Source organism: Beta vulgaris, chromosome 6 (genome assembly GCF_026745355.1).
Source record: "Beta vulgaris subsp. vulgaris cultivar EL10 chromosome 6, EL10.2, whole genome shotgun sequence".
Lineage (NCBI taxonomy): Eukaryota > Viridiplantae > Streptophyta > Magnoliopsida > Caryophyllales > Amaranthaceae > Beta > Beta vulgaris.
In genome coordinates this window covers 58,572,385-58,644,473 of record NC_079207.1, presented here as the reverse complement: position 1 = coordinate 58,644,473, position 72,089 = coordinate 58,572,385, and the positions used below count along the sequence as shown (strand labels likewise).

Here is a 72,089-nt window from a genome sequence, read left to right as displayed (position 1 = left end):
TTAATTTTAGGATTTTCTGTTTATTTTTTTTAGATCTGTTAATGTGTGCAGAGATCTTTTGTTTTAGAATTTTTTTTTTATTTTTTTCGTTTTTAGATCAGATTCTTTATTTTTTAATATATGTTTGTTTTTATTATAATTTTTGTAATTAATCATTAAGTTGTAAATAGTTCTTTTACCTTTATATATTAATGAAATTCATCATATATATTAGTAATATTCATGTCATTTCATCTCGAGTTTGTCTGCAAATTTGGTGGGTTAGTTGCATGGTTTTACCTTTCAAATTTAATTGCGAAAAGCCCAAAAAAAAGAATTTTTTTTTTTACTTTACCATGACCAATTGCTGCGGTTATTTCCCAAAAGCGCAGCAATAGGTCAAGATATTGCTGCGGTTTTGAGTCAAAACAACAGTAATATGTTTTACTTTTTTAATAAAAAATAAATATATTGCTGCGGTTTTGCTCAGAATCCGCAACAATATGTTCAGATATTACTGCGGTTTAAAACCGCAGCAATATAGTAATTACCTATTGCTGCCCTCTTAATTGTTGCGTGCCCAAACCGCAACAATAAGCCACTTTTTAACCGCAGCAAATAGCATTTATGCTACTAGTGACACTTTGAAAAAGTTGAAAAAAGGGTGGTTCAAACAAAGCTGTCTTTGGGAGCTCCTATACTGGATCTGCATCTTCGTAGCAACCTTGACATCATGCACATTGAGAAAAACTTCTTCGACCAACTCATTCACACAATTATGGATGTGAAAAACAGAGAAGACACTGTTGCATCTAGAAAAGACATTCCTAAATTGTGTAGAAGGCCTCAACTTCATTTTACCTAGGATGCGAAAGAAAAAGAAACTCCACCAAAAGCACCTTTCACATTAGACAAGTCCAAAAGGATAGTATTATGCAACTGGGTCAGAGATTTGAAATTTTCCGATGGTTATGCTTCCGACTTAACAAGATGTGTGGACATGTAGTCCGGTAAGCTGCACAGTATGAAAAGCCATGACTGTCATGTCTTCATGGAAATGTTATTACTTATTGCATTAGAGATGTTGCTTCCGTTTCATGTGTGGAATGATGTTACTGAGATCAACCTCTTTTCCGTGGTTTATGTTGCGCCACCATCACGGTAAGTGACATGGAAAAATTGGAAAAGAACATACAGTAGTAGAGAAAGGTTGATTTGCATCGGACCTGGGACCCCTATTTGCGTCAGACTTGGGTGCGACGGCACAGATCTCGACACAGATGACCTATAGTTGATCTACGTCGTATGCGGAAACGACGCAGATTGTTTAGCTATTTGTGTCGCATGTTGTATACGGGCGATGCAAATCATCCATTTGCATCATATGTTCAACTATGTGCGACGCAATTCATTCATTTTTCATTATAAAAAAAAAATTCTACGTCACATCTTTAGTAATATGCGACGCAAATTAGGAATTTTTTATTAAAAATAAAAGGGGATATGCGTCGCATTGCTAGCTAGGCGCGACGCAAATTGGGCAATTTTTATTAAAAAAAAAATCAAACCTCAACAATCCAACATCAAATAATAGTGCAAACCTAATGATCGAAATGCAGCAAAAGCAAATAATTTCAATCGCACAATAATTACAGTATTGCAAGTAGATAACAATATTGCAAGTAGAACGATTAATTTCCCACAATATGACTTAAAATCGCAATCGAATTTTTCCATTAATATGTAAATATTAGATACAATCAAATTTTTGCATTAATATGTAAATATTAGATACAAACATATGTAAAATATATATACAATATATTCAAAACAGATTACATTGTAAATATTTTCGATGTGTTCGAGGGAGACAACTTCGAGAAGAATATTCCAGATCTAAAAGTTAAAAAGAAGATCCTAAATCTGAAAATAAACCATAAAAATGCCAAAAAGTAAACAAAAAATATTAGATATAAAGAATAAATATAAAAACGAAAGGATTAAAGTTTTTATTTTTCATTTGCATGAACTAAATTTTTATTTTTCAGATCTGAAAATGAAAAATGAATTTTCAAATTTGAAAACTAAATAGAAAATCAGATCTAAAAATGAAAAAATATCATATTTGAAAATTGAAACAAATTCGTACCTGTCAAAGCGAGAGAGAAAACGAAAGATGATTTGATATGACGGAAATTCGTTCGCCGGAAAACGAAAGTCGTCCACTGAAGTCGTCGGAAAATGGTAAGGATTTTTGCGAAGATGTTAAGGAATTTTCAGATTTTCAGATTTGAAGTCCATTGAAGTCGCCGGAAAATGTTAAGGAATTTACAGATTTGAAAACTAAATAGAAAATAAGTAAATTTTTCGAAGATGATGTGAGAGTGAGAGAGGAGAATTTGAGTGTAACATCCCGTCCAAAATCAAGAAGACTTAGCCTTAAGATAAGGAGAAGTAATAGATAATGGCAGCGGAAATTTAAAGAGACGGAGATGCCACTCATAGGAGTAGAACAAAAACTAAAATAGAATAACCATCATAGGTAAAAGTCAACTCCAATGCATATAATAAAAGAGAAAATGAGGTCCCATACCCTCATCTCCAATAAGTCTCAAGAGTCATACGACCACTAAAGTAAACCTCAAAATCATAGAGTAAACAAAACTAAGACAACTGAAAACCATAGTTCCAATACATAAGTCAAAACTAGAATTAGCTACTTAAACCAACTAAGTATCTAATCCTAAGCCCAGATTTGAAATACTCATCCACTATGACAAGCTCCCTTTCTTTGGTCACACGGGGAACACACACACCCCTGATCCAGACTAGAACCACTCTAAACAGCGTCACCATCTGCACAAAGATACAACAGTTTCCACAATCAGTGGGGAGTAACTAGCAATTCTCCCAGCTCAAATAGAAATAGATAAGAGCTTAAATAATTAGAAACAACATCAGAAAACATAATACCAAACACCAACTCGCCATAAGATACAAACAACAACCATGCAACAAATGCGGTCAACGATACAACAAATGCATCAAATGCGGTCCACGAGCTCAAACATAACAGACCATACCGCCTGTGGGTAGACTCATTGGACCATGCCGCCCAAGGCCTACGTTGCATATTCGAGGAACCATACCTCCCTTTTCGAATAGCTATAATCTACGGATCATACCACCCGTAGTAACCAATGGACCATACCGCCCACAGTTTAGTAACCAAATCCTAGGACCATACCGCCCTTAGGTTAACAAGCATAAATTTCTAGGACCATACCGCCCTTAGAAATTCGACTCAAACTCCTTGAACCATACCGTTCATAGGATTACCTAATGAAGACCTCTAGAACCATACCGTTCCTAGAGTTACTCTATCAACAACGTGCAATCATACAAGACAAGACACATCAATCAAATCCAACCATCAATAAGAACAAGTTATGAGCGTAACTCAACCAATCTTACCCAACAAGGTTCCAACATGAGTTTGCATAGCCAACACAAACAACCGGCACGTTTCAAGACTCAAAACCAAGAGTTACCTATCACATGAGGACACATACCCTTAACGTAATACTTAGACCACCCAAAAACTACTCAAACATCCTTAGCATACTTACCTAAGAATAACCAAGCAAAGACACACAAGCTGTAAACCAAAAAGGGAATTAAAAACACCACATCACGATCCAGGGGACAGACCACCCGTCGCGAGGGGCGACTGGCAGCGTCGCGAGTCGCGATGAGGCTCGCAAATCGCGAGCAGCCTTCTGCCGTGGCCTGCGAGCTTCGTTCGCTTGCCCACGAAACTCCTCCGAGGCTTGCTCCAGCCATCCCCTTCTACTCCAGCCTCCCTTTACACCCACACCTACACCAAACAACCTCGTAACGACCATGACTCACCAACAACAACCCGAAAACAACAACAACTCCATCAACAACAAAATGACAACAATAACAACTACAATCCCCAACACCCACAACAACGACAATAATAACAACAACAACAACAAATCCATCAACAAAACAACAACAATAACAACATGAAACTTTAACCATACAATCTTCTAAGTTCTTCCTAACATGATACTACGTTCTCTAACACATTTCTAACAACCTAAGTTCAATATCTATACTCTACCGAACTAGAATAATGCTAGTTACCTTTTTCTTGGGAAGATTCATAAAACAAAGGTTCCAAGTACTCTAGAAATCTTGAGAATTATCACCACCTTCGCCTCCTAAGAACACAATCGCAATGAACTCAACACGTGCTTGAAAACCGATGTAAAAATGGCTTGACAACAAGTAACAAAATCTGATTTTTGTGTGAGAAATGTGGATGAATAACAAAAGCTCTTCCTCTCCCTTTTTCCTTGAGAATGGCGTGTGAAAAGGAGTAACAAAGAGGAGTGTTTTCTGATTTTTATCTTCAGAAAAAGAAGGTAAAAGGGTGTTGATTAAAAGGCATTAAGAAAGGTGAATGAAGAGATGACCTTTGGTTAACGCAACGTTATGAAGGGTCAAATAAAAATCTGTCCAACTCCTCATATAACAAGGCTAAAATCAGAATTTTCGGACCTCCCTAAACCAATAACAAAATGTACGAAGGCTATTACTAGTACAATGTACATTTTCAGACACCAAGTAAAACGTTCAAAAATAATATGTATAAGTATATGTTTTCCAAACTAAAAAATTATTATTATCAACGTAATAAAAATATACACGTAATTTACTATCACATTACACACTCGACACACGCAAAAGTACTACATTGTCCGTTTTATAAGAACAATGCAGACAACTATATAATACGTCTAACACAGTGCCACATAAATAAGACGTACATTATAACCTCTGCATAAAGTCAATTAAAGTAATGTAGGTGAATATATATATATATATATACACTTTTCGAAAATAATTTGATAGAAATATAATTTATCACATCAGATAATAATAATTAACACGCGAAAATTTCAAAGAAATTTCGGGGTGTTACATTGAGAGTGGGAGAGGAGAATGTGAGGAGTTAAGCGGCGCGGTGAGAGTGAGAGAATGTGAGGAGTTTTTAGGTTTGAGAATGTTAAAAGGCGCGATGAGAGTGAGATAATGTTAAGGAGTTTTTAGTTTATATGTGTTGGAGGGCCGCGGATCTGCGTCGCATCAGCTTTGAGGTCCGATGCAAATTGGGCTTTTGTAACGCATCAAAGTACCATGCGACGCAGATAGTGGAATTTTCTTTTTTCAAGAAGGAGACAATTTGCGTCGTATGTGTTAGGTGGTCCGACGCACATTATGCTTTTGCAACACACTTATGGTACGTGCGACACATATAGCTCGTAGTAGTGCTCATTTACCCATGATATGCGTCACTCTTCTTTGCATGCGACACAAAGTACCCTTTTGCGTCGTTTTGCTTTACATTATACGCATTTGGGACGATGCAAATCCTCGTTTTTCTACTAGTGATAGCCGAGATCCTTTGTAAACTTGAAAATATTTTCCCACCATCATTCTTCATTTCCATGGAACACTTACCAGTTCAACTTCCACGCGAAGCTAGGCTATGTGGTCTCGTGCAATACCGTTGGATGTATCCCTTTGAAACGTACCTTATCCTTCATTTTCATATATCCTTTTTTTATATATTGTTCTTCGCATTTGTGTAACTCTTTTCATAACCACTTTTTCAGATTCCTTAATCATTTAAAATGCAAAATGGGTAACAAGGGTTGTGTGGAGGTTTATATTTGTAATGCGTACTTGTGTGAAGAGATTCCAAACTTCTGTTCCAACTACTTGATTTCTTCTTTTTAGGCACTCTTACTGGAACTAGAAGTTTGGAACACTCAGTTCAGGTTCTATATGGAAAGCATGATGCTCTCTTTCTGTCATGTTCCACCATTTCCTAGTTATTGTCTGTTGGAGATCTCTATCTCATTAGGATATTAGCACACACTTCTATTTGTTGCTATTCTGTTGATGTTATCCAAGTGTGCATTTTTGCTCATTTACTCTTGTTCCTCTTTATTTGGTTTTGAAGAAAGGCTATATATATTAGTTGTCCTGTTGCTAACTGGAAATATCCAAAGAACTTATGTCCTATCATTCACGGCACAACCTACTTGGTTACCAGCATGGCTGCATCTATCATAAGATGAATGAGTCTAGGTAACCAGAATTGTGCTCTTATCCGCGACAAACTAGTAACTTTATTGTTGGTTTAGGTAAACAGAAAATGTGTAAGTGTATCTTATTGAGAACAGGTCCACTTTATGTTGTTTAGAATATGTTGAAATGTAGCCGAGTATAATAAGGTGGAAAAAAATTGATCAAGTTTGCAATTTCATTCCAACTCTAGAATTTTGGTTGTTAATTCTCTCATTATCTTGCTTCTTTAGCCTAATACTATCCTTGTCCTTTCCATGCCTAGATCATAGGTCTTTAATGAAGATTTATTTGATGAAGTATATGCTGCTAGACTAACGATTAATCTTATCCACCATGATTTATATATTTGATTTTTTTTGGGTAATCATGTCTAATCCTAAGGGGCGCGGAGATCGAGACGGCTTAGGTAGAAGCCAAGGTCGTGGGAATTTGATTCCCAAGGAGCCTTTTCAGTCACCAGAAGTACAAGAAAGGCAGATCCCTGTCATAGAGACACGGGGAGATGATTCACAGGCACGCGACTTTGGTAACCACGTACCGGAGACTCCCAACAGTCATAAATAGGAAGGTGAAGGGTTAAACTGTGCAAAAAAGGTTTTAAGCCCTACTAGATTGTGGTAAGTTTGTAAGCTAATATATGCTTCATGATATTTGTATGAAATGATATTCACAATTCATGTGTTTTTTTGGTTTTCAATTCAGGTTTGATGATAACAAGATAATTGGGTCCATCACTGACATTTTCCAGGGCCATTTTCGAAAATCTTGGTTCAATTACAGTCAGGTAGACGATGCCACAAGGACACATTGGTGGAACTCATTTACAGTATGTATGGATCGAATTATGAATAATGAAATCGATTATATTAGTCTATTAATAACTTGGTTTAATGTTTGATTAAAGGGTGTTTACGAATGGGCTCCTGAGTTAGATGGCCGAATGAGGAAAGCTTTCAAGATAAAAGTTTCATATCGTCTAAGAGACTTGCAATATTGGGTGCTTATGAAAGGCAAATAAAGACCAAAATGGTTGGGGGAAAACATCTAGGAAGCCATGAAGAAGAGAAGTCAAGACCCAACGACTCTGAAAAAATCTGAAAAGGCGAAGAAGAACCGAAGAGGTGGTCCCTGTCTAATCCAATTGAGCCATCACACTTTCAGGGTTCTATCTCAGCGTCACAGCATGCTAGAAAGATGGTAAAATGTTCCATATCTACTACTTAGTTTAAATTACATGACATTTTCGGTATAAGTAAAAAATAAAGCCTTTGTTTAACAATGTGTAGAGGTAAAGATTAGAGGAGGAGTACTCCCTACCGCTCCCGAGTTGTCCTTGAAGACTCATTTTAAGAATATTCCTGAAAAAGGAAAAATTCCAGCAAACAAGAAAGCAAAGCAAATCTCGATACATACTTCTAAACATATATTTAAGCCATTTTAGGCTACTTTACTTGCAAAATGAATGAATATGAGTAGTTTTAAGTTATTTTAAGTTATAAATACTTCAAACATCATATATATACTTTGTTTCATGTGTTTGATAGTAGTTTTAATTGAAATTATAAAATATAGGCAAGATAGAACCAAATATAGCTCATTTATCCCATTTTAGGCTATTCTACTTGAAAACGAATGAATATGAGTAGTTTGAAGTTAGAGCATCCTTAACAATGAACCCAAAAATGGTTCATGAAGGATGAACAATTATTTTGGGCCTTAATCATGAACCCAAAAGAGTTCGTGCATGAATCGAGACGAACTGATTCGAAAAACCGAATAGTTCATGAAAACCATTTCATCTCCCACGCTGGCGCTGGGAAAGAAAAGAAAACACAAAAAATTCTAAAGCGCCACGTGTCGCTGGAAGATTGGAGAAAGCAGCACAGCAACAGCAAAAAACTGCCCTTGTATGACGCGCGTCAGAAAGCTCTAACCACCCACTAGCATTCCGCAACTTGTGTCATTCCTATTGGTTCCTTTATTGTTAATGTTACAATTTTTGTAACGTTAATATTTCAAATAATATAGTTCGAAAAAATAAAAAAAATTTACCAAAATTCATAAAAAATTTACGTACATATATTTAATCTAGGTAGTTTGTGTAACTATAAACATTTAGTGTCTATTTTTATCGGCATATAGCTTATTACTTTCTAGATTTGTCGATATATATTTTTGTAGAACCCGACTTGAACTTTATTTTCCCACACCGGGATGTATTTTGTGCACATAAATCTAATCTATTTTCATGTAATTAAATAAGTATCTACACTTTTTGTAATATATATTAAAATTGCATATTTTTTTAGTTCAAAATATTGAATGCGATGGAGGTGATGGCGGAGCAGGTTTATTGTAGTACATTAGGTGCAGCCGTGCAGGTACAAGTTTAATTATAATTTGGAACATTATTATATAAATTAATGTAATTTAAAAAAACAACGACGGCTAAACATTGAAACAACGACTTCTAAACAGTCGTTGTAAAAGATTATAAGGCAATGACGGCTAGTGAATATTAGCGACGGTTCAAAACTCAACGACTGTCAAAGGCCGTCGGCGATACAACGACAATTTCATAACGGTCGTTGATTCAACGTCTGTTCCAAACCGTCGTTGTTTAAGGGACAGCTATTAACAGCAAATGAAATATTATCAACGTCAGAATACAAAACAGTCGCTGATATTTAAGCAAACAGTCGTTGATTACCGCACCGACGACCGAAAGGTCATTGATTCCTAAATCAGTGACATCGATGCAACGACTGTCAATCAACGACCATTGATCGTCGGTGCCTTTGTTAGCAACTATTTCGTTACTTAACAAAGCCGTCGTTGAACTTGTAGTGTATCATGTCATAATATACATTTTTCAATGTTACATTAGATAGAAAATTATGTAAAGCTAATAAAATCAATTATGAATTTATGAATAATAATATATTTGATAATTACAACTAATTTTGGACATCACCCAAGTCAGGATACTGGTTACTTTACTAAAAGACGATCTTACTCTCTGTTTTCAGTCCAAAATAAGTCAAGTCAAGATACTATTAATTCATGCATGCAGTGGATACTGTGTAATGTATCCCCTTACTCCTTAGCTTTGCTGTCTCCTTTTTTGTTATTTTCGTTTGAATTTTCCATGGAGCTAGTTCGCGTCAGTGCATCAAATAGGGTCCTGTATGTCAGCATCAATGAATAAACCTTGGCATAAAGTTGACTAGTCGAGGACACAATGACCATAGTTGAATTTCATACAGATCAAGTTGTCGAAAGCCACTTGACTACTTTAAAAATATAAATATTGGCGTCCATGCATATACGTTAGCACTTGACCTATATGGTGAAATTGAAGGGAGGAAATATGGTGGAGTTATTGCTATAAAATTTGATCCGAATCTTTTAATATATGATTTCATGATTAAAAAAATCTTAGCCATTTCGATATTTAGTATTCCCTCCGTTTCATTTTAATTTACACATTTTGACATTTTACACTATTCACATATTTCACTTTAACCATCATTTGTGATATATACGCGGATGAAAATACAGTCCTTGTTAGATTCATCATAACATGTATTTTATTAATATGTACTTTTTATAATTTTTACAAATACAAAACTAAGATCTATGTCCTCAAAGTTTTACGTTGACATGCGTGAAAAGTGTAAATGTGTAGATTAAAATGAAACGGAGGGAGTAGCATTTAATGGTTGTAGATCTTATGATCCTCCTTATATTATATTATATTTTTATATATATATCAGTAGTGGAAAAATGAAGAAGGGCTGCGCTGAAAAAGGCCTGTAGGACTGCGCTTTTTGACAGCAGCCCTTTCAGTAGCAGCCCTTCACTTTTTAAGTAGGGCTGCGCTAGAAAAGCGCAGCCCTTCACAAGGAAGGGCTGCGCTTTTTCCTAAAAAGCGCAGCACTTCCTACCAAAAAAAAAAAAAAATTTTTTTTTTGACATATTTTTACTCATAATCTCACATTTTCTGAAATTAAACAGAAGAGAAGAGAAACGAAACGAAAATGAAAATACTAAACCCAAAACAAAAAAAAGAATGAAACGAAAATGATAAAAAGGAACAAAAACTAATATACCGAAGAGAAGAAATTATAGATCTGAAAATACAAGAACATTAATCAAAAAAAGATGAAAATACAAGAACATTAATCAAAACAAAGAGAAGTATACAAGAACATTAATCAAAACAAAGAGAAGTATATACAAGAACATTAATCAAAATAAACAAAGAGAAGTATACAAGAACATTATAGATCTGAAAATACAAGAACTACCTCCAAACATTAACCTAATAATGTTTAAATACATAAAACAAAACCCTAATACATAATATAAGGGAAAATAAAATTCGGAAAAACTTAAAATGCCTATTTGGAGGCTTAAACGAACTCGGGTGGCTTAAAAAGCCTAAACGTCACAACACTGTGAGTTTGACTCGTTGGCCCATTCCGCTTCCGAAAAGGTATCACAATAGGCAATCGGACTCCGTCGGCATGTTTAGTGCAAATCATTTCAGGGTTTTTATCGCAAATGTTTATGGGAGTTTTTGAGAGAGAAGAGAGGATGAGAGAGAAGAGAGGATGAGAGAGAAGGAGGAAATGAATAATGAGGGACGTGAGAGAGGAGAGAGAATGAGGGATTATATATTTGAATCCCCGCTCAATATATGAAAGCCCGCGATTTCGAAATTTCAAATTTTTTTAAGAAGGGCTGCGCTTTTGTGATGGATTATTGATTATTGTGAGGCTGAGATTGATTATTGAAACTCAGCTGTAGTGGGGTATGTAGCAGGGGCAAATCCACCAATTAGTGTGATGGATGGTTTTTGTCGAAGAATTTGGAGGAATGAAGGGGTAGATAAAGTTGCTATGGTCAAATTTGGTGTTTATTTGATAAGATTCCCTGCTTGGCCCATGGCGAGACGACGCTTGTATCAAGGCTCATTGTATGGGTAGTAACCAAGTACCATACGGGACACATGTATCACATGTCTGCTAACATTATATTAACTGCTAACACTATATTAAGGCGTGATCATTGTCCGAAGATCTGGATCAAAGTCTATAGTGGACCAACAACGTTCTTGGCGGCCATCGAATACGAAAAATGAGGAAATTTTCCTTTAGTATGGCTCATCACAACTATACACATGGACAAGGTTTAGACATCCTGTCAGAAAAAAATACTAGTTATAACCATTTGGTACTATTTTGCACATACATTTTGAACACACACACACTCTCTCTACAATCTCTTCCTAAATCCTTCACGGACATATTTTTGACTTAATCGTGAGAGGGGTTTTCCTCACATCCCCCATGGTACTTTATGTTTACTTTGTAGAAAACTGCAGTAATACTCGTCACCCCACTCTTGGTGAACTTACTTCGAAGATTGCCACCTGATTGTGCCGGAACACTCAACATCAAGTAAGTTTAGAGCATGTTTTGTTCAATATATCGACGTTTAAGAAACGAAACCAATTATCTAGCTACTCCCTTTTTTTTTCTTCTTTTATACCTTCCGTTTCCTCTTTAAGTGACAACTCCATTGGTTGGTGGTAATGGTTACCATTCCCTTTTCATTTCAAGGCTTGAACCAGACATCCAATAAGGGTAACAAGTTTTGTTACCATTCCCTTCCTCTATTTGATCCATTCTATGACTTGAACCAAACATGCTCTCGGTGTCTCTTAACTCTAGTTGAGTTGTGAGCGAGGGAATATGATTTAAGTTATGATGTGTGGTCTCTTGATACTAGATCGTTCCATCATATGCTGGGTCAGGGGCGGGGCTACCATTATCGAGACTCTATTCAAATTCTCAGATTTGGGGCCTTGACAAGTACTTAAATTAAGTACAAAATTTTATCAAGAAAAAAGTTCAATAAACTATAATATTAAGGATTAAATCACTAAAATTGAGTAATGAAAGAACAGTCTTTTCAACTTTTATTGTGAGTATACTGGTTCAAATTCAAATAAAAACCATATATAGTTGAATTGTTAATAATGGCTATTAATATGACTTTTTATTGGGAAGTGATGACATTAATGAGAATTTTATATTTATAATTTCGGATGAAAGTAAACATTTTGGGATTTCGGAATTTTGAAAAAGCGAATAATGAAAATATGGAGACTTCAACATGAAAATTATTGACGGAGACTTCAAGAGACAAAGCAATTAAAAATTGTCTCTTTAATGTCCATTCAACATAAGAAAAAAGAAAAAGAAAATGAATAATAGAGATTGGAGACATACAACTATCACACATATTTCTTGTAGAAAAAAAACATCACCAAGATTTGAGCTTACACCGCTTGTTAAGAGAGGTCCCTATCTTATTTGTTGCTCATATTGTTTTTGTTTCGATAGGCTGGAGGTACTAATAGTTGTTCTATATTTTTGGGCCCTTTTAATTTGAAGGCCTTGTGTGATTGCCCACACTTCATAGGCCAAGAACGGCCTCTGGTGTGGGACATTACGCTATTTGTTTGATTGTACTACTTTAATTTACTATCAGAATATGTGAGTCTTCCCGCAGGTATTTGCATGTTTAGTCGATCATAGGTCCCAAGAGCTCAAGCAAAAATATTGCTGATTAAAATCGGACCTCATTCTATAGTATCAAAAGTGCTCTGCATGTCTAACTTGATCTAATGTTTTGTAGAAAAGTTTTTCCTTCCATAAAATTTGACTAATTCTTGACATATCATAATATTATGCATGATGTATGTTTGTGGGTAGAGAAAATATGTTTGGGGGTCGAAATTTGGGATAGTAAAGTGGAGAGAAGATGTTTGATATTGGTTTCTTATGAGCTATGAAGAGCGTAAGTGGAGGATTTGAAGCAATCGGAAAGATTGTAGTTTATTGTTACTTCAAGAGAAGCTGAAGTATCCTGCAAGAATAGTAGCATAATCAAGAAAGGCAACATGATGAACTGCAGGTAATTAGTGAACTTTTTGTTTTTGTTTTTCTTTTTGAGGTAATGTATTAGTGGTGAACTTTGTAGTTGTTTGTATCTTCCTGTGCTTCCTGACGAGCTCTCGACATTTTCAACCTAATCTATGAAATAATTTAGAAAAAATTATTTTTAATAAATTAACTTTTGCGCGTTTTCTTAAAATAAGTCAATCTTTCGAATAACTATAAATAAGTTAACCTTGTATTTATTTTTGCTATAAATGAGTTAAATCACGTTGTCATCCTATTAAAATGTGACATATATCATAATTTCAACGTCATTAACTCGTTTACAGCAGAAGAATATACAAAGTTAACATATTATACAATAATTAAAATATTGACTTATTTTGAAAAGATTAACTAAAAATTGACTTATTAAAAATAATTTTTCCAATAATCTAATGGGTGAATTAAATTTTGTGGGAAGGGGTCGTGTCTGCGTACGACCACTTACTGGCGTGCTTTAATTATTGCCAGCTTGCTGTAATAGCGAAAGCAAGAGGCCAAATGAACGCATATAGTAGGTAGAAGCCAAATCCAAGGAAAATTCAAAGTGACACTAGAAGCATTGGAAAAGTATAGATTGAAAATTACCTTTTTGGTCTTTACTTTGACTCCACTTGGTTTAGTAGTTGTGTCAATTTGGATTTAAGGGTAATAACAATTCATATCAACATCTAGATTTTCGAGTTCTAAAATAATATATATAAAGTAGCAAAAGTAATTTTTACCACTAATGTTAGATCAATATAAATATATTCAAGTTGTCATTTTTAAATCAAATTCTTGCTTCAGGTTAGGTTAATTAGACCGGGTTAGCGTTGCGACTAGACGTGGCGAAGCTAACCCAACCTGGTTTATTTTACCCTGAATCTCAATTGGATCAGATTATGAACTAAAATTAGATGAAGTTTATAATGATATGAACAATCTCAACTCAACTCGAATCGATCAAACTCGAAACAGACCCAACCTAAAATGGAACCCACTAGGTTGAAACTGAACTAAATATTAATGATATCAACTCGAATCAATCTGAACCGAACCAGATCCACTAACTTGAAACGGAATACCATAGTTTAAGTTTTATTCATTTTCCTCTTTTATTAAATATTTTTCTTCCCTCATCTTTAATATATTTCATTTTGTGTCCAAATCGAAATTGAGGTTAGGTAGTTTCGCTGCAAGTCAGTTTTACCAAGTCTAACAATAACATAAAAGGAAGTGATGTTATTGCGTTTCAATATACTACATATGTTTCTAAATAATAGTTCCACTTTCACTTTTCGCGCATGCCGATGCAACATTTTAAGCACTAATATCTCTAGTTTTTTTTTAAGAAAGCCGTCCTCCAAGTTTTCTCGTCACCATGGCAAGAAAAAATGGCGAACAGCTGAAGGTAGTGATTCAGGAAAACAAGAGAAGATAATGTGAGGTCCTTGTTCGGACTCTCAGGCATGCGTACTCGATCTATGGATGAAATCATGGGGATTGAATCGTTGGATTTTGGGTTAGGAATTCGAGACCCTCTTACTCTTACTTCATCAATCCAAGAGTTACAGAAGCAATTTGAAATTCGGCACACGTTTAATGAATGGCTTCAATCCATTCATGACAGTGCAATTAATCGATCAATTGTTACACCGGACAATGGAACAATAACATCTCGAGGTAATGATTCTTTTCCTATTTTGCAGCAGAATTTTGTTGATAATACTGAAATGGAGATCGAACATGTTAATGAACCCATAATCATACCTGAGAATGATAATTTGGTCAATCAATCGAATGAACTTGTGCACATTGATTTAGAAGATATTCAGGAGGAAATTTATTATTGGAGTTCATTGTTGATTTGTTATGTTGTGGGTGCAAATCCACCACTTCATGTTATGGAGGGGTTTTTGCATCGAATCTGGAGGAAATATAAGATAGATAAGGTTGCATTGGTGAAGAAGGACATCTTTCTAGTAAGGTTTCTAGCAATGGATACTAGGGATGAAGTTTTAGCTGGTCATTTTTTCTTTGACAACAAGCCCTTAATCATGAAACCATGGACACCTGAAGTTGATTTTGAGAAAGAGGATCTTGAAACTGTTCCTATATGGGTTTAGTTGAAGTAAAATTTGAAATACTGGGGTGAAAAATCATTACACAAGATTGTTTCACAACTTGGGGATTCTATAAAATGAGATGATGCAACAAGGAAGAGAGAAAAATTACAATATGCAAGAGTATTAGTGGAGATGCAGATTGATAAAAAATTCCCTGAAACTATACAATTCTGGAATGAGCATGGAGACATGACTAAAGTGCCTCTGGTGTTTGAATGACATCCTATACTATGTCAACACTCTAAGGGTGTAGGACATGTGACTAAGAATTCTAAATTGAAACAGAGGAAAGTATGGGTTCCAAAGAAAGTGGAGCCATAAGTCATTACAACAACTATTAGGGTTGAGCCTGTTGAATCAACCATGTAATTTCCTAAGGTTGTAGGTGAATCAGGTTCAAGGTCCCAGCAGAATGCAGAGAAGGAAATTGATCGTGATGGTTTTCAAAGAGCATTGAAACCTATCAAGGTTAGAACATCATTAGTTAAGCCTACTAACACCCAATGCTTTCAATGTTTTGAATGTAGTAGAGGTGCAGGATGTAAATGGAAAGGGTGGAGAAAATGGAGTAATAGTACATCAAGGAGGGGGAGATTCTCCTTTACAAGATGGATAAGTTATTATGTTGGAATGTAAGAGGCATCAATACACACAAGAAGCAGATTGATGTGAATAAGATTGCTGTTGGTATTATTGCTCTCTTAGAAACTAAGGTTAAGGCACATAATCTTGGTTTAGTGTATCAGAGAATTTTCAATGGGTGGTGTTTTACTTCGAATAGTAATTTTTCATGAAAATGGGAGAATCATTTTAGCTTGGAAAGCTACTAGTTATAATGTAACAATTGTAAAAGGTTCACGCCAATTTTTACATTGTTACTTAGAATCTATTGGGGGCACACAGGGTTTCTTTTGCACTTTTATATATCCTTTTAATGATAGATGGCAGAGAACATAATTTATGGCAGGAATTAATGCAATTTTAGATATCTGATCCATGGATATTATGTGGTGATTTTAAATGTGTAATGAAACAGATGAAAGAATAGGAGTTGCAGTAAGGGAATGGAATTGAGGGACATTAGAGAATGTATGGTGCGTGAAATGTGGAATGCAAGATGTGAAATGCATATGGAATTTCTTTACCTGGAATAATAGGAAACAAGGGGTTCATAGAGTGTTCTCTAAGCTAGACATGTTTCTAGCTAATCAGAAATGGTTAGATACATTTCCAGCTGCAGAAGTCTCATTCCAAGAAGAAGGGGAATTTGACCACTCACCTACTCTTTTAGCTGTGTAAACCGTTCAAATATTTCACAATGTGGGGATCTTCTTCAAATTTTGAAGTTACAGCAAGAAGAGCCTGGGAACAGAATGTGCAAGGTACCAAGATGTACAAAGTGGTACAAAAGCTTAAAAAGGTGGCAGGAAAGGAACTCAATAAGCTTGGTTTTTCAGATATTCAAGCATCTGAATTACAAGCTTATCATAATATGATTGTAGTTCAGCAAAGGATGCATAGCTAACCAGACAATGAGCAATTTACAGACGCTGAATTGGAGGCAGTCAAGGAGTATCAAGTCAAACCTAAAGTAGATTTGGAATTCGTGGCACAAAAAGCTAAAATGGCTTGGATAAAAGATGGAGATGAGAATATCCATCTCTTTCATTAGAGCATAAAGGCAAGAAGGCTGCAGAAGAAAGTGTATAGTATTCATGATGAACATGCTACATGGTATGATACACAACAAGCTATTGCAAATCCATTTCTAGCATACTATGAGAAGTTACTAGGTGAATATAATACAGAGAGGAAATCAGTTATGCAACAAATTATTCAAGAGGGGCCTATGCTCACAACTGAGCACAAAAATATACTTTGTGCTCCATACACTGCTGATGAGGTAAAGCACGCTCTGTTTTCAATTCTTGGAAATAAAGCACCTGCTACAGATGGATTTGGTTCATATTTTTATAGAGATGTATGGAGTATTATAAATGATGATGTGATTGATGTTATCCTAGATGTGCTCAATAGTAGGAAAATTTTAAAGGACTTAAATAATATTATCATTACTTTAATTTCTAAAATAAATGCCCTACTAATGTAACTGAATTTAGGCCCATATCATGTTGTAACACACTATATAAATGTGTAACAAAAGTGTTATGTGCAAGGCTTAGACAGGTGCTTCCTGATTTGATTCAAGGAGGCTTTGTACATGGGAGGTACATTGCTCATAACATCATGGTCATACAAGAGATGATGAAGCAATATAGGAGGAAACATGTGAAGCCTATTTGTCTTCTGAAGATTGATTTATAGAAGGCAGATGACAAAGTTAATTAGGAATTTTCGAAAGAAATGATGCAGTATTTAGGTTTCCCTCAGACATTGAATTAGTCATGCAATGTGTTACAATACCAAAGTTTTCTCTCATGATTAATGGTTTAATGAAGGTTTTTTTTTAAGTCTTCAAGAGGATTGAGGCAGGATGATCCCATTTCACCACTATTGTTTGGGATATGAATGGAATAGTTATCAATGATTTTGATAAAATGAGTGAACTATAACAATTCAAACTCATCCTAGATGCAAGGAAGTCAAGCTAAAACTGTAACACCCCCAAATTTCTCTCTTTTGGAAAACTTATTTTAATATAAAACTCCTTGAGAAACTTGAGAGTATTACCGCCACGTGATAACGTTAAAGGCTTTAATACTGACTACTAACTAAACTTTAACTAATGCAGCGGAAATAACTTATAAAACTTCTCTTTATTAATATAAACTTAATTGTACAACTAGATAACAATACAAATAAAGAAAAGAAAATAAAATAACAACTCCTTGACTAATTATGATTCCTCACTAGCTCCCCCATATGAAGTATGCATCAACCTGTAAATCTGCTCACCAAAAGGGTCATCACAGGGACAAAGCCATAAAACAAAACAAAACAAAATGCGTGTCAGTAAAAATACTGAATACATGTATATGCGGAAATTTAAATACTTTACTAAACATTCAAAATACTCATATAAACCTTCCTTGGATACTTGAAATAATTTGTATAAACTCCTTGGATACTTGTATAATATAAAGTATATAACCTTGATAAAAATCCTTTTTCCTTGCCTAGGTACCTTGCCTAAAGTGTGCACACCCCCAAGTTTAGTATTCCTTACTGAGTCTATTACGAGGGGAACTACCTTGTCCACATGACTTATACAAAAAGTACATGGGTAAATAATATAATAGCTACCGTTCTTGCTAATAAATAACAAGCCGTGGCCTCTTTATAAATTGTGATCATAAAAGATCATATAACTAAGAAAAATCTTTCGGAAATAATCCTCCTTTATAAGAATAGTAATTCTTTTATAAACTTTAGCCATATAAAAGGCATAAAATTAATAACTTGTTCATACAATTATCCTCTAAATACATTTATAATAATATTAAGAAGAATAATAATTCTCGTGCTAGTAAAGTTAAAGAATTAAATTTTATGCGACAATCATCATGAACCAAAGATAGATTTCACATTCCTACTGTCATGCAGTATTAGGTTGTCAACTAACAATCCAACTCAAAGCATATCTTTAGAAATTAATTGTAACCTAGTAAATGGACAAAGAATCATGACACAAGTTTGTTTAACGCATATACTGTAATACTACGTTTTCAGCTAACCATACCATTCAAAGTATACATCTTGAAGATTATTTATCACTTGACTTTAGTAATGCGGTAACGACGACAAGAAATTATACAACTTAACGCATTGTCAATTAGTCGAAAATAAAGTAAGTTGTAGACTGCTAAATGTTTATAAAGAAAACATAAACTTGTATATCATGACTAATACTCATAAAATATTTACTCTAAAAAAAAAACTAACTTAGAAACATGATACTTCACATGCCAAATATAATATTAAGAATCTACATATACACGCACCTTTAATAATAATAATTACTAGGGAGAAAAATAGAGAAGGTAGGCTAAGATGGAGAGAGAGTTTAAACTTGAGAAAAGAGATTTATTCCTCAAATTTGGTGTGAAGAATATGGTGGGTGGAGACCCCTATTTATACTAGTTGGGTAAATAGGATAAGAATAGGAATAGGAACGTAAAAGATAGATTTTTGAGAAAGGATAATTATTTTAGCTAGGATAAACTATCCTTTTATGATAATATAGTTAGAATAAAGGAATATTCCATAAGATAAATAATCTAGATGCTAATTAATCAAAAGATAAAACCAACAATTAACCAAAAGATAAAGGAAAACAAGGTAACCAACTTTTGGTCAAGAAGAGATTAGCTCCCTGCGTGAGCTGCGAAGCTTTTATTTTATTTTATTTTTATTTTTTTTTTCCTCTTTTTATAAAATCCTTTTTTTCTTTAAACCCTTTTTTTTTCTTTTCTTTTTGCAAACCTTTTTGGAATAGTTTTTAAAATATTTTTAATTTATTTTGAACAAACTACATGAATATAAAACTCAGGAAAGTTAGGTCCAAAATTCATTTGGGCTAAAATTTATTTTAAATACCCAAAATCTTTCTTATAAAAGCCTTTTTAATAAATAATAAGCCTTTTTAGTAAATAAAACCTTTTTAAAAACTAAAACTTTTATAAATATATAAATAATAACTTACTAAAATACGGAGTATTACAGACTACCCCCCTTAAAAGAAGTTTCGTCCTCGAAACTTGACGAAACTTGCAGCAAGCAAGTAAAAAATATAGCAATTACTTTACATATACCAAAATTTTTCTATTAAAGTTAGTTCGCTTACTTAATAACTCATAAAGTAAGTAAAAATTAGGTCAAAAATAGTGTTTTAAGTTAAACGCGCGAAACTCTATCGTATTCTACTCCCTTAAAAGGAGTTACGCCCCCGTAACTCGCTAAGGCTTAAAACTTTATTGAAAATTATTTAGCAACTTTGTAATACAAAAATATAAGAAGCTTTGCTGGAAATGTAATAATAAAACCACTAGAGAGATAAGACTTTCAAAAATATCTTTTAAACTTTGAAAAATATTAACCTCTATTTCAAGGTATTCGAAATAATTGCCTTCAATAATGAATCAACATAATAAAGAAAGTATTTGAATAAGTACAAAAGATGGTTTATGACAAACTAAAAAGTTTATACAATTTGAGTAGGAAAATTTTCCAAATTCTTGAAATAATAAAGAATTAGAAACTGATACTAAAGACAAGTTTTGTAGGAAAACTATTTGAGCAAATACTAATATATTATCAAAATGCTATAATATAGTGAGAACAAAAGAACTTTATAAAACCTTTCGTAAGCTTTACTCGAAAATACACTATTCAAACAACTTTTTCCTTTTGTTTGTAAAATACGTTTGCTTTCTCGTCAAAATTTAATGAGCTTCACAAAACTCATGAAGGTATCACAATGAATATCAAAAAAATAAAAAAAATTACCTTTGATCCTACTTGATTAATCAAAATCAAATCAATTCATCATTACTCACAAGCAGCAAAACTTGTTAGTATATATACTAACACAATATATAATTGAAGAAAAATAGACTTTCTTACTTAGATCCTCAAAACTAAAACTTCTCGAAATTCATCTTCGATTTTTCTCTTAAAGTACCATAATTAATAAACTCTCAAAAATAGACAATACTCAACTAGGACTTGAGGTAGTAACTAAACAATCTTTTCCTGAAAATTCATACCATCTTCATTCAATAAAATTAACTCCTTCACTAATATAAACTCAATGCTTAAATCCATAATAAAAAATACGACTATTTTTTTCCAAATCAATTACCTTGATTGACTAGTTCTTCCCTTTTCTCCTTTATTAAGCTCCAATTTTCCCAAAAGAATATATTTCTTCTATTATTAGAGTCACTTATTTCAATAAGTGATATACCTGATCCTTATAATCACTCTATCTTTCATATTGCCAAAACAACAATTATACGCTATCATTCAAGCAAAAGTTTAAGACTACTCCCAAAAATAATACTCCTCTTGACCTTCAATAATCTCCAAAATCAACTTAGAATACATTTAGGGAATTCTAGTATCTTACTTCACCTTTGAAAATAAAAATGATCTAAAGGAACCTGCTAAAGTTTCAAATATGGTCTACTTCGTACTTTCTTTGCTTAATTATAACAACGATAACTCTTTTTAAAATATTTGCGATTCAGCATAGGGGAAAATTCCTTAATTAAATCCAGCTTCAAATATGGTATCTCATATGCTTATAAGGTCCTCATAATATTCCTTATTTTGTCACCTTTCAAAGGTTATCTCTATATCATTGCTAAGACGGTGTTGACTAAATCCATAAACAAAATATATAACTTTTCTAAATCTTAATAATTCCTCCAAGCTGGTATAAACCATTGACCTACTACTAGTTTCCACAAATTATAAAATTTCTCTTCCTTACTCATGTCAATAAACATTAAAGATCATCAAACTACATAAAACTTCAAATGACTAATTTCACAATTCTTAGCACATAACATAATGTATTACTTTCTTCACTCCTACTAAAAAAACAACAACTAAATTTCTTTCCCTTAAAGGAATAAACTAGAACAATCTTCACCTTTAATGGATCTCAAATAGTCAACTTGGCTTACTTTGAAGTCATATGTTCTCCTAACACTTATAAATCAACAAAATAAACATATTGACGCTTTACACAATGTATATAAATCACTTTGCATGAATTAGATCACATGCATACTTGTCATTTAAGACATTAAATAACCAAGTTCATCTCATAGAAAATATACATGCCAAAAAAAAGTATGTCGTAAGAAATGGTAATACCACAACTTGCAAGTAGCTCCTTAATAACATGTCATGAAAGACAGAATAATAACTCGATTCTTATAATAAACAATAAACTCTTTCTTTTGCTTATGAAAAATACGAAGATTTTTCATATTAACTTGACAATAAGTCAAACTTCCTTAAAATATGTTCAAAATAATCATTAAATAGAACAATAAATGCTAAACAGATCTTTAAAAGAAAATCAATACTTTATAAAAAATTTAAGCTTTGTAATTCGAATAATTATATATAGATTTATAAGATAAATACGGATTGCATGTTGACATAATAGTCAAAATAAAAATAACATTTGAACTATAATTTCAAATGAATCGATTTTTTTTTTTTTTTTTTTTGGAATTCCTATATGAAAAAAAAACTTTGTTTGATATTCTTGAAAAATACATATATACGTATATGACCAAAAGAGTTGTTTATTTGAGTACTAGGCTTAGTGTATGAATAATTAATCGAGTGAGTTCCCAGGAAAGAGAGGTGCGGCACAAACGGCCAACTTAAGTACCAAGTCTTTCCTTAGCCAGAACTTTCCTCAGAAAAATAAATCCACATACTTATTCCGTTCTTCCAAAAATATAAATAAGAAAATATTTATACTTGAAAATATAACTATTTGCTTTAAAGAAAGAAGTTCTTTTTCACATAATATAAAATGCAAAAAAAAAAAAAAAAATGCAAATAAAATGCGAAATTCTATCTTATATGCCCTTCCTCGATCTACCCATACTCTCATTAACTGCTTATTTTATTTTAAAAAAGAACCTGGAAAACTGATACCACTTTGTAACACCCCCAAATTTCTCTCTTTTGGAAAACTTATTTTAATATAAAACTCCTTGAGAAACTTGAGAGTATTACCGCCACGTGATAACGTTAAAGGCTTTAATACTGACTACTAACTAAACTTTAACTAATGCAGCGGAAATAACTTATAAAACTTCTCTTTATTAATATAAACTTAATTGTACAACTAGATAACAATACAAATAAAGAAAAGAAAATAAAATAACAACTCCTTGACTAATTATGATTCCTCACTAGCTCCCCATATGAAGTATGCATCAACCTGTAAATCTGCTCACCAAAAGGGTCATCACAGGGACAAAGCCATAAAACAAAACAAAACAAAATGCGTGTCAGTAAAATACTGAATACATGTATATGCGGAAATTTAAAAACTTTACTAAACATTCAAAATACTCATATAAACCTTCCTTGGATACTTGAAATAATTTGTATAAACTCCTTGGATCTGTTATAATATAAAGTATATAACCTTGATAAAAATCCTTTTTCCTTGCCTAGGTACCTTGCCTAAAGTGTGCACACCCCCAAGTTTAGTATTCCTTACTGAGTCTATTACGAGGGGAACTACCTTGTCCACATGACTTATACAAAAAGTACATGGGTAAATAATATAATAGCTACCGTTCTTGCTAATAAATAACAAGCCGTGGCCTCTTTATAAATTGTGATCATAAAAGATCATATAACTAAGAAAAATCTTTCGGAAATAATCCTCCTTTATAAGAATAGTAATTCTTTTATAAAACTTTAGCCATATAAAAGGCATAAAATTAATAACTTGTTCATACAATTATCCTCTAAATACATTTATAATAATATTAAGAAGAATAATAATTCTCGTGCTAGTAAAGTTAAAGAATTAAATTTTATGCGACAATCATCATGAACCAAAGATAGATTTCACATTCCTACTGTCATGCAGTATTAGGTTGTCAACTAACAATCCAACTCAAAGCATATCTTTAGAAATTAATTGTAACCTAGTAAATGGACAAAGAATCATGACACAAGTTTGTTTAACGCATATACTGTAATACTACGTTTTCAGCTAACCATACCATTCAAAGTATACATCTTGAAGATTATTTATCACTTGACTTTAGTAATGCGGTAACGACGACAAGAAATTATACAACTTAACGCATGGTCAATTAGTCGAAAATAAAGTAAGTTGTAGACTGCTAAATGTTTATAAAGAAAACATAAACTTGTATATCATGACTAATACTCATAAAATATTTACTCTAAAAAAAAAACTAACTTAGAAACATGATACTTCACATGCCAAATATAATATTAAGAATCTACATATACACGCACCTTTAATAATAATAATTACTAGGGAGAAAATAGAGAAGGTAGGCTAAGATGGAGAGAGAGTTTAAACTTGAGAAAAGAGATTTATTCCTCAAATTTGGTGTGAAGAATATGGTGGGTGGAGACCCCTATTTATACTAGTTGGGTAAATAGGATAAGAATAGGAATAGGAACGTAAAAGATAGATTTTTGAGAAAGGATAATTATTTTAGCTAGGATAAACTATCCTTTATGATAATATAGTTAGAATAAAGGAATATTCCATAAGATAAATAATCTAGATGCTAATTAATCAAAAGATAAAACCAACAATTAACCAAAAGATAAAGGAAAACAAGGTAACCAACTTTTGGTCAAGAAGAGATTAGCTCCCTGCGTGAGTTGCGAAGCTTTTATTTTATTTTTTTTTTATTTTTTTTTCCTCTTTTTTAAAATCCTTTTTTCTTTAAACCCTTTTTTTTCTTCTTTTTGCAAACCTTTTTGGAATAGTTTTTAAAATTTTTTAATTTATTTTGAACAAACTACATGAATATAAAACTCAGGAAAGTTAGCTCCAAAATTCATTTGGGCTAAAATTTATTTTAAATACCCAAAATCTTTCTTATAAAAGCCTTTTTAATAAATAATAAGACTTTTTAGTAAATAAAACCTTTTTAAAAACTAAAACTTTTATAAATATATAAATAATAACTTACTAAAATACGGAGTATTACAAAAACATAGGCGTATTGCTGATGATTTGATACTATGCTGTAAAGGGGAATCCACTTCTTTTTTCTTGATGTTAAGAACTTTTAATATCTTTTTCGAGACTTCAGGATTAAAAGTTAATGTGCACAAGCCAGCCATGCATACATGATACATGTGGTATGTCAGAATCAGATGTCATAAGAATTGCTGCAACTTCTGGATTCTCACAACAATCATTTCCATTTATGTATTAGGTGTGCCTATCTGTGCTAGAAAGATTTCTACAGCTCAATGTGAAGCTTTAATTAACAAGATAATAGGGAGAATTAGAGTATGGAGTAGTAGGATCTCTTAATTAATTCAGTTCTCCTTAGTTTACATTATTATTGGTCACAAGTATTTGTGCTACTAAGGAAAGTACTCACTGAAATTAATAAAATCTGTAGAGCATTCTTGTGGGGGTGGATATGCTTATTCTAGCAAAGCAGGTGTTGTGGCCTGGGAGAAATTATGTGCTCATAAAAGTGCAGTAAGTTTAGGGTTCAAGAACATAGTTACCTGGAATACATCAAGTCTGGGTAAGTATGTATGGGCTACGTCAACCAAGTAGGATAGTGTTTGGTTGAAATGGATCAACTCTGTTTTTCTCAAAGGGGCAGATTGGTGGAACTATAAGCCCAATACAGGGGCTAGTTGGTCCTGGAATAAAATTTGTGGAGTGAATTAAGGAGCAACTGAAACATAAGAAGAATTGGTGCAGATGGATCAATACTCAGTTAAAGCAATTTATGAGAAGCTAATAGGTGAAACTGAAAAAGGGAACTGGATAGTTCTATTGTTTGGAATAGGCTTAATGTGCCTAAACATAGATTTATAATGTGGTTGTCTATGCAACAAAAGCTTCAAACTACAGCAAGATTAACAACCTTTGGAGTATGTATTTCAGCTAACTGTTTGATCTGTGATGCAAACACAGAAGATCATGCACATCTTTTCTTCATGTGTGTATTCAGTGTTAATTGTCTAGGTCATATTAAAGCATGGTTGAGTATCCAGGCTACTATTAATGATCTACAACAACTTTTGAGATGGGTGAAGAATAGTAGAAGATCTAAGTTTCAAAAGGATCTACTCCAAGCCAGTATTACTGCATTAGTTTACCTTATCTGGCAAGCCAGAAATAAAGTATATTTGGAGGCTTATGTACCTAGTATTCACAGAACATGTGAAGAAATCAAAGGTATTGTTAGAGTTAGGATCTTAGTTGTTATGCCATAGAAAATCTCTAGGAAAGAACAGCTTTGGTTCAATAGCCTTCACTAATGTTTAGATAGTACTACTGTAAGGTGTTGGAATTGTATGAATATCTTGTTGGCTTATGAACTAACTTTGAGCTGAAGGGGTCCAACCTAGTTGGTTCGCTTCCTCTTAGTTGGTTTTAGGTTGTAACTCTTTGCTCTAATTAATATAATTACTTGCTTAGCAAAAAAAAAAAAAATCTCTAGATTTGTATTTGTAAAAAATTATAAGAAATTGATATTATAAAAGTACGTATCGAGATGAATCAAATAAGATATCACATGACTATATATATTTTTTGCTCATCAATAGCTAATGTTAGCCAAATTGAAACTTGTGAATAGATTGAAAAGTTAAAGTGTCACCATTATTTAGAAACGGAGTAAGTAATAAACTAAAATCTTTATGGATGAAATTTGTGATGTCACATGAGGATAGGTTTCAGCAATGCCCCTAAACTCCATGAAAGAGCCATAGTTTTAAGACCCATAATTTTCTTTTTGGTGTGTGAAAGTATGTAATATCGGAACTACCCTATATAAATCCAAGTTCTTATCAAAATACTTCCTCTGTCTTTTAAAATCCTACATTGTCTTTTGCACAAGATTTTAGGCAATGTAACTTTCAAACTTTTTGAGGGCACATTTTGACTGATTTAATGTAAAGTAAGGGGAAAAAGTGAAAAACTAGTACTTTTTGGTGGAAAAAGTGAAAAAAATAAATAGGGTGTATTATTATTACTTTTCCATGGGCCAAGTGCTTCAAATAAGAAAAACTAAAACAATGTAGCAATTTTAAAAAAGTTAGAAGTACATCCGATCCCTAATCCCGACTATTGATAAAGTTTTTTCCCTTATTTCAAAATAGAGTCATCAGAGATCACGATAACAAAGTCGCGTGACGCTTTATGTTTCTCCACACCCAACATGACCTACACACGTTGATCTATTTCATTTATATGAGCATTAATGTCAAAGAATTTGCTACCCTATTAGCGATGGGTGTGGTTGCGATAAGGGCCACCAAGGGCGTGGGTGCGGTAAGAGCCGCCAAGGGCGTGGTCAAGGGGGAGATCGTGCCTCTTGAAGATCACATGTAGAAAGCCACATTCGTGATGACCATCAACATTTCATGCTACTAATCTTCGTGACAGTAGTGCTGCATCAACATTAGCAGCCCTTCTTGGCCCTTGGCAGGACGACGCTTGTATAAAGGCTCACTGTGTGGATAGTAACCAAGTACCAAATGGGACACATGTATCCCATGTCTGCTAACATTATACTAACTGCTAACACTATATTAAGACACGATCATTGTCGGAAGATCTGGATCAAAGTCTATAGGGGACCGACAACGTTCTTGGCAGCCATCGAATACGACAAATGAGGGAATCTTCCTTTAGTATGGCTCATCACAACTATACACATGGACAATGTTTAGACACCCTGTCAGAAAAAAAAATACTAGTTATACCCATTTGGTACTATTTTGCGCATAAATTTTGAACACACACACACTCTCTCTACAATCTCTTCCTAAATCCTTCACGGACATATTTTTGACTTAATCGTGAGAGGGGTTTTCCTCACACCCCCAACCGTACTATATGTTTGCAGATTTTCGCAACAGTCGTCAAGCCACACTCGGTGAACTTACTTCAGAGATTGCTACCTGATTCACTGCCGGGACACTCAACATCGAGTAAGTTTAAAGCATGTTTTCTTCAATATTTTGACCTTTAAAAAACGGAACCAATTATCTAGTTACTTCTTTTTTCTTTTTTTTATACCTTCTGTTTCCTCTTTATGTGACAACTCCATTGGTTGATGGTAATGGTTACCATTCCCTTTTCATTTCAAGGCTTGAATCAGACATCCAATAAAGGTAATAAGTTTTGTTACCATTCCCTTCCTCTATTTGGTTCCATTCCATGACTTGAACCAAACATGCTCTCGATGTCTCTTAACTCTAGTTGAGTTGTGAGCGAGGGGGAATATGATTTAAGTTATGATGTGTGGTCTCTTGATACTAGATCGTTCCATCATATGCTGGGTCAGGGGCGGGGCTACCATTATCGAGACTTTATTTAAATTCTCACATTTGGGCCCTTCACAAGTACTTAAAATAAGTACATAATTTTATCAACAAAAAAGTTCAATAAACTATAATATTAAGGATTAAATCATTAAAATTGAGTAGTAAAAGAACCGTCTTTTCAACTTCTATTGTGAGTATACTGGTTCAAATTCAAATAAATAACTCAATTATATAGTTGAATTGTTAATAATGGCTATTAATATGACTTTTTATTGGGAAATGATGACATTAATGAGAATTTATATTTATAATTTCGGATGGAAGTAAACATTTTGGGATTTTGGAATTTGGAAAAAGCGAAGAATGAAAATATGGAGACTTCAAAATGAAAATTGACGGAGACTTCAAGAGACAAAAAGCAATTAAAGATTGTCTCTTTAATGTCCATTCAACATAAGAAAAAAGAAAAAGAAAATGAATAAGAGAGATTGGAGACATACAACTGTCAGATATATTTCTTGTAGAAAAAAACATCACCAAGATTTGAGCTTACACCGCTTGTCAAGAGAGGTTCCTATCTTATTTGCTGCTCATATTGTTTTTGTTTCGATATGCTGCAAGTACTAGTACTTGTTCTATATTTTTGGGCCCTTTTAATTTGAAGGCTTGTGTGATTCCCCACACTTCATAGGCCAAGAACGACTTCTGTGGTGGGACATTACGCCATTTGTTTGATTGTACTGCTTTAATTTACTATCAGAATATGTGAGTCTTCCCGCGGGTATTTGCATGTTTAGTCGATCATAAGTCCCAAGAGCTCAAGCAAAAATATTGATCATTAAAGTCGGACCTCATCTATATATATATCTAAAGAAGAATCCTTCAGACCACGTGTCGCAAAGTTAGAGATTTCAATCCCACGTGGCATGACGTGGCATGCTCCGTTGATCAGTATTTTTTTGAAGCTCAATTAGAGTGTCCAAGTGTCAAGGCAATCAAAGAATATGAAATTCCCTTAATCACGCATATTCCTTCCCTTAAATCACCCATATATAATTGATTCAGTAATCTATATAAATGACGTCAATTACAGATTTTAATTGATACGTAATATATATAATTAAGGAACAGTAACATTTCCATGTCCGATTTATTCCTTCCCTGAATTTATTCTTTCTAATTTTATGTACATCCGATTTTGCCTATCTAATTCATATATATGGTAGTGAAATCAAAATATCAATCAAGGATGATTTCCATGTCCATGATTTCCGCTAATTATACACATTTCCACTGAATATGTATTGAAGCTTATTGCATACATTTTGGCATGGAATTGATATAAATAGGGTCAATTGAAATCTATGAATCATTTTAGAAACCACCACAATGCACAATAGAACTGAAATAATGCTCGACCACAGTGGCACGCAGAGAAGCAACAACAACAACAACAATCCAACTGCAACAGCTATACATTGGAAGCAAACGACGACAGTGGAAGATGAGAGATAAAATTCAGAAGCACCAAGTCAGTAACAGCAGCAATGCAACTGTAGGTAGTCCACGAAGAAGAGGAAAGAGAAAATCCACGAGCACCACATCAGGAGCAGCATAGATTAATGATAGAGTTCATCTAAACATTGGAATTTAGAAGCAAACCACGGTGGAAGAAGAGAGAGGGCATTCAAATAAACTATATTTTTGTACTTAATGTAAAAGTTTTAGATTTGGAATAAATGCATAATTTACATTTATAAACTTTTATGTACCTTCTATAAAACTGATGTTGGAGGGTTCATACTTCGTACATAAGACAGGACCAAATTCAAAAATTCGTTATCTAAGATATGGCGTTCAACAATCCAATAACGATGAATTAAAAAAACTACCTCAAAAAGCAAGCAAATAATGGATGAAAAGTATAACTTAAAGAAATAAAAAATGGGAGTTGAGGACTGATGACGAGAGAGAAAGCCAAATAGAGAGCAATCACAACTGACCTCCACTTCATCTAACACTTGCGGCAACACCAGAAAATGTCAAGTGGACAAGAGGAGTGACAAATAAACATGGGCAGCAGTACATATGGTGATGTTCTCTTGATCAATAATAACAGAGAAGATAGATTTTAAATGAGATTGGGGTGTTTGAGTATTCAAGCTTAAGGTGGAATTTTCCTTTATGAGGGAGAGATGATTCTAGGTTCTAGGGAACCCACAATGTAGTGTCGTAGAAATTTGGTTTTCTCTTCTTTTTTTCATTCTTTTTTCTCCTGTTATTTGCTTTTCTAAATGAAACTCATTTCCATGAAACTCTTTTCTAAATGCTATGTTATTTAACCAAGAAAACAATCAAGGTCGATTAGAGTGTGAAATAGTTCATTTGTATTCGACAAACGATTGACAATTAAATGGCCTTTTTGACATTTGTTCGTTCTCGATGATGTCTATTGAAAAACAAATTTTAATACTCTATTCATCTCATATTAGTATTAATACTTTCATTTCTATTTCATCCCAAATTAATTTGAACATACTTTCAATTTTGATGTGGTCTCACTATTATTATATAAGTGATTAACCCCTTTTGACCCACACTCTATTTCTAAAAAAATATCCCATTGTCTCTCCTTTTCATTAAAAAAATATCTTACAAACTCCTACCAATCTACTTTTTATAAAATAATATTTAATAACCATACTATATCTTACTTATGACATTATATTACATGCCATGGTTAACATTATTATGAGAGAGTATATATAACAGGAAAACAAGGCCAAACTGAGAGAAGACTAGAGACAACATATCCAACAAGAAATTAAATTAGGTGAAAATTTGAAAAGCAACACATAAGGGTTCGGTCACTTCAACTTATTTTGTCTTATTTCTGACATAATAAGATCATAAAATTATAGATAAGATTAAAAAGTTAAGATAAAATAAGTTTGGCGCTCACTCTGAAAAACCGGTATTAACATGACAGGCATATTTTTTTATAGTCATATTGTTATTTCCCTAGGAACACTACAAGAGGGGGGGTGAATTGTAGGTGTAGAAATAAACGTAAATTTTTGCGGAAATTAAAACTTAAACGAATAAACAAGCTAAAGGAACACAAGGGATTTTTACGAGGAAAAACTTCTTGGGCCCAACAAGAAGAAACAACCTCGACCACTAGGGATTTTAAACTCAACACTTTCACTAATTAGGCCAAACAACTTTGTTACAACCTAATTCTAACTCGAGCCACACCTTGAGTTCCTAAACTCAAGTTCCTGAGCCACTGTTCCCTTAACAGCAGTTCCTCTCAACTTCACTCGAAGTTTTCTCACACATACAAGCTTCACTCAAAGCCTCTCTCTTACAGAACTTCACTCAAAGTTCCCTTACCCCAAAAACCAAAATACAATTGATCGAAATAAGCTTAGTGGAATTAGAGTAAGAAGGCAAAGAACAAATGGCTATTATGAGAGAATGAAGGCACTGGCACTTAATAGTTAAACTCACTTAATTACTTAGTCGGACACATTTGGAACTTATCTAGACTTCTATATTTATAGAGTTAATCATGAAGAACGTGGGATTAAATGAGTACATGTTTAAGTCCATTAACCCATGATGTTCCTTCCCCTAAGGAACACGTTTCACATCATGTCCCATGATCCCATGAACTATAAATGAACGTGGATATTTTCAGCCATTACTCCTAAGTAATAGGAGTTCCTTGAGCTTTATCCGAAAATCAGTTTTATAAAAATTTTTTATCTTTAAAACTTGAATTTTAATCTTTAAGAAAATAATATCTTTAAAAAAATCTTTCTAAAACCGGATATTATTTTCTTATTTTCCGAAAAATAAAATCTTTCTTCTAAACAGATTTTCTTTTTAAAACTGATTTTATCATTTGAAATTAGATATAACTAATTTCCTATAATTTAGGCATGACTTACTCATATATTTTTAACCGTTAAATGTTGCACGCCTAAGTCTAGTTCCTTTTATTAACTAAGTTCCTTTAACATATTCGTTAGTGCCACTTAGTTTGTTCCTTACAAGGAACAAACTCTCATTCTCAAATAACTGCCACGTTCCTTACCATTCTTTCTTTGTTCCTTTACATTGGAACTAGAAAATAAAACGCCTAGCTTCTATTTTCTTGATCCAATGCTTGCTCCAGTATCAACATAGAAACTTCTTTACTTAGCCTTTGAAATCCTCTCTTGACTTCTTCTTGACTTCGTATTCTCCCAGTTCCTTTCATTGATACCTTAAACACCATACACTTAAATAAATCATTAGTTCACTACTTAGTTTGTTCCTTTGTTTCTTTGTCATTATCAAAACTAGGGTTCAACAATTTCCCCCTTTTTGATGATGACAACAAAGGTACAAACTAAGGAAAATAACAAATAATATAAGTGAATGATAATGAAAAAAACATAAAGAAGAAAATGAAAAATTAAACCCAATTATGAAACACAATTATGTAAGTAACTGAATTTTGATTTTTCATTTACCTTAACCTATTTTTGATTTTTCATTTACCTTATCCATTTTTAATTTTTTTCAATTTTCATTTTTCAGTTTATGTACAGTTTGTTCCTTAAATCTTTTCCCCCTTTGTCATCCTCAAAAAGAATAGACTTGCATGTATTGATGAATTGATTTAACACCTTAAGACCAATATACAAGCACCATTGTGGTTAAGTTAGAAAATCAAAGAGTAAACTTGCTCAAACATCAATCACATAATACTAGCCATTCCAAGGAAGAAATTATGCAAATCATTTAGAAACATAGACATAATAGCAAAAGTCATTGATTATATAGCACTTGTTCCATAACAAAACAAAGAAAGAAAAGAAAAAGGAGTAAACAAAAGTTGTGTTCCTTGATTAAAGAAACAGGAACAACAAAACAAAAAAACTAAGAAAGGGAAGGGGAATGGTGTTCCTCTACAACTTCTTCTTCCACCACATCCTCTATTTTTCATCACCACCCCATGTTGATTCCAACCTGTTCCTTCACTCCTCCAAGGCACGAGCCATAGAGTCCATCTTCTCTTGTTGCGCAACCACGTATCACTCAAGTTCTTCATAAGACTTACATTGTATCAGTTTTGGCATCCAAAGTCCAATGAAGATGATTTAAAATTTATCATATGTTGGCAGGAAGCAACTCATTAACCCAGTTGCATCATCCGGAGTTCCTGTTCCTTACCCTTGGAACTGAGGCAGATGGGGATTTTGTGAAGGAACTGGAGGGGTTGATGGAAGGTCATCTGTTCCGGAATGAAACAGAAGGTGAAGGGTGATAAATGGAGGAAGAAATGGTGGTGTGAGGTGGAAGCAAAAGGATTTGGCCTTTTATTTCATCCTTCAACTGCTCAAAATGGAAGGAACAGAGAAGGATGAAGGTGAAATGGAGGGTATTTTGTGAAAGGAACAGAGATTTGGAGATGGTGGTGAGTAGGTTCCTTGAGAGTGAGGGTCCTGTTCCTCATTATCCGAAAGGACTAAGGAGAGTCCTCGTTGGAAGGAACAGAACTGGAGCAATTTTCTACGAGTGCTCTTCCTCACTCTCTAGGAACAGAGGTTTAGGCTTATGGCAATGTGTTTGCGCCTCTTAGGTTTCGTTCCTCCGGTTAGGAACAGGGTTATCCAAGATAACTCATTATCTTCTTCTAAGTCAGTTTAGGCAGTTTTCTTTTCCTGAGGAACTGGAACCATTCTCCTTGAATGAGACACCTTCTTGGACAGACAAGCCAAGTCCATTTAGGGTCTTCTCATTCAAGATGTTCCCTTTTTGACCTATGTGGTCCAACCGTAAGTCTTACTTAAAGTGATGAAGTAAAGAAGTTATCAAGGCACCGTACCAATACACAATTGTTCTCAATACAGTGAGTTAAGTGTTGAATGAAGAGGGAAGGGAAATTGATTTGTATGTGTGGTCCAAGCAAAACATGTAACACATATCCAAGAGACCCACTTCATTCCTCTTTTCAGTTCGAGGAATGAGTGCTCTCCAAACCAATTAAATAGACTTTGTGAAGGGGAGAGAGTAGGTTATGGTTAAGTTTGTTTTGGCCAGCGTTCCTCCAAAATATTCTAAGATTTTGTCTTGAGGAAAATTCGGAAAGGAAACAGTTCCTTTCCTTTAAATACAAATCAGTTCCTTTGCAAGGAACTTCCCATACTTTGCCAAATGGCTTGATTAAACCTTATTTTCTTTCCTCTAACCTCAGTTGTGCAAGTTCCATTAGTATTAACAAATTTGCACAAATCATCCATAGCTAGAGGAACAAGAGCATTATTAAAGGCGAATTCAAACAAGAATTCCATGCCTTGTTCCTTTAGAATGGAGGTTAATTCTAGAAATTCTATTTATTGCCCATTCTAAATCGACGCAAAAACCCAAACATACCTAGATTCACTTCGTTCGACCCTTTTCTTGGAAGAGAAGAAACAGTTCCTTTGGAAGGAACAGGTGATTTCTTCTTCTTCCCCTGAGATTGTTCCGGGGTTTCTTCTTCATCGTCTTCCCCAATCAATTTTCTTCTACGCATACTCCTTCTAGGAGATTCTAATTGCTGTTCCTCTATGGGGTTTTCTTGAATTATGTCGGTTTCAAGGGTTTTGGTTGGAGATGAAGTATTTTCCATTTTTGAAGTGTTGTTTTTTTGATTTGGAAAAGGAGAGTTTCTTGAAGTTTTTGCCATGATTTTGAAGGTTTGGAGGTTTTTATGGAGTATCAAAGGGTGTGATGAGGTTTCGGCTATGGTGAAGATGAAGCGTTGAGAGGAACACGGTTTCTTAGATGAATTAAGAAGGAAGTTTTGCATGTAATAGTAATTATGACACGCGGGAAAGAAATAAAGCAAAAAATAAAATAAAAATAAAAAGAGAAAACGAAAAGATAATAAGAACCAAGATTTAATTAAACTGTTCCCCTTATTTTATTTTGGATTTTTCGGATTTTTGGTTTTTATGAATTTTAATTTTTGAAAGAAAATAAATGCTAAGGAACTTGTGCTATAGGAACAACTAATGCTACATATCAATGTCCTTCATATCATGCATGTTTCTTAACCTTAGGAACAGTAAGGGGAGTATTATGTGACATTTGTGAGTTGTTTAATTTCTTTGAGTTCATGTTTATGTCTTGCAACATATTAATTTGTAATGGTCTTAGGCAATTTAAACACAATTATTTTTAGCACACAAAGTCACTCAAATTGATTCAAACATGGGGGAATGACATAGGAACAATCACTTAATTTTTATTAACCCTAACTCAAGCCTTAATTTTTCATATCTATCCTTTGCAAAGGCTTAGTTAGATATCAGCAATCTGATAGTCTGTTTGACAAAACTCAAGTTTAATCAAACCTTTTTCAACATTTTCTCTTAAAAAGTGATGTCTAATATGTATATGCTTTACTCTAGAATGATGCACTGGATCTTTAGATATATACTTATAGCACTTATATTGTCACAATATATAGGAACACATTCAAAGTTTATTCCATAGTCACTAAGTTGTTGTTTTATCCAAAGCATTTGAGAGCAACATGCAGCAGCTGCTACATATTCTGCTTCAGCAGTGGATAAAGCAACTGTGTTTTGTTTCTTGGTACTCCAAGAAACTAAACTATGACCAAGGAATTGTGCCATACCTGAGGTGCTTTTCCTATTTACAAGATCTCCAGCATAATCTGCATCTGCATATCCTTTTAGTTCGAATGTATCACTTCTTGGATAGTATGAGTCCAAGATCATCTGTTCCTTTAAGATATCTAAATTTCACAGCAGTGAGGTGAGACTCCTTTGGATTTGCTTGAAATCTAGCACACAAACCAACACTGAAAGCTATGTCTGGACGACTAGCAGTTAGATACAAAAGTGAACCAATCATTCCTCTATATTTTGTTTGATCAACACTTGTTCCTATGGAGTCTTCATCTAATCTAGTTGAAGTTCCCATAGGAGTGTGATTTATCTTTGAATTTTCGAGGCCATATTTCTTTAATAGTTCCTTTATGTATTTTTGTTGGTGAACAATTATACCTTTTTCAGTTTGTTTGATTTGTAGTCCAAGAAAGAAATTTAACTCACCCATCATACTCATTTCAAATTCATTGCTCATGAGACTTGAGAATTCTTTGCACAATATTTCATTAGTAGCTCCGAATATGATGTCATCAACATATATTTGAACAAGCAAAATATCAGTTCCTTTAGATTTTAGGAACAAGGTTTTATCAACCTTTCCTCTTTTAAAATTGTTTTCTAAAAGGAACTTTGATAATCTCTCATACCATGATCTAGGTGCTTGTTTTAACCCATAAAGAGCTTTATCAAGCTTGTAGACATGATTTGGGAGATTATTATTTTCAAAACCGGGGTTGTTCAACATATACATCTTCGTTTAGGTAGCCATTTAAAAATGCACACTTAACATCCATTTGATATAATTTAAATCCCATGTAAGCAGCAAATGCAATTAAAATTCTAATGGCTTCTAATCTAGCTACAGGAGCAAAGGTTTCTTCATAATTATTCCTTCTTGTTGATTATAACCTTTTACTACAAGTCTAGCTTTGTTTCTTACAATGGTTCCATATTCATCTAGTTTGTTTCTAAACACCCATTTTAAGCCAATTACCTTTTGTTGTTTAGATGAGGGAATTAGATGCCATACCTTGTTTCTTTCAAACTCATTTAATTCAGCTTGCATTGCAGTAATCCAATCAGAGTCAGTTAAGGCTTCCTCATGATTTCTTGGTTCCATCATTGATAAGAACGCATGAAATGCACAAAAGTTCCTTAACTGAGATCTAGTTTGCGTACCTTTGGATATGTCGCTGATTATGAGTTTCACAGGATGTGACTTTTGTTGTCTCCAAGGTTTTGGTTGGAACTCTCTTATAGGAACATGTTGTTCTTCATGAGTTCCTTGAGTAGATGAGGAACTCTGCTCAGTTGTTCCTTTGTTAGCCTCAATGGACTCAGTTCCTTCATTTTGAGGAACAGAAGCATCTTCTCCTGCTTGAGGAACAGGAACATCATTGATGTCATTATTTTCAAATTCCTCATTCCTTTCCTCCTTCACTTCTTCCTCTTCTTGTGAATCTGCGTTCCTTGTGCTTGGTTGTGCTAACCCTATCTCATAGTCATCAACCTGTATGCTTGGATTAAGTTTGTCAGATTCATCAAAGATTACGTGAATTAACAAGCTAAAGGAACACTACAAGAGGGGGGTGAATTGTAGGTGTAGAAATAAACGTAACTTTTTGCGGAAATTAAAACTTAAACGAATAAACAAGCTAAAGGAACACAAGGGATTTTTACGAGGAAAAACTTCTTGGGCCCAACAAGAAGAAACAACCTCGACCACTAGGGATTTTAAACACAACACTTTCACTAATTAGGCCAAACAACTTTGTTACAACCTAATTCTAACTCGAGCCACACCTTGAGTTCCTAAACTCAAGTTCCTGAGCCACTGTTCCCTTAACAGCAGTTCCTCTCAACTTCACTCGAAGTTTTCTCACACATACAAGCTTCACTCAAAGCTCTCTCTTACAGAACTTCACTCAAAGTTCCCTTACCCCAAAAACCAAAATACAATTGATGAAAATAAGCTTAGTGGAATTAGAGTAAGAAGGCAAAGAAGAAATGGCTATTATGAGAGAATGAAGGCACTGACACTTAATTAGTTAAACTCACTTAATTACTTAGTCAGCATTTGGAACTTATCTAGACTTCTATATTTATAGAGTTAATCATGAAGAACGTGAGATTAAAACTCGAGTACATGTTTTAGTCCATTAACCCATGATGTTCCTTCCCCTAAGGAACACGTTTCACATCATGTCCCATGATCCCATGAACTATAAATGAACGTGGATATTTTTCAGCCATTACTCCTAAGTAATAGGAGTTTCTTGAGTTTTATCCGAAAATCAGTTTTTATAAAAATACTTTTATCTTTAAAACTTAATTTTTAATCTTTAAGAAAATAATATCTTTTAAACAAAATCTTTTAAATAACCGGATATTTGTTTTCTTAATTTTCCGAAAAATAAAATCTTTCTCTTAAACAGATTTTCTTTTAAACTGATTTTATCATTTGAAATTAAGTATAACTAATTTCCTATAATTTAGGCATGACTTACTCATTATATTTTTAACCGTTATAAGTTGCGCCTAAGTCTAGTTCCTTTTATTAACTAAGTTCCTTTAACATATTCGCTTAGTGCCACTTAGTTTGTTCCTTACGAAGGAACAAACTCTCATTCTCAAATAGACTGCATGTTCCTTACCATTCTTTCTTTGTTCCTTTACATTGGAACTAGAAAATAAAACGCCTAGCTTCTATTCTTCTTGATCCAAGCTTGCTCCGGTATCAACATAGAAACTTCTTTACTACCTTTGAAATCCTCTCTTGACTTCTTCCTTGACTTCGTATTCTCCCAGTTCCTTTTATTGATACCTTAAACACCATACACTTAAATAACTCATTAGTTCACTACTTAGTTTGTTCCTTTGTTTCTTTGTCATTATCAAAACTAGTATTCAACACAGATAATACATTTGTTATCAATTTTTTTTGTAGTCAAATAATACATTCATTATTGGTAGTTTAAGGCATAATTGTTAATAATCTACAAGCTTTATGGCACATGGTTCAAGTATGACTTATAATATGATGCCACACTAATAATTTCAAGTTCATTGTTAGAATATATTAATTAAGTAATATAATTAATCATGTTTTCATATAAGGAATTTTTTTACCACTACCGTGGTATATGATGAAGTGTTTCAAAATGTTTGAATAAGTACTCATAATAGTTCCCTACTTTATTTATGTAGATTTCTTTTATGATATTGTCTGTTTTTATCTTTTGTATTTATTTTAAGGTAATCATTTGATTAGATAAGATTCATCATAATTACTTTTTTCCAACTAAGATAACCAATAAATCTATTAATGAGTTGGTGATATATTTTTATGCATTGCAACATTGTAACTTCTATATTATAGATTATATGATTTGTTTAATAATCAAAACAAAAATTATCCACTAAAATATTCCCGTACATTCTGCACGGGTCCAAAAACTACAATTGTGGGGAAAAATAGGGAGAATTTGGCACTTGAACAGTAAGATATTAATGAGAGAGAGAGAACATACAAGAGAAGGGGAGTAGGGGAGGGAGGTAAGTGCAAACCAAGCAGAGAGTGAGACAAAACTAAGCAAGTGAGAAAAGAAATTCACGAAAAATAAAGGATAAAATCATTTTAAAAAACAAATTAAGTGGCAAGACCTCAACCTTCCTCTGTTCTCCTTCACCCTCAACTTTTCGACCTAATTCTTGCTTATACCATATGGCGTTGCTAAAAATAATTTTAACAATAATCAATTAATTCCTTCGATTGTGTAACAATCAAGAAAATAATATTAATTACAATAGCTAAAGGAATCAATCAACCATTTATCAATTAAGGAAACAAATCCAATATTATGTTAGCGGTCATTGTTATTATTTTCATAAATACCAGTTATGGAATTATTTTCAAGCTAAATACCAATTTAGAGGAGAGAGAAAATACAATAAAAAAGATGAATGAGCAAGACATGAACAGAGAAAGACACGAGCAGAAGCATGGCGGCGAAAGTGGTGGTGGTAGTGGCCGCAAGTAGATTTCCAAATAGTAGAGTAAAAAAAGCACCAAATTTGAATAATGGAAAAAGAAAAACAAAATTCTCATCGAAAACTGAAAATCTTAACCAAAAGATGAAGATCTTGATACATTTTAGGGTGAAACTAATCTCAACCGACATTTCATAATCTCACGGATGAAAATTCACTTGCAACACAATACAAATGTAAGAGGAAGATCAGAGAGCTAAAAATCGTTGGCGATACAACATCAGCTCAGGTTGGCGCAACGCATGCAATACATGCATATGTACAGCCGTGGCAGAACAAAATCGCTAGCAGCACCACCAACTTGAGTAAGCGCATCACCATAAAATGAATTATGATCTAAGGGGATGAGAGAAAAAGTAGTGGGTTTGTAGTTGCAGAGGAAGAACAGAGAGATAGTGGAAGAACAAAAGAATGCACACAATTCAAGATCTTTGATGGAATGGAGGAGAGTTGAAGGAGTAAATAAGAGAAGGTGAAATGCCTCTTGAGTCTTGACTACTAAAATAAACATACTGAATGTTGTTTGGTGAAAGGAGAAGATGTTGTTTAGAGTCCATTAGAGAAATATAAAAGAAATTCGTTTTGCATCATTTTCATTTTTATTCTAATTCAATTTATCATGATAGTATGAATTATGATTTGAGTTTATAATTTGGTCTATATAATTAGAGTTAATAATTCATAAAATTCTAATTTAAATTGTGTGTTATTGGATCCGGGTATTTATTGTGTGTTCGTCAATGTTAAATTAATTTGGATATTAAGCTGAACATCCTTGGTCGTTTTTCCTTAGTTTTTTTAACATACTACATCTGGTTATAATAAATCTACTTAATCATGCTTGGTAGGAAACCAATTTTGTTTATCATAATCTTTTATGCTATTTGTTCTAAGCAAAATAATGATAAAAAACAATTCTTAGAGTTTCATCTATATGAAGTTCTATAGTAAGTAACCAAAATTACAACTAATATGAACTTCTTATAGTCCTATTCCTTAACTCTACAGGTACTAAGCAATAGCATAAACATAGACAACAATTTAACAAATAAGTATACAAAATCCTACCAATTCTTTGCAAAATCAAAGTGATAATTCAGCTTACATTCTGACATTTAAAACACACAAAAAATAGATAGTTGAAGACCTTATAAATTAAAATTTCTGCATCAAAAGTTCCAAAACTAAACCTAATAAGGTCTGACAAACTCTATAAGGTCTAATAAATTTAAATAAGTTCATCTAAGTTTGAATAAAGTCTAATAAGAACTAATAAGGTCAAATAATTTTAGATAACTTAATATAAACTCAGATAAGCAAATTATATATGAAAGTATGAAATTTTGCAAGTTTTTGAAAATTTGATTTCTTTTATTGAAACAATAAAACTATAAAACGACGGGAGATGATACACAATAGTATGCAAACGAAAAGAGAAAGTTTGTATTATAAAAGTATACCTTATATTTCCTTTGAATCATTTATTGAAAACTTATTTCCACTTTCATTATAATTGATCACATTTATAAATATAATAGATTGTTGTGTTAACATTTCCTTTATCTACTCATAATTTTGAAAATCGTGATTTTTGGTTGAAATGGATGTTAATAATGACTATTGAAATTTATTAAATTTGTACGCAACCATTAAATAAAGTATGTATTTAATTTTTTTTTGAATTATAATATCTCTATATCTAAAACAAAATCCTTGAAGCCACATGGTATGAAGTTAGAGAATTTTTCAATGAAGCTAAAAAATTGAGTCATCAAACAAAATGGTAGATATCACTTGGTGAAGGAACACAAAAATTATGAAGATAATTTTAGTCAAAAAACAAAAAAGATCAAAGGAAAGTTCAGTTGATAACTCATAACATTATGGTTCAGATTTAAGGAATTTTTAGATCTCAATGAGAAGAAAAATAGGTAACTATTTGATAACTTAAATAAAGTCCGTAAATGATTAGGAGATTCCATTTATGCAATTATGATATATTAAAGAATGAAGAAAGTTATTAGGAAACTCTTTATATCTCAATAAATATATGTTAAACTATAACATAATTAAAATTAGTTTCATCATAAGTGGAGCATAATCACCTAGAACTAATGCATAACCAAGATCGAACTAGATCTATTCATCACATGAAATTTTCAAATGTAAAGAAATGGGTTGGTTATTATTTATTGAAACACATATCGAATCGTATTAACATACTATAAGTTTAAATATTGACGAATCCAAACTTGGCGTGTTAAATTTCTTTAACACCTATATATTTAGATCATGATTTTTATAGTGGAACTAAATAAATGTCTATAATACCCCTTTGTTCTAGAGATGGGCGATAGATGAATGTCAAGTATATGAATTGAAGTCAATATTTTTATCAATTTGAAGTTAATTGTATGATTAGTGGGGTGCTATGGAATAAAATTAAAGGGATGAGGGTGGTTTATATTTAAGGTTGGTTTACATTGAGTAGGGCAAAACAATATGAAAAATAATATATGCTAAATTCTGATTTTACTAAGTTGCATAATAGAGGTGTGGTTTAGTGTGTATTTTGGTCGAGTAGGACCACTTTCTATTAGTAAGTTATGATAGTTATGGTAATCATAATTCTTTATGTTATTCGCTTATAATTCTTTAAAGAAAAACCATAATTTTGTTTAGTAAAATTAATGACTTTAAAAAACATGGATTATACAAATAACGACATCAACATGATGTATTTATCTCATGCCGTTTGAGTTTTTTTTATTGCACGGGCTATCTCATTTTGTGCATTTTTATATTAAACGTAAATTATGAATTATTTAATTTTCTACAAAAACAAATCATATTTTGTACCGATGAGTAGCGTATTTCTTCTACTAAATTTGGTTAATTGTGGTACATGGATAATCGAACATTCATCTTCGAGGTCATAGACATGTTCAAGCTAAGGGGCTCCAAATAAAAGGAGACTACATACTAAAATGAGAATAAAAAGATGGAAAAATCACCAATCAGGCGGTGGCAAGGACACGGGGTGGCTCAAGGAGCCAACAACAAGAAAATCAATCACGTTAGTTTTTTAGCTGGGAAAGGGAAATGATCCTATATCAACTATATATAGTAGAAAACATATATTTGGTATTTCCTAGAGAATCATTTAAAGGGGGCCTAGTATGTCAAGGAAAGGGAGTAATATGGTATTTATACCCGTATGACACTCATTCTGTCAAATGGAACAAAATTTCCTTGAATTTGTTTTGCAATGACTATAAATAAAAGTCAAAGTTATCCCTATCACATATGGGTTTGTACTATCTCCCAAGTTCGGTTTTCACCATAGCCAATTTCATGTGGTCATTTCTAAAGTCACGGGTAGAAAGTGTATAATAATACTGATTTGTGAGAAAGAACATGATATGTTAATATTACAGCTAATGACATATAAAATAAGTCTTCTACAACCTAAGAGTGTCATGTATTTGCAAAACAACTTCATAATTAAATAAAGGAGCATTTTTTGTCTTTCTTGTAAAGTGCATCATTGATGCTTTGTTTTTGGTTAAATATGTATAGGATTATTCTGTATTTCAATACACGTTCAAAGTTTATTAATTTAATATGGTATAGAAGTTAAACTCATTTGAGTTTCGAGTAGTACATAAGCCTATATTAAATCAAGTAGACGTAGAGAATCTTTTGTATGCTTTTACTGTAGTTGGTATATAAACATGCTTATTAAACAAAAAAGTTCCCGTGCATTTTTGCACGGGTCAAAAACCTAGTTCTATAATATTAAAAGTGTTCTGCATGTCTAACTTGATCTAACATTTCGGAGAGAAGTTTTTCCTTCCATAAAATTTAATTAATTCTTGGCATATCATATAATCAATAGGAAAAATTGATTCTAATAATCCAACCTTTGAGCCGTTCGCTCAAAATAATCCAACCTTTTGATTATTATTTAATAATCCGACCTTTTAGTTGTATCTGCTCATAATGATCCCTGAAACAGGTAACCTGTTGAAGTTGTAAAATTAATTTTTTTTCCATATTTCTTTTTTTTTCTCTAACCCCTCACTCCCTATCTCTCTTCCTCCCCCTTACCACCCTTTACTCATCACTTCAACCACCCCCTCCCCTCCCCTGCCCCCTGACCCCATTGTTAGCACCCCCTCCCTTCCACTACCCGACCCCCACTGTGAGCAACCCCCCTCCCCTACCCTCTACCCCTACTTTGAGCACCCCCCCCCCCCCCATAGCCCCCTCCCCCGCAGCAGCGCCTCCCCATCCCGCTCCCCCACATCCCCTTCGAATCCCCCTCCCCGCATCCCCTTCGAATCCCCCTCTCGCTTCCTCACATTCCCCTTCGAATCCCGCAGCAGCGCCTCCCCCCCCCCCCTTCGAATCTCTCTCTTTCTCTTCTTCTTGCTGATGCCACGCCTCCCATCTTGCAATTTTGAATTGGGGTGGTGGGGCAGATTGTGCAAAAGGTTTTGTGGTACTGCGATTGTGTAGTGGTGGTGTTGTTTGGGGTGGGGTGAAATGGGGGTTGTTGGCTATGGTGGTGGTGCGGGTGAAATGCGGTTGGCAGTGGTGGTGGTGTGGGTGAAATGCGGTTGGCATTGGTGGTTGGTACTGCGGTTGTGTGGTGGTGGGGGGGTTGTTGGCAGTGGTGGTGGTGGGTTGAAATGGGAGTTATTGGGAGTGGCAGTGATGGTGGTGGGGGTGGGGTGTTGTTTGGTTATCTTAATTAAGATTAACATTGATTAATTAGATCACAACAAATCAGAGCAAGACACGTGTGCAATTAACCTATTCTAATGGTCACCTACTTGTTTCAACAGGTCACGGTGCATTATTTGCAAATTGTCCTAAAAGGTTAGATTATTAAATAATAATCAAAAGGTTGGATTATTTTGAACGAACTGCCCAAAGGTTGGATTATTAGAATCAATTTTTCCTAATTAATACTCCCTCCGTTTTTTTTAAATGTAACATATTGACTTTGGGCACTATTCATCCAATACACTTTGACCACTAATTGTTATTTATACATAAGAAAAAATATAGTCATGTGGGATCTTGTTTGATTCGTCACGGTATACACTTTCCAAATATATATTTTTTATAATTTTTACTTTTATATAATTGGAGATATTATCGGTCAAAGTTGTGCTTCGATAAATGTGAAAAGTCCAATGTTACATCTAAAAAAAACCGGAGGGAATATATAGAACTTGGAACAGATTTTTCGTACATAATAATCCCAAACAAACTTGAAAAACATTACATAGAAACACGTACAAGTTTAGGTACCCACCTTCTTTTCAGAGTTTTATTCAACATTTATTCACTCTCATAATCCATATCTAGTTTAATAATACTCGCATCTATGACTTATCCACACAAACACAACGCCTGGACTTCCGGGAACTGCGTAGTTAGGCTTTGCCTGGGCTCCGTGGGGGATACCCGGGGTAATCACCATAACCTGGAGGATCAACAGGATAAGCAGTCGGATGCAGCAACCCATTCGTGCTGCCGTGCTTAGACTCCTTCACCAACTCTGCGAAACAAATTCAAGTGATCAATTTTGGTATCCCATACAAATTCACTACATAGCCCATTTAAAAGCATGATTAAGTGATAAAAAGTAGCGTAAGGTGTTTTTTTTTGGGATAGGATAAAACAAAACATACTTCGCCTGCGTGTACAGCATAAATAGTAGACGCTCATAAATTATGCAATTACTAGATGGTAACAATGATACCTATACGTGATAAGTGAATGTGAATATTGTTCAAAAGCATAAAAATTGGGCAGGTAAGAAACTCACTGGTATGTTGAGTCGAGTTTGGATCAGCCAACTGACGAGCGGAGACCTTAGAAGAAATGAGAAAAAGAAGGGTAAAAATGATGCCAACAAGAAAACGCTTTGAAGAGGCCATGACTTGACTCACAGCAAACGCTTGTATTTGGATGGTATCAAAAGGCGACGACAACATGTATATATAAGCAATTGAGGCTTGAAAATTTTGGCACCAAAAAATAGTAATGACAATTTTCCATGGAGCTAGTTCGCGTCAGTGCATCAAATATGGTCCTGTATAGAGCCGTCAGTTTCATTAATGAAATGATGGTTGAACTAAAACAACTTAAATTTGAACTGACTGGAAGTAATCGTAAAAATGTTGAACTAAAATTGAAATAAACTGTAAATGAAAAATCAAAATTGAAGTATAACTGAACTGAAACAAACTGTAACTGAAAATAAATGTGAAAAACGGAAAAGTTTATCAATCAACTTAACTTAATATTCAACTAAATTAAATGAACTAATTCACATTGAAACTAAAACTGAATTGAAACCGATTTAAACTAAAACTGAACTGAAACCGATTTAAACTAAAACTAAAAATAATTGCAACGTATTTTGACTGATATGGATTCGACCGTTGGGTCACTTGGGTGGTTTAACTGTTCGAATAAAACTCATTTAAATTGCAACTATTGGAAATGAAAAGGAAAAAAATTGAAGCGAAATTTGTTAATTGAACTGAACTTTAATTTTTTTAACTGTTGTAAATTAAACTAATATTAACTAAACTATTTGAATATAATAATAGTTGAATTGTTGAACTGAATTGACACTCTAGTACTGTATGTCAGCATCAATGAATAAATCTTAGCATATAAAGTTGAGTAGTTGCCGACACAATGACCGAGAAAGTATTTGCCCATATCCGATATGTGCACACTTTGTACATATCGGATCTTGATATGATTAGATGTAGTTCAGATATGATTTAATAGCTAGCTGATATGATATAAGATTTCAACTAACAAGCTCCCAAAAAATAAAAAATCAAAAAATTAAAAAATTATAATTTTTTAACATTATTTTTGTCATAAAAATTACTTAAATGCCATGATATTGGCCCCATATCACATATGGGTATATCATTACTCCACAATTACCATAGTTGAAATTTCAAACACATCAAGTTGTCCAAAGCCACTTGAGTACTTGAAAAATATCAATATTGGCGTCCATATCCATCAGCACTTGATGACCTGTATGGTGAAATTGAGGAGAGAAAATATGGACTTGTATTGTTATAAAATGTTGATCCGAATATTTTAGATTTCCTGATTAAAAAAATCTTAGCAATTCCGATATTTAGTAGCATTTAATGGTTGTAGATCTTATGATCCTCCTTAAATTTGAAAAAATATATATATAATGTAAGGATTATAATATGATATTTATTTTTCAATCCGATCTGACATGCAATGATCGGGTATATTATTCTTTAGATTTTTTTTTGTTGAGAAACTAAGTACTCGTTCCGATTTTTAATGTTGTGTGCATTTACTATTTGGGAGAAAACTAGGAATAATCTCTATTACATAAGGGAAGGGGAGACCTATGGTGTCCTCTTTTAAACTGGCTATTTTGCCCCCCTTTCCCTTACTAAATTATAAAAATAATATCAATACCAAAATGAGGATTCAAACAAAGCTACCGGAAATTAAATTTCAACATCACTCCCAAATCACTTATGTTAGGAAACTTTACAAATCCCTTTCTAAATCACGTTCAAGAAATCCCGCAAATCACTAAACTCAACAAAAAAACTAAAAATTAACTTACAAACCAAAACTAATATAGTAGGGCGTAAATACATAAAAAAAACATTCACAAAATTCACTTACAAATCATTATTCTCAAGAACTCACAAATTTTACTTACAAATTATTCTTTACCTATACACGCTATGCATAAAAATCTGTAAAAAACATAAAATTTCGACGGGAATATCACACATTTGTCAATCGGTGATTTGCAAACTTCCAAAACGGTACATAATTCTTTTAATCTTCCAAGTTATTTCAAATTAGTTGAAAAAACAATAGTAATTGTTATGTAGCGACTAATAGAAAAAGGGAGATGATAGCAATTAATTAAAAAGGACTTAAATTTAACCTTTATTTTCACATGAAATGAGAGAACAAGATAAAAGTAACAAATTTATAACAAATTTAGTTTTTTTTTTAAATTCTAATATTAAAAATTCTGCTCATAACTTTTGCAAAAAAACCATTTTCACAAACAAATTTTGAAAAAAAAACCAAAATCAAAGTTTTCGCGAACGGTTTTTGCAAAAATCGATTTTCAGAAAAAAAAATTAAATTAATTTGCTAAAACCATTTTCAGAAAAAAAAAAATTACATTATTTTGCGAAAACAAATAGTGAAATTAAGCACCAAGACAACTGTAAAATTTTGAAATGGAAAAAAAAGGCTTTTATAAAATTTAAATTTAATTCATTTTCATGTTAAATCAGAAAACAAGATAAAAGAAACGATTTTTTTTTTAAAAAAAAATTCCAATATCAAATTGTGTATGAAAATTTACAATTTTATCTCAAATATAATTTTAAATATGAGACTGATGAAAATTTTAAATATAAGTTTGTGAAATCATAATTTAGATGTTAGGCAAGGGAAAAAAAAAACTGAAATTGATTCATACTTTTCGGATTAAATTTTGGGATGATAGAAAATCAACCCAAGAAAAAACTGAAGTTGATTTAAGAAATTACCTTTCTTTGTTAGAAAATCGACCTAAGAAAAAGAAGTTAGTTTGCTTCCATCAAAAGTGGTTGATACGGCTGATGGATTTTTGATGAATTAGATCAGCATAAAGATAGCAGCATACAAACCCAGGAGTGATGTCCTAGCACCCTCAACAGCTAACATTGTAGTCCCCGCGGAGCAAAAGCTCCGTCATCTTACCGACTATAGCTCATTAATCTAGATTTTTGTCACTAACATACAGCGTGCTCGTTACGAGCAAACGCTTATCGAAATGGCCTCCGCCTACGATGGTTATACATTTTATCTACCGGCATTTCTTGACTTCCGCGGTCGAATCTACCGCAGTGGTATCTTGCATTTTCACGAGCGTGATCTTGCTCGTCAAGTTCGGATAGCAAGACAGTGAACAAGAGGTCAGAATTCGATTCTCTTTCGCTATCAAGAGTGGAAAGAAACCCTCAACAGTAAGTGACTCGAACCCAATATTCTTCCGCGACCCCTCTACGAACAACAATACAACTTTTCTATTTTCTACAAGACAAGCTTCGCTGCTTTTCAAAAAACTATTTGCTTGCAACGCCTCTTACGGGGGCAGATTTCTCCTAAAAGCAACATTTCCTTTCATTCATTTAAGCGATTCAATCAGTAGGAAAGTCATATCACTGAACACTTTATAGATATCTGTCTTCCTTATAAGCTGCATGCTATCGGAGAGAGAGCAATGGGAGGTACTGCTTTGCTTAATACTTGAAAAGGCTGATTTTCTTATTGTATAGTGTATAGTTTGATGAACTAGGTTCCTTGAAAATATGGTTCGTAGATTTGTAGTGACAGGAGAGAGAAAATGAATAGCAAAAGTAGTGGAATTATACTGATGTTTCCAAGTAGTGGAAAAGGTAGTGAAATTTTTTTTGTTAAAATTCTAGAAGGATGTTCCTACAGGCTACAACACGTCACTCAAAATTTTGGGTTTCAAATACAAGTGTGGATCAAAGTATAAATTAGCCAAATTATAATATGGGTTTCAAATATAAGTGTAGATCAAAGTATAAATTAGCCAAATTATAATATGGTTGCATTGGAAATTCAACGTAATAGATAATATGGACTCAATTTTTTTTTTGTTCAATAGAGATGAGTTTAAATAAGGGAGTAATACTGTAATGCTACTTAAATGCAAAGAGTTAATGATTGCAAAAGAAAGAACAGAATGTAGAAGTAGTATTATTTGATTGTATTTCAAAGAATCTTATTCACAAAATGGAGGTGACCGTAAAATACTAACTTGCATTTTCTTTTTGTTTACTACTTAGTACTCCCTCCGTCCCTTAATAGAGTGCCCATTTCTTTTTTGGACACTATTCAAAGGTAAAGAAAGCCCTCAAAAAATATTTCTAATATATAAGAAAAAACATAGTCATGTGGGGTCTTGTTTGATTCGTCTCATTACGTACATTAAGAAAATCAAACTTTTATAATTTTTTACTAATATGAAATTAAAGATATTAACAATATAAAACGTGCATTGGTAAACATGGATTGGAGAAATGGGCACTCTAATTAGGGACGGAGGGAGTAATAATTAGGCCTAAAAATGTCATCGCACGCATCGCGTGCATAAAAAGCTAATTTATTATAATGTAAGCGGGGTCAAAAAGCAAAAATATATTGGAGAGAGAGTGTGTAAAAAGGGGAAAAATAGGGAAAGATGGAAAAAGTAAAGGAAAATAGGGTCAAAAAAATAAAAATAGATTGGAGAGAGAGTGTCCTAAAATAGAATAAAGCATAATGCATTGAACAATGAAAATCATGCATATGAGGAAATTGCACAGAACATTAAAAATCGAAGGGAGTAGTATGTATACGCATATGTTAAGTTAGAGGTGATCATTTTGGCCCGGCCCGGATGGATTTTTTTTTGGCTTTGGGCAAGCCAAAAACGACTTTTTAGTCTATTTTTTGGCCCGGTCCGTTATGGCCCGAAATAGCGGGCTTTGGACACAAAAATTCGGCCCGAATTTTAGGCCCGGCCCATGATCACCTCTATGTTAAGTGCATTACTTTTTGGAGATTTACGAAAAGTTGTCTTGTAAATTTTTTTTTTTACGAGAAACTACCTAATATGAAGAAAGAAACTAGCTTAATTTTGACAAGGTATCCAACATTATTTTGGCATGACATTGGTATGTTTAGGGGTGTGCACAAACCGGTTCGGACCAAAATTTAGTTCGGATCGGACCGAAGATTCCTCTAGTAAGGTCCCCTGTCCACCGAATATTCCTGTTGACCAGTCCGGTCTGGTCCAAACCCGGAAAATTCTGGTCCGGACTGGTTGGACCGAAATTTCTATTATGTTCAAAAAAACTTAAAAGGTAGAACGTTAGAAACTTAAAACCTACTATTTATTCTTTTAGGATTATTATTATTAAAACTATAAATTTTTCAAATGTATATAATTGACAAATATATTTAGATAAAAAAAAAAGATTTTGTTTTTGGAAAAAAAAAAATTCCGGTCAAAGAGGTCCAGGACCAGACCATAATTTTTTCCAGTCCGGTCCCGGTCCAACTGGTTCTTGTCCGGTATTGGACCAGTGCACACCCCTAGTTATGTTGGCCTGGCAAAATAAGGTTAATTTAAAACTTAGACTTAAATATGGTTTATGCACTCAATACTTTGTTTACTAAACTATACCAAATATAAGCTAAGAGAATTAATATGAGTTTACAATTTAACTAATTAAAGACTTCTAATAACCTTTGCTAGTTATATGATTTGAGTATAAGCTATAATTAACTATAATAATATTACTTAACTAATACTCATATTTACTTATAATGTCTATTTAACTTGATTTAATTTAATAGTATAATGTGAGTAGATAATAATATTGTAATATTAATGGCTTCATTTTAGCAATGGATTATTTAATTAATAATAACTGCTTAATTGGTAATTATTATGGACTCACATAATAGTCTATAAACATATAAATATAACAATTTACTTATGAAATAGTTATATATGAATGTGAATTATAATTATAATTGTTCAATGATTCTAAAATGGAATTAAAAGAGTTTTACTATTTATTAGTTGATTAAAGAGTCATCTTAATAAGTTAACAACTGACTTAGATAATAATGACTATTATTGGACCTTCTTATAACTAAAGGAAATTAGTAACCTTAAGTGATAACAATGACCATGAACCCTTTTATGACAATAGACGGACCTTATGACTATGATAAGCTCTATTTAATACTAAGGCATAAAGGTTAAGTAAATCAACATTTATTAATATCACGACTCTTACCTAGATTAAAAAGGATAGAGGATATTACAAGCCTCTAAATTGCTAAGTAGGAGTCCAGATAACGTTTACTGTCAACACTAGCTTCCTCCTTCTAATTATGTTTTATGATAATGTTTATGATTCTTTTATACATGGATTGTAGGATATTAAATATTTTGTGATGAAATATGAGCTTTACTGATGTTAAGAAATAGTTCTATAAGATGATGATGTATGTTAATGCTATGGATGAGATGTAAAGAATATGATACTCCATGAAGAATTCTGAAGGATGCTTAAATGTAATGATAAATAAAAGTGAAAGACGGTTTTTCGCAATATTATGTTATGTTGGTTGTGCATGTTCCATTATGTAATATGGCGGTTATGTCACCTTCTATTAGGGTACAATAGTCTCAAGTGGCACTTGCATTATGTTATGTCATATTCTGCGTGGGGGGATAATATTCTCCCTTGGCTCCCGTATTATGCCACCTTAAGTTGGTGGAACACTCTTCTCCGTGGCTTCTGTTTTACTCGCCAAGTTACCAATTCAATAAGAACAATCTATGACGATAAACATGATAAAGAATGTAATGGTTATACTATGATGTATTTTTGAAATGGTTTACTTATTCTCTCCTCCTTGTTTGTAAATGAAATAAATAAAAATGAATTTACGTTGTTAGAGTAGTATATCATCGACCCTCAGCTCCTGACATTATTTTTTTTTTAAAAGGTACTGATGGGGATAACGGAATGACGTAGCACTAAGTAGTAATATAACATCTGAATTATATAGACACTAATGCTTATAATCTAAGTTAATATTAGATGTTGTACGGTAACTAAGTGTTCAGTTAAATAGTTATTAATGGATATGCTTTCAACTAATATGTTAAATTTATGAAATTATGTTTGTATGGGGGCTGATTAAGTTCCATACCGGTCTAATTTAACCTGTGTGGTCTAAGCGCTTTACAAGGAACCGATGACACAGTCATACCGGTCTAATAGTTGTTAAACATTATACGGGCCTATGGTCCTGGGCTTGGGCATGATCCAATCAATTTCTCCAGCGCCGACGAGCCTAAAAGATGTAATTTTGATACAAGATAAGAATATATCCTAAAGGAATATTCTTGGGGATATCTCCCGGAAATATCGAGCCTAATCCCATTATGGGCTTACTCGGGTCCCTATAAATAACCCCGTTGATCTGAGTCATAAGGTACGTACACGAATTCCAATACATTCTACTTGAGAGTTACCGGCTTTACCAGATACTGACTTAGGCATCGGAGGGGCGTTCCTCGGATCAACCCCCGAGGCTAGTTTACGTATTCTCTTTTGCAGGAATCCAAACCCACTTCAATACAAAGACTTACCGGTTCAAGACCCTGTAATTTGTCCCATACCGGAACAATTGGCGCTAGAAGGAGGGGCAGACAATACCTTGTAGTCTAAGCCATTTCTTGCAAACAATACCCCATGGATCCTAATAAGCAATTTGGGATGCCGGAAACCGATGAAAACAATGTTCCCGTTGAGAGACCTCCTCCAGGTTTCTCAACTCCCTTACCGACCGCAAAGCAAAGCTGGCCGCCTATGGACAAGGACAGAAAACCCCTGAAACCCCCCAAGAAGACATCTTCCATGCCCTGCAGAACATTTTTACCCTTGAGCAGCTCAAGAGTGCTGCTGAAGTGCTCCAGGCAATGGCAAGTAACACCCCACCAACCGGTCCCCTGGCTAAGCGTCCTCTGAGCAGAGCCCACAGCCCAGTGAGAAAACTCCGCTCATTATGGACGGGCCGCCAGGGAGAGCGAGACTGGCAAGACCAGGACCAGGTGCCTAACTCCAAAACCCCCCACAGAGCATATGGGGAATGAGGAGGAAGAGGAGGAAGAAGCGCAAGATACAGAGGTCCAGCAACAATCCTCTCAGCCAAGAAAGGGGAATGAATACCGGCGCAGAGCACTAGTATCCTTGCGAAATTCGCCAATCTCCACCGCTATTCTGCAAGAGCCCATGGAAAAGATTAAGATGCCGACCTATAAGTATGATGGTAAAACTGATCCGGAAGACCACATATCGGTCTATGAAGGGCACATGTTGCTATATACCGATACGGATTCGGTATGGTGTAAGGTGTTCCCCTCTACTCTGGCAGGGCTGGGACAGACATGGTTCAAGAGCATACCTCCGGCAACTGTCTTTGACTTCCGCCAGCTCACATCCATGTTTGTGATGCATTTCGTAAGTAATAAGCGGCGCGAAAAAACAACCGGCGAGCTAATGTCCATCAAGCAAGTAGAGAAAGAAAGACTGAGAGACTATGTAAGGCGTTTTAATGACGAAGCAGTCACGATCCCGACCCTACAGCAAGAGGTGGCAGTTTTAGCCCTCATGACCGGATTAAGAGAAGGAACCCCCTTCAGAAGTTATCTGGGACGGAAGAAAATGACATGTCTCACAGATGTCCTGAGCAACAATGACTTCATTAGGGGGGAAGAATTCGACAAAGCGGCAAATGCTAAAAGGCCAGCAGTAGTGGATAAGGATAAGGATAAGGAAAGAGACAGGGAGCACCGGGATGATAAATACCGTAAGGACAGGAAGTCTGACACCTCCAGCAAAAGGGAAGAAAATAATTCTGTGAAAAAGGGCTTTGAGGGCAGACCGGACAAATATAACAATTACACTCCCCTGACAACATCCCGGGCTCGGATATTCGTGTTACATAATAAGGACGATAAATGGCGCATGCCAAAGAAAATGTACTACCAAGGGAGAGATAAGTCCAAATGGTGCGAGTTCCATGATGATTACGGTCACAAGACGGACGACTGCAGGGATCTTATGGACGGGATCGAAGACCTCATTAGGAGAGGTTATTTTACTTTGTACCAGGCAAAGGCCGATCGCAAAACTCCCCCTAGAGAGGATGAGAACAGCAACAAAAGGCCGGTAAAAGACAGGATCACTGAAATCCATGTCATTAGTGGAGGACCGACAAGAGGCGGTAGCATCCACGGGGCTAAGGCCAGTCTAAAGGAAGTTCGGCACCAGGTGAACTATCACAACACCAGGAAATGGCCGGCACCTCCCTCGATGTCGTCCGTAGCTTTCACATCAAAAGACGCCAAGGGGATCATCTACCCCCATGATGACCCTTTGGTAGTATCTCTACAGATATCCACCGCAATAGTTCATCGCGTACTGGTCGACGGAGGAAGCTCTGCTAACATCCTATACAAAAAGACATTTGAGAAAATGGGCTTCGATAAAGCATGCCTAAAACCGGTCTCTTACCCGGTTATCGGCTTAACAGGAGCATCTATCGTCCCAGAAGGGACTATAAAGCTGGCAGAAAAGTTGGGAGAAGGGACCCATTCCAGGGACCTCATGGTGGAATTTCTCGTTGTTGACGTCCCAGCGGCGTACAACGCCATTATCGGAAGACCGCTGATTCACGACGCTCAGGCCGTCGTTTCAACATACCATCTTACCATGGTCTACACCTCCAGTGACGGTAATCCCGAAAAACTCAGGGGAAATCAGGAATCGGCAAGGGCTTGCTATCTCACTGCGCTCAAACACTCTGACCACAAGCGCCCGGCCGATACACCGCCGTCGGAAAGAAAAAGAAGAAGGCTGGAAAATAAAGCCAAGAAGGATTTGTCTATGGAAAACTTCGAGGCAAGCCAAGAAGGAGAGACGGAAGAAATAAGCTTAGAAGAGGAAAGGCCGGAAAGAACAGTGAAGATTGGGGCCGATTTGGCAGAAGGAGTTAAAGTTAACCTGATCTCTCTGCTGAGGGGCCATGCCGACATATTCGCTTTCTCTGGAGACGAAATGCCGGGCATTGACCCAGAGTTCATGGTGCATCGGTTGAATGTGAACGAAGATGTCAGGCCGGTAAAGCAGAAGAAGCTTAACTTTTCTGCTGAAATGAACGCAGCCATAAAGGAAGAAGTGGATAAGTTGCTGGCAGCAGACTTTATAGAGCCTTAAGGAAGAAGTGAATGTCAGGCCGGTAAGGAGAACGGATTTACAGAACGGTAAAGATAGTTTGGCTGCCCAAGGAAAAAGACGTTATGATCGCAAAAAGCACACCACCCACAAGGTGGCCCAGTACAAGAAGGGTAAGGAAGGAAGCAAAAAATCTATTCAGCACGCTCTTCTTCCTCAGAACCGTCAACAACTAGCACTGGGTCTTTCGACTTGCCACCACCGATAGCAGTGTTGGCAACGTCAGCAGCATCGTTGACGGTCTCCGGATCCTCCTCGAACTCGGTCCTGGGATCTGCATTGGCGATGTCGGCCTCGGTAAAACCAAGGTCCAAGACTTTGTCCTCAACTGGCAAGCTATGAACACGCTGTAAATGGGCGTCTTCAATTTTGGGCCAGTCGAAGTCCGGGAAGGTGTGCCTGACACACCTCATGGCCGCAGCCCACCCGCCATTATACCGGTTCAGTAGGCGAGAAACGAAGTCCATCCCCTTCTAGTACTCCTTAACGGCCTCACGCTCGTTCTCCTTGGCCTCGGTGATTTTCTCCCGGAGGAGCCGGATCTCTTCATCCTTGTTGAACAAGACCAAGGAATGATCCTCCACTACCTTAGTAAGAGTGGCATCTGCCTTACTCTCAGCTACAAGAGCATCATTCTTCTCGGTATTAGCCAGAAGTAGCTCTTGTTCCTTAGCGGCCATCCGGCTTTTCAGATCTTTGTGATCCTTCACTTCGTTGAAATACGAAGTCTGAAAATACCGGTAGAAATCACAAAGCTCTTTACCGGACTGGGCAGACTGCAAAAGGCAAATCAACAGAGAGGTTAATACAAGGAAAAAAACCGATAACATACTTCGTCGCAAAAGTAAAAGTTCAAAGCTTACCAGGGCCAAATTGTGCGCATGCGTCGCGGCAAGCGTATACACCTCGTCCACCGGTATATCGTATTTAAGCTGCACATCCTTCAAAATACGATATCCCAGATTCCCGCCCTCCAATGGACGGTCCAGGAGGAGCGATTCGTCGTCCAAAACGTTAAGCTTCGGATCGAACTTCTCGCCATTCTTTACCGGAGAGCGAGACCAGCGTTTCTTTTAGATCTCCGGCATATCAATCCGGTTTTGCTTTAGGAAGCCCACCTTCCTAGGCTTGGCAAAGGACTCCAACCCTGGCACCATTTCCGGCAGGGTCTGTTGCTTGTAGATCTTTGGCCGCAACGAAGAGCTACCAACCTCGGCAACTCGGCCGGTAAGTAGGTTGAGAGAAGCAGAGGCCACGGTATTGGTGCCGGTCTTAGAAGTCGGCTTCTTCGCCGGTGGCTGTTCTTTTGTCGACTCAAATTTCCTCTTCTGGGAGGAAATCCCAGCCTGACGCTGCACCAGGGGCATTGAGTCCCTGACGTCCTCTTCAGGACTAGAATTCCGGTCAGCTCCCCGGCCTCCTCGGCCCCCTCGGCCTCCTCGGCCGCCGCCAGCTGGCAACTGGATGGGAACAAATCGACGAGCAGGTTTGGGAGGCATGTTGCTAAACGGCCGGTACTTATGATCGACGTGAAGAGCTTCGCGGATCAAAAAATCCCTGCCTGAAAACAGGAAGAATAGGGAAAGCCATCACAGTTAGTACATTTCCTTGAAAATAACAATAAAGATAAGTACTCAAAGCGGAAACATAAACACACCATATGGATCAGATTGGCAGAAGCCTAAGGCCGACAATGCGGTGTTAGTAAAGACATAGTTGGTGTCAGGAAGCCAGTACTTGGGAATCGGTATCCTCTTCTTGCCTCTTAAGGCCGGGATGGAGTCAGATGCAAAGTAATCATACGCCTCTTTTTCCCGGCGAATTAGACCCCTGTCCCTTATGTGCTCCATCCGAGAACGGGGCTTTGTCCATTAGCGCCTCAAGGGAAAGTCATCAGGTACATGCACCCAGAAAAACCGGCCTCTCCAGAGCTTGACGGAACTCGATTTGGGATATACCGTCAACCTACCAGCCTTTGTGTACAAGGACATCCATCCACCCCGGCCCTCGAGTTCATCATCCCGGGATCTTTTCTTCTTCCCGGCCTATTTCCCCTTGGCAGAACCATCTTCCTTAATTCAATGCAGCTTGCGGAAGAGGTTTAGGGTTTCAGGAAAGCCCTTGTAACAAACCACCAAGGCATAAGCCATCAGGTTTCGCCATCCTAGGGGGGTCAACTGGGCCAGGCATATGTTCCAGGCTTTGAAAACCTTAACAAAAAAAGGGTCCAAGGGGAATCGCATCCCGAAATCGAGCATATGGGCATAAATAGCCACATGACCGGAAGGGCGATCCATCACGCGGCTCCCTTCGGCCGGGAGTACTAGTCGGTACCCCTCTGGAAATGCAAAATATTTCGGGCCTTTGATGAGGAATTTGCTCTTCCGGCAAGTATTGGCCCAGCCGCTATCCAATTAAACACCGGCGGCACAGCCTTCGTCACTGGGCGGCATAAACAGCTCAGCTAGGCCGTCCTCATCTGACTCCTCGGGAATTATTTTCGGAGGATCCTCCCGGTCAGAGTCATCCTCAGCCTCTAGGGTAGTGGACTCCTCGTCCGATTCCGCTACATACCTCTCTACGCTCTCCACGGCGTCGGAAGGCACAGAAGAAACCGGTATCTCCCTTGGTCCCGATCTGTTAGAAGTCTCACCAGTCTCAAAACTAGATCGGTGAATAGGGGGCCTACCGGAACAAAATAGCTCAGGGGAATGTTCCGCTAAACCTAGCATGGTCCCGTATTGTCCATCAACATTCACCCCTAAAGCCCCGGCTTGTCCTACTACCATCCCCAGGGGTGAGACACGAATGACCGGTTCATTATCCTGCATGCCGGAAATACTGCAGTCCTTTTGACTATTGATCCTAAGTTCGGGGGCGGAATCAGTTACAGGTGAATCATTAACCCCCACAGATCTGAGGGAGGTACTATCAGAATCTATGTCACTTTCTGTCATAACGGAAGGGCTCTTAGAAATATTTTGCAAATCGGAATTTTCGGAATTGGACGACATTATAAATAAGACGGTATGAAAGATGTGGAAAGTTTTCGATTAAATACCTGGTAGTATGGATGTGAAGAGCAAATGCACCGGAATCAGCGAATAGCGTGAGGCCGAAAGGAGAAATCGCGCAGAACCGTCCAGAGCGCAAAAGGGGAATTTAGAGAGAGAAAGTCTGTTATGAGTGCAAGCGCAAGTGGGAGAAGATGAGAAATGAAGAACGCAGGGCGCTCAAAGAGTATTTATAGAGAGAGTCGCGGTCGAGATTAAGCGACGCCTCGTCTTCCCGTTCCGATCACGCCACGTGTCGTCAAGTGACACCCAGCTGTGGAGCATTCACTCATAAAGTCATAATGAGCTTTGAGCACAGGTGCGCAAACCAAGGCAACGGTTCAAATTCTCTAGCCAACGCTTCATATTCCCTCAGAAAAATCATGTCAGCTTCACCCATGTCGGTTTAAAAATCTACTAAGTCGGATACGTCCATACTAGACATACCGGCTTGGGGGCTAGTAATATGGGGGCTGACTAAGTTCCATACTGGTCTAATTTAACCTATGTGGTCTAAGCGCTTTACAAGGAACCGATGACACGGTCATACCGGTCTAATAGCTGTTAAACAGTATACGAGCCTATGGTCCTGGGCTTGGGCATGATCCAATCAATTTCTCCAGCGCCTACGGGCCTAAAAGATATACTTTTGATACAAGATAAGAATATATCCTAAAAGAATATTCTTGGGGATATCTCCCGGAAATATCGGGCCTAATCCCATTATGGGCTTACTCGGGTCCCTATAAATAACCCCGTTGATCTGAGTCATAAGGTACGTACACGAATTCCAATACATTCTACTTGAGAGTTACCGGCTTTACCAGATACTAACTTAGGCATCGGAGGGGCGTTCCTCGGATCAACCCCCGAGGCTAGTTTACGTATTCTCTTTTGCAGGAATCCAAACCGGCTTCAATACAAAGACTTACCGGTTCAAGACCCTGTAATTTGTCCCATACCGGAACAATGTTGACTTGTATTTTTATCATGAAAAATACTGCAGTATCGCGCCGACTATCTAGGTTCCACTACTAATGTTTTATGAATCAACTTAATAATATTGTTCAGAAGTGGGGAGTTACAATTTTGTCTACTTTGCATCGCCAGATGTTGCAAATATCATAACGAAAGGGGAAAATGTCATAACTGTAGGTGTTGAAATCCACATAGAATGCCATCCATGCCACCGATAATATAGTGACTAGGCTGCATCAAATCTCTATATTTTCAGAAATGGATGCTAGGTACCACTGAAATTTAACGAAATTCATCAGGTACATTTACGGTTTCAAAATCTTATCGAGTAGCCTTTATGTTTTCATACGATGTACTGCCTAAATGATTTACTGATGTTCATTATGTTAATGTAAATGCAAAATTAGTTGAACTCTATCCTAATTCCCCTAATATTTCAAATTATTGCCCAACAATGTCTTTTAAAAACAGAAAAATCTCCTAAAAGGTACTCCTTTTGTTTTTTTAATCCTTCTCACTTTCTTGTGCGTGTCTCTCAATACACCCCTTTGAACTTAAATATCTTTCATTACAATTTTCATAATGAGATATAATTAATGTGTTATTGCCAAAAAAAGATATAATATGTATATGAAATATCATCCCATATATAAAATAACTTATATAATTGCATGTGTCTGTATAGAAAAATTCAGCATGATAAAAAAATTTCTTTCAGATGGGCAAATATGTGATACTAGAGATATTGAAGGAATGATTGCACTAGGAGGGAAATACACTCAAAAATTATACTACTATCTTCGTCAATCTAGAATAGCTTTTAAGAAAAATGTTAATTTTAAGATTAAAAGAAAAAAGAAAAAGTGTAGATGAAAGTGGCAAATTAACTCAGATAAGATTGTCTAAACAATAGTAAATGGAAATAGATATTTATCTAGACAAAATCATTTAAGTCTAAGTTTTAAATTAACCTTATTTTACCAGGCCAACATAACAATGCCATGTCAAAATAATGTAGGAAACCTTGTAAAAAATTTTAAGGTAGTTTCTTGTTTCATATTAGATAGTTTCTCGTAAAAAATGTATTTCTAAGGTAATTTTTCGCGAATTTTCAAAATATAATGCACTTAACATATGACTCTACGTATTATTTAGTTTCTCAACAAAAAAACTAAAGAATAATTTTTCTCCAATCATTGCATGTCAGATCGGATTGAAAAATGAAATTAAAAAACTAAAGAATATATATATATATACACACACACTAGGGGAAAAAAAGGAAGGGTTGCGGAGGAAGGGCTGCACTTTTTCTAAAAGCGCAACCCTACTAGTGAAGGGTTGCGCTATTGTACAAAAGCGCAGCCCTACACAACAGAAGGGTTGCGCTTTTTTATAAAAGCGCAGCCCTTCACTTAGTAGGGCTGCGCTTTTCGAAAAGCGCAGCCTTTCACTTAGAAGGGCTGCGCTTTTATAAAAAAGCGCAGCCCTACTAAGTGAAAGGCTGCGCTTTTCGAAAAGCGCAGCCCTACTAAGTGAAGGGCTGCGCTTTTATAAAAGGTGCAACCCTTCCGACTAAGTAGGGCTGCGCTTTTTTTTTTTTTGAACCAGTAAAAAGAGAATTATATAAGCTCATCAAATCAATAACACACTACAACCTCCAAGCTCAGAACAAACCAACTAGGTTAGACTCTTCTGCACAAAGAGGTTAGAAACAACTAGTTACATCCATTACACACTACTACATAGGTTTTCCCACCATACACTATCTTTACTGTTTATCTTAGTACCACTATGAGCTTTAACTCTACAGATTACATCTCTTCTGATTTTGTCATATACATTCCTTGGATTGTTAACTTTAGCATTCCAAACAGCATCATTACGAGAATGCCAGATTGCATACACTGTAGCATTAAGAGTAGTAGTGTAGACTTTCCTCCGAAATCCAGAACAGTTTCTTCTTCCTATCATCTTGTACCACATAATCAGTGTTCTATCTACCCATTTGAGCTTAAGCCATCTCAGTACAAGCTGCAACAATAATCTAATACTGAATTCACATTGAAACAGTAAGTGGTTATGTGTTTCAATCTGTGTCTGACAGATTGAACAAACATCATCATCAATGATCCTCCACTGCTTCAATCTATCTTTTGTATAAATTCTCATCCTAACAGCAAGCCAACAGATGAAGTTGTGCTTAGGGATAGCTAGTCTACACCACACCAACTTATCCCAGAAGCATCTAGGATGATCACCCACCATGAGCTTATATATCTTACTGATTTGATATCTTTGAAACTGCATGAATACTGGCATGTCTATACTAGATTTGATTTTATCTTTTACATCACATATGCATTTCCAATACCAACTTGCATTACTTGGAGCCTTGTAGGTCCACCAATCTGCATTCTTCACATACACAGCATTAACCCACCTGATCCAAAGTGTATCTTCTTTCTTTGCAATAGCCCATATCAACTTTCCAAGAGCAGCTTGATTCCATGTCTCTATTCTTCTAAAGCCCAAACCCCCAGCTCTTTTAGGTAAACAAGTGGTATTCCAATCCACATTTCCAGGTTTAGTGCTATAGTACTCTCCACTCCATAGAAAAGCCCTACAAACCTCCATTATCTTCTTAATCACTCCCTTGGGGATAACAATGATCTGTCCCCAGTATGTATGAAGACTCATCAAAACAGAATTTATCAATTGGACTCTTGCAGCATAAGAGAGATGCCTAGAGCTCCATATCTTAATTCTGTTTATCATTTTATCACAGAGAACAGTACAAGCAGCATTACTAATTCTTGATGAGCAGATCTGCATTCCTAGATAAGTAAAAGGTAGCTTACCCTGAACAAACCCAGAAACATCAAGGATTCTTTTAATCTCCTCCTCCTCCATACCTGCTGTGTACACTGCAGTTTTGTTCTTATTTACACATAAACCAGAAGTGTCTGAGAATAGCTTGAACCCTTGCAAAATCATATAAGTAGAGACAAACTCCCCTTTACAGAAAAGTAACACATCATCCGCAAATACCAGATGATTTAGTTGGAGTGAATTGCACCTGTGATGAAATTTGAAGCCATTTTTCATCCCTACAAACTTTATTATCCTACTCATGTACTCCATACAAATGACAAATAACAGAGGTGAGATGGGATCACCCTGTCTGAGCCCTCTCTTAGGGTGAAAAAAACCAAGCAGATTGCCATTAATCATCAGAGAGCAACTAGTACTGGTAACACATGTCATCACCCAGTCAATGAATTTCTGAGGAAAATTTAGACTAGTCATCATTTCTCTCACAAAATTCCATTCAATAGTATCATAGGCCTTCCTCATATCCATCTTTATCAAACAGCTAGGCCTGCAACCTTTCCTAGCATACCCTTTTAAGAGATCCTGGCATATCATTATGTTATTCACAATGTTTCTTCCTTGAATGAAAGCTCCTTGATTGTCAGCAACAATCTTAGGAAGAATAGGGCTCAATCTCATACATATTTAGAGATTACCTTGTAGACCACATTGCAACAAGCAATGGGACGAAAATCAACCACAGAATTTGGCACCTTACATTTGGGAATAAGGGCTAAAACTGTGGCATTAATTTCTTTCAAAATTTTACCACTATGGAAAAATGAAATGACAGCCTGAGTTACCTGATCTCCAATGATCTCCCAGTTATCTCTGAAAAAGTGTGATCCAAAACCATCACTACCAGGAGACTTGTCCCCTGGTACAGAGAACATGGCTTGTTTAACTTCTTCAGGTCTAATAGGACATATAAGGCCTTCATGATCTGCATTCTCCACACATTGCCCAAGATCAATTATCTCCTGCACAACTGACTTCCTGTCCTCCATAGTGGAACCCAACAGCTGCAAATAGTACTCCAGGAATGCTTTCTGAATCATATCAGGCTTATCTACCCAGTTACCCTCCTTGTCACATATACTGTATATATTATTCTGCATCCTCCTTTGCTTTATTGCTTGATGGAAGAGCCTTGGGTTGTCATCCCCATCCTTAATCCAAGCTGCCCTAGTCTTTTGTCTCAGATACTCAACATACTGCTTATGAATTCTCTTGTATTTATCAGATGCTCTTTGTTCTTGCAATCTCAGGTCAGAGTTATTGATATCAGCTTGCAGTAGTTGTTGACACTCCATAAGCTTCTTCAAAGCATCATTATCTTGAGCTTGGATGTTCATAGTGTCTCTATTGAGAGCTTTTATTTCCTTCTTTGTAGCTTTCAACTTGGTGACCACAGCATACATTTTTGATCCACTCACCTGATTTCTCCAAATATCATTGAGAGCCTGATCATAGCCATCCAGTTCTCTCCATATTCTGAAGTATCTAAAAGGTTTTCTCATTTTTTTATTGTCCTGCATCAATCTAATTACCAGTGGAGTATGATCAAAACTTCCTTCAGGAACATATCTTACTTCAGCTTCAGGAAACCTTTCAGCCCAGCTTCCTCCTATAAGCAATCTATCCAGCTTGCAGAACACTCTGTCAATACCTTGCTGCTTGTTACTCCAAGTGTAAAACTGGCCCACACCTTTGAGATCACTAAGATCACAATCAAACACACAGCTCCTGAATTCAGCAGTTTCTCTACTTGTAACCACAGAGCCTACTCTTTCATCTGTGTTCAAAACACAATTGAAGTCCCCTACTGCCATCCAGGGATTATTGTTCATACTGCCTATTTTTCTCAAGCCCTTCCAGAGTTCCCCCCTCTTTACTGCCTCATTATGTTCATAAACAAAGCTGCATCTGAAACAGATGTTTTTATTCTGAGTAGAGGTGATGACACAGTGAATTATTTGGCTTGTCATAAGCCCAAAATCAACTGAAAAGGACATAGGGTTCCAAGCAACCACTATTCTCCCTCCTTTGTGACAATTTGAGTTGGAAGTAAAGCACCAACCCTGAAACACATTCTTGTAAAGTGAACCCATGTTAATAGGTTTCACCTTTGTCTCCAAGAGGCATACAACACCCACAACTTGAGTGTTAAGAAATTTCCTAACACTTTGTTGCTTCTGTAGGCTATTTACACCTCTCACATTCCAAACTACTACACTATCCATTTTGGATAGGGAAGTTTCCACCTCCCTCATTCCCATCTGTTTCCTTCTGTATACCTGCTCCTATTTCTTCATTTCCATCCTCCATGTGTGTCACCTCCATTCTATCTAGATTCTCATCAACTTCTAGAATAGAAAAAGCATTCTGCACTTCTACTTCAACAACATTAGGTGTAACAGGTTTCACAGCCTTAGTAGGATTCTGGTATTCTTCATTTCCCATCTCCTTTCTTCCTACTACAGGCTCCTTATTAGGTATCTTAGGTACCCAAATTTTTTTCTGGACCTTTTCTTCCACCTTTTTCTTCCTCCATTCCTTCTCATGGTGTCCCATTAATTGACAATTAGTACATTTAATGGCCTTCCATTCATATTCAACCTCCACACACACCTCAATGCCATTCTCATTTATAAACACCAGCTGATCAGTGAATTCATTGTCAATACTCATTTCAATCAGCACTCTAGCAAATGACAGTCTATCTCTATTCTTAGTAGCCATATCCACTTTTATAGGCTTCCCTAAACCTCCCACAATCTTGAATAGACTTCGTTCCCCTCAATACTTAAAGTCCAGCTTAACCCTCACCCAAGTAGGAACAGTCTTGAAATTATCCTTATGAATCTCCAGATTTGGAGACCATGGTTTGAGAAACATTGGCTGTTTGTCAAAAAAAGGCATATCACTGTTTAGGACCAAATCACGCTTCTCCGCTAATGTTGATGCAGCACTACTATCAAGAAGAATAGGAGCATGAAATGCTGATGGTAGTCACAAATGTGGCTTTCTGCATGCGATCTTCAAGAGGCACGATCTCCCCTTTGCCCATGCCCATGGCGGCCCTTACAAGTGGTAGTTCTTGTAGTACTTTCACCACCAAAAAGAAAATTATGGGTCTTAAAACTTTGGCTCTTTCATAGAGTTTAGGGGCATCACTGAAATCTATCCTCATGTGACATTACAAAGGTCATCCATAAAGATTTGAGTTTATTACTTACTCCATTTTTAAATAATGGTGGCACTTTAGCTTTTCATTCTATTCACAAGTTTCAAATTGACTAACATTAGTTATTGATGAGCTGAAAATATATACAATCATGTGAGATCTTATTTGATTCATCTAGATACATACTTTTATAATATTAATTTCTTATAATTTTTAACAACAACAAAACAAGAAATATTAGTGAAAATTTTGCATCAGCATGGGCGAAAAGTGAAAGTGCAACTATTGTTTAGAAACATATGTAGTATATTGAAACGCATTAACATCACTTCCTTTTATGTTGTTGTTAGACTTGGTAAAACTGATTTGCAGCAAAACTACCTAACCTCAATTCTGATTTGGATACAAAATGAAATATATTAAAGATGAAGGAAGTAAAATATTTAAATTAGTAAAAGAGTAAAAATGAATAAAATGGTGTCCCATTTCAAGTTAGTGGATCTGGTTCGGTTCATAACGATTCGAGTTAATATCATAAATATTTAATTCAGTTTCAACCTAGTGGGTTCCATTTCGAGTTGGGTCTGTTTCGAGTTTGATCGATTCGAGTTGAGTTGAGATAGTTCATATCATATAAGACTTCATCTAATTTTAGTTCATAATCTGCTCCGATTGAAATCTAGGGTACAGCTTGGCCACGTCTAGGCGCAATGCTAACCTGAAACAAGAATTTGATTCAAAAATGACAACTTCAATATATTTTTATTGATCTAGCACTAGTGTGAAAAAAACGTTTTTACTACTTTATACTTCCTCTATTTCACAATAAGTGAAACATAGAGAAAGTGGAGAGTTACCAAGAAATTTAGAAAGAGAAAGTTGGGACCACAATAAAGTTGAGTGAAGAAGTATTGAAATGCTGGTCCCCTCTTACTTTTAATGGTATATTTGTAATAAAAGTGAATTTTTTTTTACCATTTGGGGCTTGGTTTTACTTATTGTGATTATTCCAAATAAGAAGAGTTTTTCACTTATTGTGAAACGGAAGAAATATATATGATATTTTTAAACTCGAAAATCTAGATGTTGATATGAATTGTTATTACCCTTAAATCCAAATTGACACAACTACAAAACCAAGTGGAGTCAAAGTAAAGACCAAAAAGGTAATTTTTAATATATATACTTTTCCAATGCTTCTGCCTTCTAGTGCCACTTTGAATTTTCCTTGAATTTGGCTTCTACCTATATTGGTTCATTTGGCCTCTTGCTTTCGCTATTACAGCAAGCTGGCATAATTAAAGCACGCCAATAAGTGGTCGTACGCAGGCACGACCCCTTTCCACAAAATTTAATTCACCCATTACATTATTTTATAGACTAGTTTTGAAACCCGTGTGTTTCACAAGTTATTGTTTATTTTATTTTTGTAAATTTTTTGTTAACATTATTCATTTTTGTTGATGTAAAATGATTTTTCAACACAATTGTTATATTAAAAGAAACTAATATGAACCCGATGCAAACTAACTTAGTGTGCACCCGATCCATCTCACGTGAGTTGTAATGATTACAATTCACGATTTTTGCCGCGTTCAGTCTTCCACTCCTTATCTCTCCTCTAATAACTTCTCTCTCCTTCTCTCTCCTTCTCTCTCCTCTAATAACTTATTCTAACACAATTGTTATATTAAAAGAAACTAATATGAACCCGGTGCAAACTAACTTAGTGTGCACCTGATGCATCTCATGTGAGTTGTAATGATTACAATTCACGGTTTTTGCCGCGTTCAGTCTTCCACTCCTTATCTCTCCTCTAATAACTTCTCTCTCCTTCTCTCTCCTCTAATAACTTATTCTAAATTCGTTATCTTATAACTTCTGCATTTTCTCTAAATTAACTTGTTCATTTTCTCTCTGTTCAAGTTCGTACTATGTCTTTCAGGTTTTCGTTCAAAATTGTTTAATTTTGAAATAATATAGTGTATTTTGAATTAATATAGTGTGTTTTGAAATAATACGATGTATTTTGAAATGATATAATGTTAGTGTGTTTTGACATGATATGGTGTATTTTGAAATGATATAGTGTTTGGCTGTGATTTTTTTGGCATAATAGTGTTGCATGATATAGTATATATGGACGTGATATAGTGTGTTTTGACATGATATAATGTATGTTTGTTCTCAACAATTGTTTTTGTATTATTGAAGAGAGAAAATTGCAGGTTTTGGAAAGTGGGAGTGAGTTGTTTGTAGCGGGTCACGTGCCTGAGCCTGGTGCACAGTATTTTTAATATGAACCGGGTCCACGCAAATTGAATTGTTGTTGCATAATTTCTCCATTATTTTTGTATTGCAACAATTACGACTTTGAGTAAGTTTCATCTATTCGAATCACTTCACTTTTGGTAAAAAAAACAAAACAATTATAGTTGACAACATCGCCTTTACTTTATGTTAACAAAACCATTATTAAATACTCAAATTGCCTCATAAAAGTTGTATTTACATTATTAAGGATTTACTTATCCCCTACTCTAGTTTAACCCTCTATGCTAAACTACTATTTTTTATTTTCTTACAAACCATGTCCAAACTCATTATTGAAGTAGAAAAAGACAGAAAAAATATTTGTCGTTATACTTTAATTTCTAGATTTGTAGTTGTGATATATAAATTTTACATTTGTAATATTCAGTTAAATATTGTAGCTAAGTCTATCATTGAATAGTATTTCAATGATTGGTACGACTAATAATAGCTAACATATTTTTAACATGAAAAACACCCAAATGATACTTTAAGAAAGTAGAGAGTAAAGATTTAATAGACGCAGGACAAAAAGAATAGAGAAAAAAATGAGTGTCAGTCATAACTTCAACCTTTAATTATTAGCATATAAACACTTACGCATATAGAATAGAAGATTGGAAAGCAAAAAAGAAGATCATAATAATGGTATCATCAATAAATTAAATTAAATATAAAACAAACCTCTATTAATAATCGAAAATACTATTTAAGAGAAAAAATATATTCATCAATCATGACCATAGCAAGACTTATCAAACCTCCCCTTTTTTATGATCTGCGGCCTCAAATAGTCCAAATTCCAAAAACTCGAACCTTGATTTTCCAATTAGTTTTAGTAGAATTAAGTTCATTGAGAAAAGAATAAGATTTGATATATAGATATATGAAAAATAAAAACATAAATAATTATTTAGACAAAAATTATTCTGGGAATAAAATAATTAGTCAATTGCATAATACCTTTGTAATGTCGTTGACAAACTTTCATTTGATTCTTCATGTGATGTCATCATGGTATGCTATAAGTTCAAAACTATATGTTTGTATTTTTTATTTTTATATAACTCAATTTTTTAAAGTATGATTTTGAAAAACATAATTGCTATTGTTACATATAATACGCTATTTTTATAGTTAATTTTATATATATTTAAAATAATAGATAATACGTTATTTGTTAAACTAAATAAATATATTTTCATAAGTTGTAAAATTATATTGTATATGGAACTTATTTCGAAACATAATTCAAAAACGCTCGATGGTAAAAAATTATAGTATTGCGAATTATGTTGCAAAAGCTATATTAAATTACATAGTTGAACAATTAGGTTGTTTATTCAAAATGAGAGTGTAATATTCACTTATTAAAAACACCTTATATGTATTTATATCTATGTTAAACACTATTTTTAAAAAATTAAAAAGAATGACATGTCATGCTTAGGTGGAGCTCTCTATAATATTCTAAGGTTGTTTTAGTAAAATCGTACTCTAATTTTTTCATCATATCGCTGTATATAGTAATTTTTGTTTTAACAACAAAATTTCCTTAATAATTTTTGTTGGAATACTAAAATATTTTGGTTCAGTTGAATAGGCTGGTGTTTGGATCCTCTAGAGTTATAAAACAACTCTATAATGTAGAATTTGAGCAATATCAACCATTGAATAAAAATCAATAGCTCATATATTATCTTTCCAAAACACACTCAATTTTTTCTCATCAAAACCCATCGCCTTATTTCTCCCCTTTCACCAACACACGCTCTTGATTTTAAAATGTATGGTTCTTATACAACTCTACTTGTAGAATTTTATTAGAACTCTAGAGGATTCAGACTCGTAAGACCGAGGTTTTGAAAGATAATATGTTTAATAATGTAAGTTGAACCTATAATAAAATGCTATAGTCACGTACAACACACTATAGTTATAACTATTATTATATTTATCTAAATAAAGACTAAATAATGTCTTACTATTCATCTTGTTAAATATATTTTTATGAGTTGTAAAACTATATTGTAAATGAGTCTTATTTTGAAGTATATTTCAAGCACTATCAAATGATGAAAAATTATAATGTTTTGAATTAGGTAGCAAAAATTATATTCAATTTATATAATATAATAATTTAGATTGTTTATTCAAAACGAAACTATAATTTCTCGTTATATATCCAAAACTCCTTTTATGTATTTAAATATATGTAGGATTCTATTTTTTTAAATATTTAAAATAAAAATTACTGACATGACAATCCTACGTGGCACTCTCTATTTCATAAGTTGTAGAACTATATTGTAAATGAATCTTATTTTAAAGCATATTTCTAGCACTATCCAATGGAATAAAAATTATAACATTTCAAATTACGTAGCAAAAGTTATATACAATTTACATAATATAATAATTGAGGTCTTTCATGCAAAATCAAACTCTAATTTTAGCTTATCTAGAACTTCTTATGTGTATTTGAATCTATGTAGAACTCTATTTTTTAAAATGTGTAAAATAAAAATTAATGACATGACAATCCGACGTGGCGCTCTCTATTTCATAAGTTGTAGAACTATATTGTAAATGGATCTTATTTCAGAGCATATTTTGAGCACTTTCCAATGAAACAAAAATTATAATATTCTGAATTACGTAGCAAAAGTTATACACAATTTACATCATATAATAGTTTAGGTTGTCCATGCAAAATCAAACTCTAATTTTAGCATATCTAGAACTCTTATATGTATTTGAATCTATGTATAACTCTATTTTTGTAAAAGATTAAAATAAAATTTAATGACATGACAATCCTACATGGCGCTCTCTATGACCTCGAAATCTTGATAGGTTCTCAATGCTCCCGAAAAGTTCCTTCTTCATATATATATAATACCTCTACAATGTCGTTGATAAACTTTCATTTGATTCTTCATGTAATGTCATCATGGTATGTTATAGGTTCAAAACTATATGGTTGTATTTTTTATCTTTATACAACTCAATTTTTAAAAGTATGATTCTGAAAAGAATAATTGCTATTGTTACATATAATACCTATTTTATAATTAATTTTATATCTATTAAAAATAAATAATAAATAATACATTATTGTTACTCTCTCTCTCTCTCTCTCTCTCTCTCTCTCTATATATATATATATATATATATATATATATATATATATATATATATATATATATATATATATCCATAACTTGTAAATAATATTGTATATGAAACTTATTTCAAAATATATTTCAAACACTCTCGATGGTTTAAAAAAATATTGCAAATTATGTAGCAAAGCTATATTCAATTTACATAGTTGAATAATTTAGGTTCTTTATTCAAAATTAGAGTGCAATCTTCACTTATTAAAAACACCTTATTTGTATTTATATCTATGTAAAATACTATTTTATTTTAAAAAGTAAAAAGTAAAAAGTAAAAAGAATGACATGTCATGCTTAGGTAGAGCTCTCTATAATATTCTAAGGTTGTTTTTGTGAAATCATACTCTATTTTTTTTTTCTTGATATCGCTATAGATTTTAATTTTTGTTGTAACAACAAAATTTCCTTAATAATTTTTGTTGGAATACTAAAATGTTTTGGTTCAGTCGAGTAAGGTTGTTGTTTGGATCCTTTAGAACCCTACAAAAATTATAATATTCCAAATTACATAGCAAAAGTTATATACAAATTACATAAT

General features: G+C 34.6%; 2 protein-coding genes and 2 long non-coding RNA genes across 7 annotated transcripts; 2 read left to right on the top strand and 2 right to left on the bottom strand.

Annotated features, from left to right (window-relative positions):
* Nucleotides 1-12,296: 12,296 nt before the first annotated feature.
* On the top strand, nucleotides 12,297-30,107 carry LOC109135357 (uncharacterized). Of its 4 annotated transcripts, none has more exons than XR_002040285.3 (4): nucleotides 12,297-13,152; nucleotides 14,513-14,843; nucleotides 27,883-27,967; nucleotides 29,728-30,107. It is a non-coding gene; the product is annotated as an uncharacterized LOC109135357 (long non-coding RNA). The 4 variants fall into 4 exon arrangements; XR_007275752.2 differs by having other exon boundaries at nucleotides 29,682-30,107; XR_007275751.2 differs by having other exon boundaries at nucleotides 14,517-14,843; nucleotides 27,883-30,107.
* Nucleotides 30,108-45,243: 15,136 nt separating this feature from the next.
* On the bottom strand, nucleotides 45,244-46,455 carry LOC104897150 (uncharacterized). The gene is made up of 2 exons (XR_790584.3): nucleotides 45,872-46,455; nucleotides 45,244-45,601 (listed from the first exon to the last, which is right to left on the bottom strand). It is a non-coding gene; the product is annotated as an uncharacterized LOC104897150 (long non-coding RNA).
* Nucleotides 46,456-53,813: 7,358 nt separating this feature from the next.
* Nucleotides 53,814-55,949, top strand: LOC104897189 (uncharacterized). The gene has a single exon (XM_010684012.2). The coding sequence runs from the start codon at nucleotides 53,814-53,816 to the stop codon at nucleotides 55,947-55,949; it is 2,136 nt and encodes a 711-aa protein (XP_010682314.2).
* Nucleotides 55,950-61,726: 5,777 nt separating this feature from the next.
* LOC125498533 (uncharacterized) lies at nucleotides 61,727-63,508 on the bottom strand. The gene has a single exon (XM_048646760.1). It carries the CDS (start codon nucleotides 63,506-63,508, stop codon nucleotides 61,727-61,729), a length of 1,782 nt encoding a protein of 593 aa, XP_048502717.1.
* Between the last annotated feature and the right edge of the window lie 8,581 nt (nucleotides 63,509-72,089).

What these genes read in the sequence shown, in the direction of transcription:
- LOC104897189 (XM_010684012.2), top strand. Translation starts at nt 53,814, where the DNA reads ATGGGGAATGAGGAGGAAGAGGAGGAAGAAGCGCAAGATACAGAGGTC.
- LOC125498533 (XM_048646760.1), bottom strand. Translation starts at nt 63,508, where the DNA reads ATGAGATTGAGCCCTATTCTTCCTAAGATTGTTGCTGACAATCAAGGA.